We start from the raw sequence: 58,645 nt of genomic DNA, 5'->3' as shown, positions 1-58,645 counted from the left end.
CAGATCCATAGCAGCCGCAGAAACCCCATGATTTGTGACAGTGTCTGAATGTTGCATATCATGAGTGGGTTGTGAATTCTTCTGAGAAGAAAAAGTAGGCCCTGGCTCAAAGGACCTACCATCCTCCTTAGCACCATCTGCATCATCTCCATCGGTCATATTGGTATCCTTATCGGTTCCAGGTGAATCAAAAAGAGTAGGACTCTCTATTTCCAACTGGAGCGTGTATCGCATCCCTTCAAAAGTCCAAATGACCTCATCTGGATTAATCTGAATATCTAGCACGCTGACAAGCATCCTCGCGATACCCTTGGCTCTAGTGAACACCATGTCCACCTCCTCTGTCTTACCAATAAGCGAGCCCAAACTCCAAACAACGCCAAAGTCATTCATGGCCCTGGTCGGAGCTCCTGCAAAGTGGACCCAAATATGAGGTAGAGGAACGCCCTTCGGCTCCTCACTCTTCCAAGCCTCAAACTCAAGAACACAGCTTGTGCTAGCCACTCTGCACATACCGAATTTCAGCAAACGAGCTAAATCCTCCTTGGTAGGAAAAACTACCTTGAAGACATTGTCTGAAATCAAAACCGGTTCCCACCGAAAAGTTGCGGAAACAAGTTCCTTAAGCTGTTGCACCACCTGCTCGACAGTCAAGATTCCTCGAGTTACCGTCACCGTGCCCGTGAACCCAGCATCCGGTGTGTGAGGAGATGATGTTGCCGCCGGTGACTCAAAGAACATAAGTTCTTGGCTGGATACGCCATAGATAATCACAACGGGCATATTCCCAACTGTAAGAGGACACTTAGCCTCACCATGCATTGGCTTAAGGCAGATCACACAGAGCTCCGCCTTGCATTCAGACACAAAGTGCCCCGCCTCACCGCAACGGTAGCACACCATCTTCTCTTTCTTGCGTGCCCACTTGGAGGGCCTATCACCACCCTCTCCTTTTGCAAGCACAGCAGCTTGTTCGGGTACAATCGGGTCAGCCACCACCTTCTCTGGAACAGCCTCCCTAGCAGTATCATCTGCCGGCGGTTCCTGAACTGGCAGATGAGGCCTTGGCTTCCTACCTCCGCCTCTGCCTGCCCAATTCTGTCGAAATCTCCCTCTCTTGTGATTAGGGGGTCCCGACGTCCCTGGAACAAAATTCCCGGCCGGTGCAGTGAACGAATGGTTAGGTCCGTTGTTGGGAGGTGCATGCCCACGGCCACCCCCATATGCTGGCCCTCGAAACTGGCCCTCCCCATAAGCATTGCCGCCATTACTGCCCCATCGACCGCGCTGATGTGGCCGCTGATCTGCATGTTCCCCAACCTGACCGTGAGGACCGAGCTGCCGTCCTGCCTGCACTAGCCCAGGAGGCCGCGCGATATGAGCCGCGGCAGGCTGCTTTGCATTGGGGCGATCCCCCTGCCCAGCAGGTCTAGGCGACGCAACCGGAGGAGGTCTGGCATTGCCCCTGCCTGCCATGCTCACAGCAATGGAAGGAGGAGGCACCCGCGCAGCTCTTCCAGACCCCAGCGATGGGAAGCCATGGTGCAGAAGTCGCGGAACCCTAGGTTCAGGTGTCGTTGTACAGGCGTTGTGCCCGTGATTCTCGCCTGAAGCAAATCGCTCCGGGTTATCTGTCGTGAACGTAGCCAACGCCTGGGCCTTATACCCAGAACCGATGTTGTCCGACTTGGACGTGGAGTCCGGGCTTTCCACCTGGGCCATATACCCAGTGGAGGTAACTTTGGCCAGATCGGAAACGACCCCCGCAGCCTCCGTTACCGATTTGAAAAAAGCTTCCCTGTGATCTCGCACAGAACACGGCTCAATCATCGCTGTGGGCACAATTTTCGGACTTTCCAAATATTTCTTCTTTCTTCCCTTGGCTAGACACCATCTCGCCGCCGGTAGGAAGTCAGAAAGTGTAATCGGTGCAAGCTGCACCGCTGGCAAGGGGCCGATCCATGGACGAACGGTGTGCTTCGACACAGCCTTCTTCGGCCCCCTGGATGTAATTTTAACCTGTTGTCTGATGGCATCCTCGAAACGAACAACAGTAGCTGCTGCAGTAGAACGCTCAAATACCTCGGCATCGATTTCTTCAACCTCGTCCTCCGATTCCGGATCCGCCAGGACCCAAAATCGCCCTCCAAACCGAGATGGATTAGAAATAAGGTCAGTACTCACCTGATGAGCCTCATGATGGTCTCTAACTATGAGCTTGAAACCATCTAGCGCCATAGTTTGTCCGATCATCGGTTCTTCCCCATCTGTCAAGTAACGACCTGCAAGAATATCATAGTCATCATCCCTAAGAGTGATCTAGCGAGATACCTGATGGAGTTTGATGGATCCCGATCTCTGCGCTCGCTCCTCGGTGGAGGTGTCCACGAACTCCACCGTCCAGGTCCGATGCGTAGCCCTGCAGATCCCATCGTCATTGATGGCCGCCGCGTCGCTCAGCGGAAGGGATTCCACTCCCAGCGATTCATGGGCGGCCGGAGAGATCCCTCTGATCGGCTCATTGACGACCGAGGAGAGAGCACCGTTGGCCGCCTCCGAGTTCGCCCCTCCTTTCGCCTCAGGGGAATGGGCGGCCGGAGAGCCCCCTCTGATCGGCTCTCTGACGGTCATGTCCCTTCTATTCTAAAGGGTTTGCTGCTCCCCCTGATACCAGAACATGGCAAGGAAAAGATCACATGCTTCCTCGAAGCACTCTCCGATGATCCTAGGTGGCTGATGCTGAGGCAGGTTTCAAATGTGTTCATCCCTAAGCTCAAGATCACTGAAGACGAAAGCAGTTGTGATTCACCGATCAAGAAACGTAACACAAGGGGCAAATGCATACTGAACAGCCCAGTTTCAGTCCTCGCAGCCTGCTTGTCACCACAAGCGACGATGACGCCTCCTTTGAAGCTCAGGCGATCAGCAATTGATGCAGTTATAGTAATTAGTTTCCTCAGTTAGAAATAAAGTTGAAAACTTCCCTCTTGAGCCTGCGTGCCTTATTCTTCCCCATGTGGTGAAGGGGATAGATATCCCCCATGCTATTTTTCTCTTTGTCGTTGATATTGTACACCACAAATCGTGGTGTGATTTGCTACCTACACATATGAATGTTATATGCATGCATAAATTAGCTTCAGTTTCATGTCACCTTACAAGAGTACATGATTTCTTAATTTGGTAGTTGATAAATTGAGAAAAGTTGCAGCTAAAAGGACGTGATGGAGGGAGATCCTCTTGTAGGGGTTGCCCTGGATATGAGAGTCCTACTTGGTGAAAGTCATCGGTGTGTTTCTCTGCCTTATGCCATTTTGTACAAATATATAGGAGGTTTGCCCCGTGATTTTAGAACTGAATACAAATTGATCCATTACATATGTCGATCAGGTCATTTAGGATTTGAAGTAGTCGACGTCAGTCTGGAAGGTACACTTCCAAACACTCAACTGTACAATTTCTCATGTCTACTGTTCTTGATGCTTGGCCAATCATTGCTTATTACACATGGCAAAGCTATACTCTATAATTAATCATTATTAACTATATGTTCATGATGTGAAATAGGTTGTTATTTTGTAGCATCCCACATGTACTAGATAACACAACAATATTTATCATGTTTCAACGCACGGGCTCTTTTGCTACCAAGAAAAAGAGGGACTATACTACTTGTTAACACTGCTACCACTATAAAGGAAAAGGTATACATATTCTTCCATATCTTTTTATTTTATGTCGCTGTGTAGTTTGGGTGTTTCTTGTTGTTTTCTATGTTGTTAGATGATCGTAAGTGATATTACGCTACTAGGTTAGGGTTTGATAGTACCAGTACCATTTGGCTAGTGCAATGCATCATATATCCTACAAAGGAGAAATATTTTTCCTCTGTCGGCCTACATATAAAATTTTCAGGTTATGCTAGCTAGCATATGTTGAACCAAAAAATGGATAAATTTCAGTCATGCAGACATAGCAGATGCCTGTGCAGCTCTCTTTTCTCCAGAGAAAGAATGCTCTTAACAAAAAGGATTTGATCACAATTTGTATTAATAAATATTCTCATTGTTCCCAACAATACACTGAATCTTTTTGCAGGAACATATGTTGTATGAAGCAAATAAGTAGAAGAAAAGTAGCATTCCTTGCAAAATAGTATAGGACAAAGTTTTTCCTGCTCCTAATTATGGGTTCTGCATAGTTAACTAACATAGTAAACTACCTTGCTTTCTGCATAGTTAACTAACAGCGAGGACACTGCATCTATGAATATATGAACGAAAGGGTCGTCTCCTCGGGTGACTCGGGGGCGACCTCCCGCGCCGCCACCGGCTCCCCCCTCCTCCTCCCTCCCCGCTTCACCGCTGCCGAAGGGGACGCCGGCGAAGCCGCGCGTGCCATGGGGATGGTGGCAGCGGGGCCCCTCGCGTCGGTCCTTGGGATCTGGCGGCAGCGCCCCGCGTCGGCGGCTACGAGATCCGGCGAGATCTCGCCAATCGGCGACGCCGGAGGGCGGATCCAGGGCTCCATGGCCGGATGCGGGGCGCGCGGCCATGCTGGGGGCGCGACGGCCGGGCGCAGCTGCGCTGGCAGGGCTTGTCGGCTGGGCACGAGCATGTCCAGGACGTGCGGTGCAGTGGCCCTGGCTGGGGGTCGTGATGGTACGTGGCGGCCATGCTCAGCGGTCGGTGGCGGTGGATGTCCAACGCAGCTCCGGGAGAAATCCTTGCTCCGGTCTTCATCGGAGCCGCGACGGCGACGCCCGCGGGTGCCGCTATCTTTCTTGGAAGCGTCGTGGTGGAGGTGTGTTGCTCCCCTTCGTCGACCGATGCCGCACCGCCACCTGCGCCCCCCAGGTCCTGATCTATGGGCCTCTCTCCTGCGGATTCTTGGCGGTGTGGGCGTGGTTGCCGAGGCCCTACCTGCGGGTGAAGCCGGTGGAGAAGATTCGGATTGGGGGAAACCCCTTGGTTGGCCCAGGCCGGCCGCGCCGACGACGACGCTAAAGGGCGTCGTTATTCTTTTTGGAGACGTCGGTATACATCTGCTCCTCTGCTCCCCTCCCTTGCCTCTCGGGTGAAAACCCTAACTCCGGTGGGCGGCGGCGGCGTCCTTGACGTCGTGACCTTCCTGAAGGTGTCGCCTTGAGGGCTGAGTGATGGTGGGCACTTTATGGGTCCTGAACGGTTGCTGGTGGTGGACACTGCTTCGGAGGAAACCCTAGGATCTGGTCTTCCAGATTGGACGATGGCGGTACTGCGCTACCGTTTCTCTCTTGGGAGCATCGTTTGTGGAGCAGCGCTGGCAGACTGAGGCCGGGGGGTTTAACCTCCTTTTCCAAAACAAAAAAAATATGAACTAAAGAAATTTGTGGTATATTCCTTTAGTTTGTTGGAATTCTCCTTGTGAAAGGCTTGTTGGAAATATGCCCTAGAGGCAATAATAAAATGGTTATTATCATATTTCCTTGTTCATGATAATCGTCTATCGTTCATGCTATAATTGTATTAACAGGAAACAGTAATACATGTGTGAATGAATAGATCACAATGTGTCCCTAGCAAGCCTCTAGTTGGCTAGCTCGTTAGTCAACAAATGATCATGGTTTCCTGATCATGGACATTGGATGTCATTGATAACGGGATCACATCATTGGGAGAATGATGTGGTGGACAAGACCCAATCCTAAGCCTAGCACTAGATCGTATTGTTTGTATGCTAATGTTTTTCTAATGTCAAGTATCTTTTCCTTCGACCGTGAGATTGTGCAACTCCCGGATACCGTAGGAGTGCTTTGGGTGTATCAAACGTCACAACGTAATTGGGTGACTATAAAGGTGCACTACGGGTACCTCCGAAAGTGTCTGTTGAGTTAGCACGAATCGAGATCGGGATTTGTCACTCCGTGTGACGGAGAGGTATCTCTGGGCCCACTCGGTAGAACATCATCATTAGCTCAATGTGACTAAGGAGTTAGTCACACGATGATGTGCTACGGAACGAGTAAAGAGACTTACCGGTAACGAGATTGAACAAGGTATAGGTATACCGACGATCGAATCTCGGGCAAGTTCTATACCGACAGACAAAGGGAATCGTATACGGGATTGATTGAATCCTTGACATCATGGTTCATCCGATGAGATCATCGTGGAGCTAGTGGGAGCCACCATGGGTATCCAGACCCCGCTGATGGTTATTGGCCAGAGAGGTGTCTCGGTCATGTCTGCCTGTCTCCCGAACCCGTAGGGTCTACACACTTAAGGTTCGATGACGCTAGGGTTATAGGGAATTGTTATACGAGATTACCGAAAGTTGTTCGGAGTCCCGGATGAGATCCCGGACGTCACGAGGAGCTCCGGAATGGTCCGGAGGTAAAGATTGATATATAGGACGGATGGTTTCGGACACCGAAAGTGTTTCGGGCATCACCGGTAACGTACCGGGACCACCGGAGGTGGTCCCGGGGGACCACCGAAGGGGGGTGACGACCCCGGGAGGCTAGATGGGCTAAGTGGGGAAGAGAACCAGCCCCTAAGTGGGCTGGTGCGCCCCCCACCCAGCCCATGTGCACCAGAAAAAGGGGAAAGGGGGGAACCCTAACTAAGGTGGGCCTTAGGCCCACCAGAGGGGTGCGCCACCCCTCCCCCTTGCCCTGGCCGCCACCCCTCTTCCATCTAAGGGATGCCGCACCCCTTAGGGGTGGGAACCCTAAGGGCTGCACCCCCTCCCTCTTCCCCTATATATAGATGAGGTTCGGGGCTGTTTGAGACACGGTTGAATCTCTCTCTCTCGGCGCAGCCCTGCTCCTCTCCCTCCTCCTCTCTGCCGGCGCTTGGCGAAGCCCTGCCGGGAGACCTCGTCTCTCCACCGACACCACGCCGTCGTGTTGCTGGACTTCTTCCCCAACCTCTCCCTTCTCCTTGCTGGATCAAGGTGCGGGAGACGTCACCGGGCTGCACGTGTGTTGAACGCGGAGGTGCCGTTGTTCGGCACTAGATCGGAATCGCCGCGAGTACGACTCCATCAACCGCGTTCTAGCAACGCTTCCGCTTAGCGATCTTCAAAGGTATGAAGATGCTCTTACCCCTCTCTTGTTGCTGGTCTCTCCATAGGAAGATCTGAATATGCGTAGGAAAATTTTGAATTTATGCTACGTTACCCAACAGTGGCATCTGAGCCAGGTTTTCTATGCGTAGATTCTATGCACGAGTAGAACACAAAAGTTGTGGGCGATGGTTTGTCAATTTGCTTGCCGTTACTAGTCTTATTCTTTTCCGGCGGTATTGTGGGATGAAGCGGCCCGGACCGACCTTACACGTACGCTTACGTGAGACTGGTTCCACCGACAGACATGCACACCGTGCATAAAGGTGGCTAGCGGGTGTCTGTCTCTCCTACTCTAGTCGGATTGGATTTGATGAAAAGGGTCCTTATGAAGGGTAAATAGCTTTGGCATATCATCGTTGTGGCTGTCACGTAGGTAAGAAGGCGTTCTTGCTAGAAACCCAAATCAGCCACGTAAAACTTGCAACAACAATTAGAGGACGTCTAACTTGTTTTTTGCAGGGTTTGACATGTGATGTGATGTGGCCAAAGTTGTGATGTTGCATGTATGATGTATGAGATGATCATGTTATTGTAATAGGTTTCACGACTTGCATGTCGATGAGTATGACAACCGGCAGGAGCCATAGGAGTTGTCTTAATTTATTGTATGAGATGCAACGCCATGTGCTTACTATTTTACTTCATTGCTAACGGTTAGCCATAGTAGTAGTGATAGTAGTAGTTGGCGTGACGACTTCACGGAGACACGATGATGGAGATCATGATGATGGAGATCATGGTGTCACGCCGGTGACAATGATGATCATGCGATGCCTGAAGATGGAGATCGAAAGAGCAAAGATGATAATGGCCATATCATGTCACTATATGATTGCATTGTGATGTTTATCATGTTTTACATCTTATTGCTTAAAACGACGGTAGCATAATAAGATGATCCCTCTTAAAATTTCAAGAACTTATTCCCCTAAGTGTGCACCGTTGCGAAGGTTCGTTGTCTCGAAGCACCACGTGATGATCGGGTGTGATAGATTCTAACGTTCGCATACAACGGGTGTAAGCCAGATTTACACACGCGAAACACTTAGGTTGACTCGACGAGCTTAGCATGTACAGACATGACCTCGAATATAAGAGACCGAAAGGTCGAACATGAGTCGTATGGTTGAATACGATCAGCATGAAGTTGCTCACCATGGTGACTAGTCCGTCTCACGTGATGATCGGACACGGGTTAGTCAACATGGATCATGTATCACTTAGATGACTAGAGGGATGTCGATTTAAGTGAGAGTTCATACTTAATTTGATTAAATGAACTTAATTGTCATGAACTTAGTCTAAAAGTTGTCTTTATAAATATTGTAGATGTCCAACGTCAACCTCAACTTCAACGCATTCCTAGAGAAAAACAAGCTGAAAGATGATGGTAGCAACTATGCGGACTGGGTTCGCAACCTGAAGCTCATCCTTGAAGCAGCTAAAAAGGCTTATGTCCTTAATGCGCCGCTAGGTGACCCTCCCGCTCCCGCAGCAGCCCAGGACGTTCTAAACGTCTGGCAAGCGCGGAGTGATGACTACTCTCTGGTCAGGTGTGGCATGTTATACAGTTTAGAAACGGGGCTCCAAAGACGTTTTGAGCAACACGGGGCATATGAGATGTTCCAAGAGCTGAAGCTAGTTTTTCAAGCTCATGCCCGTGTCGAGAGATATGAAGTCTCCGACAAGTTCTTCAGCTGTAAGATGGAGGAGAACAATTATGTCAGCGAGCACATACTCAAAATGTCTGGGTTACACGGTCATCTGACTTCACTTGGAGTCGAACTTCCGGATGATGCTATCATTGACAGAATCCTCCAGTCTCTCCCACCAAGCTACAAAGGCTTTGTGCTTAACTACAACATGCAAGGGATGGAGAAAACCATTCCCGAGTTGTACTCGATGCTCAAGTCTGCAGAAGTAGAAATCAAGAAGGAGCATCAAGTGTTGATGGTCAACAAGACCACTAATTTCAAGAAAGGCAGGGGTAAGAAGAACTTCAAGAAAGACGGCAAAGCTGTTGCCGCGCCCGGTAAGCCAGATGCGGGGAAGAAGAAAAAGAACGGACCCAAGCCTGAGACTGAGTGCTTGTACTGCAAGGGAAAAGGTCACTGGAAGCGGAACTGCCCCAAATACTTAGCGGACAAGAAGGCCGGCAACGTTAAAGGTATATGTGATATACATGTTATTGATGTGTACCTTACCAGCGCTCGTAGTAGCTCCTGGGTATTTGATACCGGTGCTGTTGCTCACATTTGCAACTCAAAGCAGGAACTGCGGAATAAGCGGAGACTGGCCAAGGACGAGGTGACGATGCGCGTCGGGAATGGTTCAAAGGTCGATGTGATCGCCGTCGGCACGCTACCTCTACATCTACCGTCGAGATTAGTTTTAAACCTTAATAATTGTTATTTAGTACCAGCTTTAAGCATGAACATTGTATCAGGGTCTTGCTTAATGCGAGACGGCTACTCATTTAAGTCAGAGAATAATGGTTGTTCTATTTATATGAGTGATATGTTTTATGGTCATGCTCCGCTGGTGAATGGTTTATTCTTGATGAATCTCGATCATGATGTTACACATATTCATAGTGTGAGTACCAAAAGATGCAAAGTTGATAATGATAGTCCCACATACTTGTGGCACTGCCGCCTTGGTCATATCGGCGTTAAGCGCATGAAGAAGCTCCATACTGATGGACTGCTAGAGTCTCTTGACTTTGAATCATTTGACACATGCGAACCGTGCCTCATGGGCAAGATGACTAAGACTCCATTCTCAGGAGTAATGGAGAGAGCCACCGACTTATTGGAAATAATACATATTGATGTGTGTGGTCCAATGAACGTTGAAGCTCGCGGTGGTTATCGTTATGTTCTCACTCTCACCGATGATTTGAGTAGGTATGGGTATATCTACTTGATGAAGCACAAATCTGAGACGTTTGAAAAGTTCAAGGAATTTCAGAGTGAGGTTGAGAATCAACGTGATAGAAAAATAAAATTTCTACGATCTGATCGTGGAGGAGAATATTTGAGTCACGAGTTTGGCACACACCTAAGGAAGTATGGAATCGTTTCACAACTAACGCCGCCTGGCACACCGCAGCGCAACGGAGTGTCTGAACATCGTAATCGCACTTTATTAGATATGGTACGATCTATGATGTCTCTCACCGACTTACCGCTATCATTTTGGGGATACGCATTAGAAGCTGCAGCATTCACTTTAAATAGGGCACCGTCTAAATCCGTTGAGACGACACCATATGAACTATGGTTTGGCAAGAAACCTAAGTTGTCGTTTCTTAAAGTTTGGGGCTGCGATGCTTATGTGAAGAAACTTCAACCAGAAAAGCTCGAACCCAAAGCGGAGAAATGCGTATTCATAGGATACCCTAAGGAAACTATTGGGTATACCTTCTATCTTAGATCCGAAGGTAAAACCTTTGTTGCCAAGAACGGATCCTTTCTAGAGAAAGAGTTTCTCTCGAAAGAAGTAAGTGGGAGGAAGGTAGAACTTGATGAGGTAATTACACCCCCTCTCGAACAGGAAAGTAGCGCAGCACAAGAAGTTGTTCATGTGGTGCCTACACCGACTGAAGAGGAAGTTAATGATGATGATCATGAAGCTTCCGATCAAGTTACTACTGAACCGCGAAGGTCCACAAGGGTACGCTCCGCACCAGAGTGGTACGGCAACCCAGTGATGGAAATCATGTTGTTAGACAACGGTGAACCTTCGAACTATGAAGAAGCGATGGCGGGCCCGGATTCCAACAAATGGCTTGAGGCCATGAAATCCGAGATAGGATCCATGTATGAGAACAAAGTATGGACTTTGGTGGACTTGCCCGATGACCGGCGAGCCATAGAAAATAAATGGATCTTCAAGAAGAAGACTGATGCAAACGGTAATGTAACCGTTTACAAAGCTCGACTTGTCGCAAAGGGTTTTCGACAAATTCAAGGTGTTGACTACGAAGAGACTTTCTCTCCCGTAGCGAAGCTGAAATCAGTCCGAATCATGTTAGCAATTGTCGCCTTTTACGATTATGAAATTTGGCAAATGGACGTCAAAACAGCGTTCCTTAACGGGAACCTTAAGGAAGAGTTGTATATGATGCAACCAGAAGGTTTTGTCGACCCTAAGGGTTCTAACAAAGTATGCAAGCTCCAGCGCTCCATCTATGGGTTGGTGCAAGCATCTCGGAGTTGGAACATTCGCTTTAATGAAGTGATTAAAGCGTTTGGGTTCATACAGGTTTACGGAGAAGCCTGTCTGTACAAGAAAGTGAGTGGGAGCTCTGTAGCTTTCCTCGTGCTATATGTGGATGACATATTATTGATGGGGAATGATATAGAGATGTTGGAGAGCATAAAGGCCTATTTGAACAAGAGTTTTCCAATGAAGGACCTTGGAGAAGCTGCATACATATTAGGCATCAAGATCTATAGAGATAGATCGAGACGCCTCATAGGTCTTTCGCAAAGTACATACCTTGACAAGATATTGAAGAAGTTCAATATGGAAAACTCAAAGAAAGGGTTCTTGCCAGTTTTGCAAGGTATGAGATTGAGTAAGACTCTGTCGCCGACCACGGCAGCAGATAGAGAGAAGATGGGTTCTGTCCCCTACGCTTCAGCCGTGGGCTCTCTAATGTATGCCATGCTGTGTACCAGACCTGATATAAACCTTGCGATAAGCTTGGTAGGGAGGTACCAAAGTAATCCCGGTGCGGAACACTGGACAGCGGTCAAAAATATCCTTAAGTACCTGAAAAGGACTAAGGAAATGTTTCTCGTTTATGAAGGTGACGAAGAGCTCGTCGTAAAGGGTTACGTCGATGCTAGCTTCGACACAGATCCGGATGACTCTAAGTCACAAACCGGATACGTATATGTGTTGAATGGTGGGGCAGTGAGCTGTTGCAGCAGCAAGCAAGAAGTCGTGGCAGCATCTACATGTGAAGCGGAGTACATAGCTGCTTCAGAAGCGGCTCATGAAGGAATTTGGATGAAGGAGCTCATCACCGACCTTGGAGTGGTTCCAAGCGCGTCGGGTCCTATGACACTCTTCTGTGATAACACTGGAGCCATTGCCATAGCCAAGGAGCCCAGGTTTCACCAGAAGACGAAGCACATCAAGCGCCGCTACAACTCCATCCAGGACCATGTCCAGAGTGGAGTGATAGATATTTGTAAAGTACAAACGGATCTGAATATTGCAGACCCGTTGACTAAACCTCTTCCACGAGCAAAACATGATCAGCACCATAATGCTATGGGCGTTCGATACATCACAACGTAACTACATTATTGGCTCTGGTGCAAGTGGGAGACTGTTGGAAATATGCCCTAGAGGCAATAATAAAATGGTTATTATCATATTTCCTTGTTCATGATAATCGTCTGTCGTTCATGCTATAATTGTATTAACAGGAAACAGTAATACATCTGTGAATGAATAGATCACAATGTGTCCCTAGCAAGCCTCTAGTTGGCTAGCTCATTAGTCAATAGATGATCATGGTTTCCTGATCATGGACATTGGATGTCATTGATAACGGGATCACATCATTGGGAGAATGATGTGGTGGACAAGACCCAATCCTAAGCCTAGCACTAGATCGTATTGTTCGTATGCTAATGTTTTTCTAATGTCAAGTATCTTTTCCTTCGACCGTGAGATTGTGCAACTCCCGGATACCGTAGGAGTGCTTTGGGTGTATCAAACGTCACAATGTAACTGGGTGACTATAAAGGTGCACTACGGGTACCTCCGAAAGTGTCTGTTGGGTTAGCACGAATCGAGATCAGGATTTGTCACTCCGTGTGACGGAGAGGTATCTCTGGGCCCACTCGGTAGAACATCATCATTAGCTCAATGTGACTAAGGAGTTAGTCACACGATGACGTGCTACGGAACGAGTAAAGAGACATACCGGTAACGAGATTGAACAAGGTATAGGTATACCGACGATCGAATCTCGGGCAAGTTCTATACCGACAGACAAAGGGAATCGTATACGGGATTGATTGAATCCTTGACATCGTGGTTCATCCGATGAGATCATCGTGGAGCTAGTGGGAGCCACCATGGGTATCCATACCCCGCTGATGGTTATTGGCCAGAGAGGTGTCTCGGTCATGTCTGCCTGTCTCCCGAACCCGTAGGGTCTACACACTTAAGGTTCAATGACGCTAGGGTTATAGGGAATTGTTATACGAGATTACCGAAAGTTGTTCGGAGTCCCGGATGAGATCCCGGACGTCACGAGGAGCTCCGGAATGGTCCGGAGGTAAAGATTGATATATAGGACGGATGGTTTCGGACACCGGAAGTGTTTCGGGCATCACCGGTAACGTACCGGGACCACCGGGACCACCGAAGGTGGTCCCGGGGGACCACCGAAGGGGGGTGACGACCCCGGGAGGCTAGATGGGCTAAGTGGGGAAGGGAACCATCCCCTAAGTGGGCTGGTGCGCCCCCCACCCAGCCCATGTGCACCAGAAAAAGGGGAAAGGGGGGAACCCTAACTAAGGTGGGCCTTAGGCCCACCAGAGGGGTGCGCCACCCCTCCCCCTTGCCCTGGCCGCCACCCCTCTCCCATCTAAGGGCTGCCGCACCCCTTAGGGGTGGGAACCCTAAGGGCTGCGCCCCCTCCCTCTTCCCCTATATATAGATGAGGTTCGGGGTTGTTTGAGACACGGTTGAATCTCTCTCTCTCGTCGCAGCCCTGCTCCTCTCCCTCCTCCTCTCTGCCGGCGCTTGGCGAAGCCCTGCCGGGAGACCTCGTCTCTCCACCGACACCACGCCGTCGTGTTGCTGGACTTCTTCCCCAACCTCTCCCTTCTCCTTGCTGGATCAAGGTGCGGGAGACGTCACCGGGCTGCACGTGTGTTGAACGCGGAGGTGCCGTTGTTCGGCACTAGATCGGAATCGCCGCGAGTACGACTCCATCAACCGCGTTCTAGCAACGCTTCCGCTTAGCGATCTTCAAAGGTATGAAGATGCTCTTACCCCTCTCTTGTTGCTGGTCTCTCCATAGGAAGATCTGAACATGCGTAGGAAAATTTTGAATTTATGCTACGTTACCCAACAAGGCTTTCCTCTACGCCGAAGTTTGTGTAGCTAGCATGATTGGTATCATTCGAATCTTGATTGTAGACCTGCGAATTGTCCGTGTTCTATCTTTTTTATTATTTATTTATGTTCCATTTGCAGGGGCAAACTTATACTCTATAAATATTGTTTGAAGAATGGCTGCAACGTAAAACATGTAACATAGTCGCTTTTTGTGTGCTAACTGCACCTCTACACTAGAGGTTACATACATAGCAAAGAAGATTCATGATGCTGGTTCTAAGTATATATATTATCTATGAGCGACCAAAAATTGATGATGCAGTTACATCGGCCAGTAGAGTTGGCTGATTATATTTGGGTATGCTATAGCTAGGGAAAAGTATATAATTCTATTTTACATTATTCTTTGAGTCTTTTATTTGTGTACAAATTGATGGTGAAGCCGAGGGCAATTGAAACAAAGTAGAAAACACCTTATATTCTTGCGGAGGAGGGGAATGTTGCCAGGGACGTGGCCATGCTTCATTAACATTAACGAGCATGAGGATTGTTGGAGAAATGAAATAGTTGAAAATGACATGTGGGGCGCGTAGCATCTATGATCTAATTTTATTTTAATGTGAAGATTGGTGGACTCATGACGAAACAAATGGTGTGTCTTGGAGTGTGAAGGTAATTATTTTAGAGGTTGGGAAAATCCAAACTTGTAATCCATAGCAACAAACGGATATATAGTTACCCTGTCTGTACTATTTATGATATGAGTGATGGGGCGAGTGGCGATGTGCCATGCCATATGGTGCTCATATTACATAGGTGGAGGCTTCACATCCCCAGCATGCTATCAGAGGACTCCGGTAATGGGTGGATGCTGGTAAACAACGGTTACATGAAGAGTTGATGTTGGCATGACAAAAGGGGCATCGACGATAGGATATAAGAGAGAAGATGGCAAGTGTAGATAGTATGTACAGGAAAAGGGCCCGATGCGTGACTAGAGGATTTGATGATGAACTCATTACTTTTGCAGAAAACAAAAGAAACGGTGTGTGTGTTTAGATAGAGGGAAAAGAGGATTTGATGATGAACTTATTACTTTTGCAGAAAACAAAAGAAACGGTGTGTGTGTTTAGATAGAGGAAAAAAGTATATGTCATCCCATAACAACGCACAGACAGTTAACTAGTGATGTATAGTTTAAATTTAAGTTACTTATTTTAGTACGAAGGGAGTATAACGGATTTTGCCTCTCAATCCTAACTCTATTATGAAGGAATAAAACTTATATTATAGATTAAAAAAACTATGGAAGAAAAAAGCGTCGACAGCAGGGATCGAACCTGCGCGGGCGTAGCCCAACAGATTTCAAGTCTGTCTCCTTAACCACTCGGACATATCGACCTTGTTTGGACATTGTTTCCTTCTCCACCCTAATTAACACGGAGACTGGCCTGTGACCAGATATAAGTTTTGTTGGCACAGTAACTACGGGCTAGCATTAGTCACTTGAAAGATTAGCATTAGTCAGGCTCCTGCTCTCCCTAGATCTCATGGTGCCTCCGGGGATTGCTCGGCGATGATGGTCGGACGGGGCGAGGCACGCGAGCCCCGAAACTAGGAGGCGGATTGCCAGAGGCAGCACCGAGGGGTTCCTTGGTCGCATAAGGAAACTGATACCAATAAAGTAACTACTACCGAAATAGAATCATATGGTGTAATATGCAAAAAAAAAAGATCTACTCCTGGACTACGAAGAGTCATGAAACAGAATTTCGCCCCACTATATGTATATAGCAAGCATACGATACAACGTGAAACCACTGCTCGTGTAAACAGGACATCCATGTCCAAAAGAAAAAAAAAGAAAAAACAATGCAAACACCGGTGGATTAACGTAGACAACAATGACTCACAACCCCTGCGTCCCCTCCGGAGTATTCCCACTACGATCCAAGCACTCTTATTCATCGCGTACCAAGCAGCAACTCCAAGAAGGATAGTGACGACGACATTGTTGCCCGGACAAATTCTAAGGTTTTCCCCGGTACGCTCCAAGGAGTGGGAAGGAGGTACACCTGTCACCCTTCAGGAAGGAAGGGTGACACTCTCAAGCATCACCGTGTCGGTGTCAAATGACAAGGATTTCTCCCGACCCTTATAACACCACCTCCCGGATGATCACAGGTGCTCCACCAAGCATGCCATCCACCAGAATACACCACCACGGCCTTGCAGTCACCATCATCGTCTCACCACAGTCAACGTAGCAAGGTCAGTCAGTCTGAGGCGAACCAACCATAGACAATGTCCGACAGAAGGACAACCACACAGGAGGGAACCACCTCCATCGTCCAAGACGGCCGTCTTTCGGACATGACGTCGAGAGCACACTCAGCCATTGGAACCGGAGGGCGGCAGCAATGCAGACATCCGAAGGGCGTCCTCCACTGCCATCAATGGGTGTTGACCGGATACAATAGCAGGGACACACCAGGGCAAACAGGCCCAGTCGAGCCCCACGGGTCGTAAAGTCCCCGCAGACGTGTCGCTGCAAGTAGGCCGCCGCCGCTACCCACATGAGCAGCCCAAAAGCTCAGCCAGGCACAAACAAGCCCGTGAAGCTCCCATCGCCACGCTATAGTGGTGGGCGTCAATGTTGGCATTCCCGTCGCGAGCCGCGCCACTGGCCACTCGGAGGCAACGAGGCAGGCCCAACCTTACCCAGATCAGGCTTGAGGGGCCCAGATCTGGCCCTACAGGGCCGGAGCGCCGCCACCGCCACCCAACCACCAATAGCAGCACCTTTGCCATCAAGACCACCCACGCCGCACCAGGGGAAGCCCCACCACTGCGCCGGGCCAATGTCGCCGAGGAGCACCACCTGGACTCGGGCTACCCCGCGCCACCCAGCCATGAGGGGGAGGGCCGGATGTCCGCCACCACCGGGGCTGCCCGACCAAGGGTTGGCGCGGCACACCGGCGACGACGGGAGGGAGGGGAAGGAGGCAAGAAGGCGGGAGGCGGGGTGATGGGGTTGTATATTAGGGATAGGCCTACGGGCCTGCTTCCCTAGGCCCATCTAGGACCCTTTATGGAAATTAGTGTCCTTAAAGTCATCGTTGTAGCCTCGACCTCACTCAGTTCAGCAACCGTCACTCGCCTGCCTGGAGTCACTCGGATCAACGTGTGTTAGTTGGACGCATCCTGGCACACGGACCATAGCAAGGTGAAGGCACCAAAGAGGCTCCAACGGCTAAGAACTTAATCCATCACATGAAGTGTTGTGAAGGCTCGCGTTACCAGTAACGCGGGAAGTTATAGCTGTCGGTTCTAGTAATTTCCCTGTTTATTAGCATTAATTACCTTGTAATGAAGCTCGGCCGGTCGTGGCAGCAACTATATAAGCCACTCCCGGGCTCCAACTCAAGGGTTCAACACCTTGTAATCTTTCATACCCCATAAGAAAATATCAGCCTCCCGGCTCAAGACGTAGGGTTATTACCACTTTCGAGTGGGGCCTGAATTCGTACATCCAAGTGTATCCACTGCGCCTAGTTAGACTTCGCCCTTTCGTTTGTACCCCTAGGTACTATTGTCAGGGTCATTCCCACTACAGTTGGCGCCCACCGTGGGGTTGCGCGTCTAGCAAATCCAGCGCAGTTGGAGATTTATCGCATTTTTTGTCAACATGATGACACTGGACGGAGAGATCCTCTTTGGTTCCCTCAGCTTCATCGTCGATGATTCGGCGTGGCTGCAGGATGTGCCTCTGGACACCGACGCCCTCCCTACACGAGGTACGTCACATTTCAGCGCAGTCGCGCACGGAGTCCTGATCCGGCAGCCGTCGGTGCCGTATCACTCGGCACCCCCGTGTCCCGCTGCTATTCGCCGCAAACGCCCAGCGGTGGATCAAGCACGCCATGGCCAACCAGACCATTTCCGGGCAGGTGGCCATGCTCAGCTCCGATGATCCCACCGTCAGCTTCTTCCTTCATCAAGCGAGGAGTCACTCGGCGACTCCGACTGCGAAAGTAGCAGGGGTGCCGCCGAGATCCTGATGGCCGACACCAACAGGGGAGGCAACACAGTTACGTCGCGGGGAATTCTCCCGTACGTGACGGTAGAGAGCGTCGCCACGACGACGGCAGCCATCATGTTCCGCAGCCGCTCACCGAGCAGCAGCGGAGGAACTTCGACGAAGGAGCGATCAAGTTCTCTGCACCCCCATCACCGGGAACACCCAGGAGGAGATCACGCAGGAGAACGTGCGTCTGGCCAATCTGGCCGAGCGCGAGCGACTCCACCGTTCGCTCGACGCTCGGACCGCGAGGGACCAGCCGAGCTCCAGTTGCAGTCGCAGACAGTTATTTTCGGACGACTATCAACGGCACATTGAGGTGATGCGGACACCTCTGCTGAACCTGGCCGCAGCCACTCGGATCGCTGATTCAATTCAGCCGAGTGACAGCGCGGCCCGAGAAGGCATTCGACAGATTCAGACTCTGACACCTCTGTTGAACCTGGCCGCAGCCACTCAGATCGCTGATTCAATTCAGCCGAGTGACAGCGCGGCCGGAGAAGGCATTCGATAGATTCAGGCTCTGTTGAAGACTGTCATGTAGCAGAATTCCGCAGTGTCGCAATCGCGGCATCGCATTTATAGCAAGTCCGTCCACACGAACACCATGCAGTCTGCTTATAGCCCGCACGTGCATAGATGACACCAAAAGTCTCCTCCTCTTTCGAGAGGGCCGCATGGAGACTGAAGGCAAGGTCACCGAGACCAAAGCAGCAGCACCCCCCCCCCCCCCCCCCCCCCACCGTCCTCCAATCGGTCGTCGGGGGTAAATGAGGGCGACCACTATTAGGACCCCCAAGTTCAACACGTGGCTGATTGATTGCGAGCTGGCCGGGAAATGTCCCGGCTCGTGGTCTCCCTGGCTCTCATGGTGCTAGCACACGCACGGTGCCGCCTGCGGTACTAGCGGCGGACTGCTCGGTGACGGTGATCGGGCAGTGCGGGATGGGGGCATGTGGTGCCGAGGGGTGCGGCACTGCGCCATCTGCACCAAGTATCCTCCGTCTTCCTCCGGCCCAAAGGGAAGGAAACTGATACCGATATGAAAGTACCCAGTGCCGAAACAGGATTCAGACATAGATGCACTGTTCTCAGCAATAAAAAGAAAAAGATCAGTAACAAGGTCAAGGAGTCATGAATGAACTAGATCTCCCTCCGAAAAAGAAATAATCTGGGAAATAAAGATCTTTGACAGAGGGAGTGGTATTTTTGCACATTGACAATCAGTTTCTGACGAAGTTGGCCACACACAAACTTCTCCGGTTCAAATACTATACACCTCCCAGTGCCAAACCAAGCAAATCCTCACTGCAATGTGCATCTCCGTATCGTGTTCGGTTCAAATACCTACTAGTGGTAAAAACATCGTGTGCGTTGCAAGTTTGCAAGTGCGGCCAACATCCCCAGCCGTGTGACATCCATTATCATCATCAACCAGAATTCAATTCCCCCCTCTCTGCCCCCCTCCTCTCTCTCTCTCTCTGTACACGCTAGCAGCCTAAAGAACCAAGACGCGCTCCTCCCATGGCGGCAGGCAAGCTTGCCGGCCGGAGCAGGTTGTGCTACCTTTCGGGTATGGAGTCCGGCACCGAGAACCTGTCGGAGCCGTCGTACTTGCTCGGCACCGGCGTGGTCCTCCTCGACTGCCGCTTGGTCGCCACGATCACCTCCTCCGCGCCGGGGTCGTCGGCGACGTAGAACTTGTCGACATGGTCGCTCTTGAACACCGGGTGCAGGTACGAGTCCGCCAGGTACGACTTGAGGTCGAAGTTGGGCTCCCTCGCGTGCTCCAGCGTGTCCTTCCTCATCGCCTCCTGCGCAAAACCAGAAAAAACACCTTCAGGCCTTCAGCGGCGATGAGGACAAAGGAGGAATCAATCCGATGGCAAGGAGATTGGGCGTAAATGTCTACCTGCAGCGGGTTCCTCACGAACGCAGGTTTGTACCGGTGCGTGCAGTACTTGTGGAACCAAAAGGTTAGTATGGGAAGAACGAGAAGAACTGGCGTCGCCTCCTCCAAACCCTTTGTGCTCAGTAGCCCAAGGAGAAGCAGCTGCGATGCAATCAAGGCTACGATTATGCGTAGATGCACGTTGGGCCAGAACTGCGCACCACTCTCGTATCGTTGATTGTAGACATTAATGATCTGAAACAATGTAGGATCAAGTGATAAGGAAACCAAACATTCAGAGGTTCATCATTTCGACAACGAACATGCCAAAAATCTCAGAAAGTAGTAGGAAGAGCTCTTTACCTGATGGCGGTAGACAACGTATCCCAACGCAAAGAACACCAGTATAAAAGGTAGCAAGAGCGGTGTCACTGCAGCATACACAAGACCAAGCAAGAAATATAGCTGTATTCGAGGCTCAGACCAGTAAAAACAGATACTGCCCGGATCCATTGCCTCTTCTCTGTCCTTCTCCGTCTTGACCAAGAAAAAGTTTTTCAAGTGGTATAGTACAAATGCCCTTATTCTCAGTATTTCAAGAGCTACACCAGTCCAACCATCGACCATTACGTATGTTATGAAAAATGTTGCCTTCATTGGTATGGCTACACCAATGATCCTTGGTATGCTGCAAAAGAAAAGCACATTAGACTCACTGGAGATAGCAATCACCGTTCGATTTAGGAATATGAAGAACAGATTTTCAGATGCATGGTAAAATAAGTGTAGAACTGAAGATCAGTGCGCAATAACGAACACAAACGATAAGTACCAACAATGACCAGTATGTTAAGTAGAAAAAAAAACATCAGCAGCACCTAGCACAGGTACAGCGATGTTCCAGCCAAGTCCATGAGTTAGCTTTACCGCTGGGTACCACAACTGACCTAGTTCATTTGCCAATTTCAAGAAACTATATGTGTTGGTCTAATTTAAAGAAAGTTGAGCAGAACTCTCATATATAGCATGCATTAAGTGTAATTGATGTTTGTTTCTAAGACATGAGTTCTCCATAAGTCAAAGAAACTATATGTGTTGGTCTAATTTAAAGAAAGTTGAGCAGAACTCTCATATATATCATGAATTAAGTGTAATTGATGTTTGTTTCTAAGACATGAATTCTCCATAATTCAAAGAAGCTAGGCCAGGTCAAGGTTAACGAACTGTAACCAAATGCAAAACCATATTTTTTTGCCAAAGAGGGTAACCACCATTCCATCTTGGTACCATTAAAGCCAAGGTGGACATTCTTCTTCTAAGAATAATGTATCATGATGCACAGCCAACAAAGTTATCACTGACACTGCTAAATCTGTTCAGGACTCCTACCGTAGTAAGGTGAAGTAAAAAATATCATCACCAGAAAATGCAACGTCATGCTTAGGAAAGATGAGATAAGATGCAACTGACCAAACCACACATGAGCTAAATGTTGCAGCAAACTTATAAGTAATGTGGTATTTATACACCTTTTACTCTAAGTGCATAATTGGTAAATGTGTCTGTACGGGACATACTCATTAGCTGACGCATGGAGGTAGGTATTAAGCTGCTCCAAAGCAGATCCTGTAACAATGCTCCCCAAAAATACATTGAAGAACAAGAATATAAAATACTTGGACGCAGTTCTTCGCTCTAGTGATGACTGTGATATCAATCCTTCAAACTGTGACATGAACATCAGTATAGTTGGAAGCACTATGAGGAAGATCTTCAGAGCAAGTCCAGGAAGAAACCCTTGGATGAATGATTTAATGGTATCTCTGGAAAATAGTTGACAAGCAGAAATCAGAAGAGACATCAATATATATGACATCTGATCAATATAAACTTTCACACTGATTCTACAGCGATGACGGAAAGGCTATGGAGACGCCACAAAACTGCGGAATAAAAAAGTTGTGAAAGTAGACTTACGCTTCAATTAAAGGTTTTAGAAATGGTAGTGCCTTCTCTATGCCTTCAAGATTTGCAAGAGTCTGTACGAATGCTATTGGAATGACATAGAAGAAGTTGAGGAAGAAGAAGGCCACGCCAATTATCAACCTCCTGACTGTCAGGGAGACAAAGGGAATAGATAGATTACTCCAGTAGACATCACGAGGTTCTGGAGCCCATTCAGTCAGCCAAAGGGTTGGGTTGCTTGTTTGTTGTGTCTGAGCACAAACAGCTGCACCCCACCGTGAACGAAAAGAAACAAAGGCTGCTGGCATAATTGACTTGGGATCCTTCATGACCTTTTTACGCTCTTCAACTTCCTGTGTATTGTCACGTGTTAGACTATGTATTCTGACAGTTAGCTGCAAACAATAGATAACCTAACACTTAAAAAGAACAAAGAAAGATTAAAAATCTAGTAAAAACGACAACATGCATAGATGAATAGTACAAAGGTTACATGAATGCATATTTTGTAACTTACTTCCTTTCCTATCTTCTCAATCTCTGATTTGCAGTGATCAATAGCATCCACTTCAGAACCAAAACATCCAAGAAAGCCAGTCTGTAATTTAAGTCCAAAGATAGGCAAAGGAATTTAAAAAAAAAACAGACCCGAATACAATGAAAAAGCAATGGGGTAACTATATTTGCAGACCAACCTTAGTTGTTGGCCTTTTGGATTTTCGCTCAAGCTTGTTTTGGTAGTAATCAAGCCAATTCCGCATTTTCTTCTTCTTTTCAACCAGGTCAGCAAGCTTATTTGCATTGTAAACTGTCTATAGAGCAACAAGACATAAAGATTAGTCCCCACATAAATCGTCTAAAAAGGGATTCAGCAAGAAAGTAAGGAATGCAATGTAAGGCTTAAACACAAAAATTAGTTTAAGAAAAATCATAGTTACTCCCTCCGTTCCTAAATACAAGTCTTTTAAGAGATTCAACTATAGACTACATACGGAGCAAAATGAGTGAATCTACACTCTAAAGTATGTCTATATACATCCGTACATAGTCTGTAGTGAAATTTCTTAAAAGACTTATATTTAGGAACGGAGGGAGTATTATTTTTAACGAAGTAGCTAAACAACAAATTGTGAACCCAAATATCAGCATATGATTCATGTCGCGCCATAGCATATCAGTACCCTGGTGATTGCTTTGCACTGCACACTTCCTTATATTTGGATTTGCAGATGATCAAACAGGAGATGTTCCAAAATTTAGTGATTACCTGATGTTTCAGATAATGATCAGGATGATTGACAAGGAAGAAATGTTCCACAAGCTCGCTAACTGATTCATCAGGGTCTGGTGGTATGTTCCGTACAAGAACCTACAACAAAAATACATTGATGACTCAGAATCAAAACAATAACCAGAGGACCATTAATCTAGATAAGATCATTCTGCTGAGATCATTGCTGTATGCAGCATTCTTTTTTCTAGAAAAGGGATCTAAAATGAGCTCATGTATAAGTTGCAGTCACAAAGGTGCTTTATACCAACAATTTGCCAGAAAAATCTGCTCCAGAATTTGCTTTTGAATTTTAAAATAATAGGAATATTTAAATGTTTACCAAGTTACAAAATTCGAATTTTGAAATAATAGGAATATTTAAATGTTATCAAGTACACAATAACAAAAAAGAAAAGTCCAGTGTGTAATCCTTAGTCCCGCAATTGTCTGCCAGTGCCTTTTGACTTATCCAAACTTACATACAACACCCTAAACATCCCAATCTACTAAATAGGAAGAGTATAGGCAAATGGGCATACATACAGTGAACTGATCCGGTCGGCGTTTCTCTGAAGCAAGAAAGCGCAACCTCATAGTCGCGACTCTTTCATACTCATTCTTAAGTACATAGCAGGTCCAAAATGTAAATACATAGGCCATAACCAAGTGAGCAATAAACCTGCACAAAAACTTGAAGTGTCAGCATAATCATCAACATACAAGAATGTACGAATCTCGAACAAATATGGGTCGAAGATTTATGTTGCGTAGCTGATATGCAAGAGCATGCTTTTGAGCAGAAGTGCAGAACAACTGCCTATAACTGAAATTGACGGGCAGCTGCTAAATGCTAAGCCTGTATAGAGTGCCTGCACCTTACTAAAATGACACAAGAATGGTGCATTGCTCACCCAAATAAACACTAACAATCCTGCACCTATAAGAAACTCATGTGCCTACGGCGCATGCAGTATGCAGATTACTAAAATGGTTGAACTTCAGTACAGTCGCCGTCCATAGTTTTTAAAAGAGATGTACTGAAAAGATATAACTATAACTAAAACTGATTGTCAACAAAGCTTATAATGCATGCATATTAGCATATATACTCCCTCCGTTCCAAAATATAAGACCTTTTAGGTATTTCACTAGGAGACTACATACGGAGCAAAATGAGTGAATCTATACTCTAAAATATGTCTATGTACATCCGTATGTAGTTTATAGTACAATCTCTAAAAGGTCTTATATTTAGGAACGGAGGGAGTAGATATTACTTGTGGCAAGCCAGCGCCACTATTGAATATCTACAACTTCTATGAAACAAATCAGCAAAGCATTTACATGATCAACATAAAACAAATTGTTAAATAAATAAATAAACTATTTCTGCTATATATCCTGTTGCTCACCTCTTAGATCCATAAGGTATGTTGGATATTGAAAGTTTGTCAATATCACTGTGGACTACCTTCAAACCTTCTAGCGTATCATTGGTCCAGTTCACAGGGACCAAAACAGCGAAAGCAAGAATCGTAATCGGAACAAATATCTTCAGTCTGCAATGATTAGTTAAAAGTTTGTCAACATACATGCATCGAAAGATTGGGCTACTTGATGTGAAGGATGTTACGCGCCAAAATGGATAAATAAAATAATGTACATAGGCCCATCTGATGTTCCAAATACAGTGCTAAACCATTTTTGTAATTACAAATAATAATAAGGAAAAACATGTTTGCATAACAGAAATGGGCCTGCTTATTAAAAGCCACATGATATGTGTGACCCCATTAATAGACTTGAAGTATAAGTAACAACACAGGCAGAGCAGTAAAATTTGGCTATCTGTAGACATCATTCCCATGCACGTAAAAAGCACAAAATTTGGTGGTTATGCTCCAGGTCTATGCCTTGAGAGACTGAGAATGATAACAAAAAAAAATTTGCTGGCACCAAAGAATCACATAACCAAACATTTGATCAACAAGGAATTAACAACACCATGGTAAAAGAGCTTGCATGGGCGGTAATATAATAAACAACAGAGACAAGCGGTTGCAAAGAGCCACCAAGAACGCAAAGCTTCTGCAACGTACCCTGTGAGGTATATCCGTAGATAGACAACGGAATCGAGGCCCGCATGCTCGATCAACTCCTCCTCGGGCATCTTGAGAGCAGCCGGCATCCAGCTTAAGAACTTCAAGTAGGACCTCACGTTCAGGTTGACATACTTGGTGACAGCGGCGCCGGCGGAGGACGGGCTGTCCCGCATTCCCTTGAGGTACCATTTCGGGAAGAAGATCCTGTCGTTGATGGGCTGTAGCCGTAGGAAAGCGAATATGAGCAGGAAGATGGTCGCCATCAATATGTTGAACCCCGCCCCGAGGCCAATGTCATAGATGGTAGCCATGGCTGTCCTCCTTCAGATAGCTTAACAAGTCAAGTTGACAGAGAACACGGCCTGCACATGGGGATCGCATGATGTAAGAATGACGAAACCAACCGTACGATGCAATAATGTCATAGCCACTCGTGAGAAGATAAAATCATGCTACAAATGTATGATGGAACCGGTTGCGGCCTGGTCCACTGATTTAGTTGCACATCTACATCACCGTGCAGTTGCCAGCACAGCATGACCCTGACTGCGCACGAATTCGGTGCCCGAATGGACGACAAATGCCGGCCACTAATTTGGACAGACAAACGGCCCGGCGCTCCCTCGCTCACTGCCACATCTCCAAGCAGCAAGCAAGCAAGCAAAGCACAAGTGGCAGCCAAAGCACCCCCAATTATGATACTAGATGGCAAACTGGTGGCGCTGGTGCACGGAAAGGAACCGTCAGCAGAATCGAAAGATGTGTCGATCCGTCAAAGCATCTCTCAAATGCTGGCCGCTGATACAGATAGGTAACATCTTTGAAGCATCAAGCAAACAAGCAAAGCACCTCCGATGATGATGGATGGATGGATGGCAAGCTGGTGGCTGCGCTGGTGCACGGAAAGGAGCCGGCAACGGAATCGAAAGCGAAGTATCTATCTGGTGGGGGCGTGTGAATTAAATCAATGGATGGGTTTGCGTATCAGCCGTCCCGCCGCCCATCCGGAATCGTCGGAGCGTGGTGTGTTTGACCCCCGCCCGGAAAGCGAGAGGGCCCGGTGCCGACTTGCATGACATGACAGCAACCGCAGAGGAAAGAAAAGTTGGTAGTATTATTATTATCTCCCACCATATAGTACAATATTGGCAGCGTATGACGGAGGAATTAAAATAGGCGGTGCTGGTGGAGGAGCGGCTCCGTGGGGCAAAGAACCAAGTTTTATTTATTTATTTTTGTCCTGTTCCTGTCTAGATTTTCGGCGAGGATAATAATAATGGAAGTTGGTGGCGGTGGTGCGTGCACGGAAGGGCAGGGGGGGGGGCAAATAATCCTTGGCCAGCGGCGTTGCTTAGTGGCTAAGATTTCGCAGACGAAAAAGATATGAACAATAAAATCGTATCTGTGTTTGGCTCCTCTTGTTCCAGCAATGCGGAACGTATGACGAATCTGTGATGATGCGCGGGGTTCGGTTTGGAATCGTGCGGCGGGGGGTGAGGATGGGGACGACGACGGGGCCGCCGGAACCGCTGCGCGGAACTCGGCCCAGCGGCTAGCTGCTACTGGATAGTCCAGAGGGGAAACGGCGGGGGGCGAACGGCGGCGCGTGTTTAACCTTCGTGGGCAACCGGACGAACAGTTGGTGTGCGGGCGGGCTGGCGGGCTCGGCTGCCATACCCCCGATCCATCCAGCCAGCCAACCGGAAGCGAGCGGGAGGGGGGGAGAGAAGAAGGAAGCGAGCGAGCAGGCAGAGGAAGGAGGGGAGGGGAGGGGAAGGAGCGGACCTGGGCTGTCGGTCTGCGTTCGGCGTTCGGCGGCGGCGGCGTGTTCCTTCCTCCTGGTGGTGGTGGTGGTGGCCTCGCCCAGGGTGGGGGGTAACAGTCCTCCCCTGCTTGCTTGATTGCTTGCTTCCTGGATTGGTTTTCGTGGCAAGCGCGGCGTGGCGGCGGGGCAGCCCGGATTCGACGCCCTCCCCTCTCCAACTCCTTCCTTCCTTCCTTCCTTGTGCTGGCAACAGTATCTGGACGGGACGGGGGGAGCTCTGCTTCCGTTTTAAAAGGGAAAGGGAGGAAGAAGAGATATGGATAGAGTCCGGAGCGCAACGGTCGCCTCGGCTTGGGCTGAGCTAGTAGTAGTAGTAGTAGTATGGGAAGGAGAAGAAGCCGACCAAGATGTGATCCCGCCCGGGACGGACGGGGCACGCGGTTTCGCCACGGCGAGCCAACCCACCACGTGGAGGGGCGGCGGCGCCTACGCACTCCTTCCCTTCCCACGAATGCTACCTACTCGTACCGTATGATCCTCCTCTGCTTTTGCTCGATCGAGAAAACTAGGGGACACGGTTTTGCCACGGCGGCGGCCGCGAATGGGTGGGTCGACTCGAAATCACGGCGGCGTCCCAACATAACTGTCTTAACTTTGTATTAATTTTAATACAAAATTGTATTAAGCTTGAGATACTTATTTTGAAACGAAGGCAATATTACTTATGTTTTTAAAACAAAATACAGACGCAAGCGCTTATACGTACAGACGCGCATGCATGCATACGTTGATCCGTATATATATATATATATCGTGTAAGCGCACGCAGTTTGTGTGGAGCCCGGCCAGGCCATGATCCATGGACGAGCTAGGACTGTTCCGTTCTTCTTGGTTTGCGTGGAAGCGGAATCCATCCACGTCGGAGACCGACGTACGTACGAGTGGTGGTCGACGCACGGCAACGGCCGACGGACGGACAGGTCCACAACAATAATAAACTACCGACACGTGTCCATCGCAGTTTCAGAAGATGGGAAAAAAAATACCGTCTCCATCACCGATGCACGTGCCACGTTGTTCTATACCGAAAAAAACTGGTCACCGGAAACTTAGAATTAATAACCATGGGAAGAAACGGAGACAGACACTGTCGATATGTCCGAGTGGTTAAGGAGACAGACTTGAAATCTGTTGGGCTACGCCCGCGCAGGTTCGATCCCTGCTGTCGACGCATGTTTTTATTTTATTTTACTTCATTTTTTGGTACATTTTCTTACCAGTGAAAATAGAAGTTCGGGACATGCCAGTAATTCCACCTGTTTATCATCACTGCCTATACCGTCACAGCAATTTGAAACATATATGTATATAGTCCCTGCAAAAAAAATCAAACATATTCGTTGGACACGCGTCCATCCAACAGTCGAGCGATGACTGTGAGTATCAATCTTCTATCGCCGAGTATCAATCTTCTAACGCGTCCATCCAACGGAACAGAATTATTCTGAAACAAATATCACACCCTCCTGATCGTGTAAAAAAATTTATTCTCGGCGCGTGGCCGGAAATAACAGTTGTTGGTGGATGAGTAGTGCTTAACTTTTGTGGTGAAACGTATAGCGGAACGCTCAAGAGTCACTAAACTGCTGGCCGCGAACGCGAGCAGGTCATGTTGGTGATATTGTTCTGCTCTTCCGAGCTTGCAGAATCACAGAAACACACGGTGTTCTGAATCATGAGAGACAAGTGTTGCAGTACGCTAGAATTTAGTTTGCGTCTACTTTTTGTTTTTTGAGAAATTTGTGATCTGCTCATCGACCGTCGAGACAGCGCAAACAACACCAGAAATGACAAAAATTGCATCCAGGTCCGTTGAGTACCTTCTTTTTGATAAAGGGCGCTTTGCTGAGCATGCCTTTAGCTTTCCTTTTATTTTACTTCAATGGTCTTCACTTTCCTTTTATTTTCCTGCATTGTTTTTGAAAACATGATACTCTGTCAGTGGAAGTTTGAAAGAGAAGTGTTGCAGTACGCTAAAATTTAGTTTGCGTCTACTTTTTGTTTTCGATAAATTTGTGATCTGCTCATCAACTGTCAAGACAGTACAAACAACATCAGAAATAGCAAATTTTACATCCAGGTCCGTTGAGTAGCTAACAATAACTATAAGCACGGAAGTGCAAGATATACACCAAAACTCAAGGTACGTTGTCCTGGAGCTCATGCGTCCTCGGTCAGGCAGGGCAGAGCCAGGATTTAAGCATGGGGGGGGGGGGGCGAAAAATACCATGACAAAAGGAACAAAATTTCATATAAACTTTTCAGTTAGGAATAAGGTCTACTTCTATTAGTTTGGAAGTAGGTCTTATGCCTAAAACATGTGAAACAAAGTCGATATTCTCATAGTGTGCTTTCGATTCTACCTTGAGTGATTTCTACTTATGCCAGAACATTTTGGCAGTAGTTTGTATATAGACTAAACTGAGATGGAAGCTAATAACAATCAATTTTTGAGAATAAAATTGTTATGTATACCACCAGCATGTAATGCAAAATCAACCTGACAAATAGTAACTAACGTCTAGCAGTTTGTTCAGAGTCTATAGTTTTAACTAACGATAGCCAGGACATAAGCCATAAATATGCATGTAAAGATGGTACCTTGAAATTGGGGCGACTTGTGTTGTGCTACCCTGATCCGTGAATGGAAATCTGGACAGCCTCTTCCAAAGAAATCATGCTACAGGCAGGGACTGGTTAGGGCATGGGTCGACGATCGACGAAGAGACAAATCGCAGACAGGGACTGGCGAGGGCGAAGGTTGATGATCTACAAAGGCACAGATTGCCAGCTGCTGGCAATACCCTAGCACCTGTAGCAGGCGGCGGCGGCGGGCATCCATCCAGTCAAAGTGAAAAGGGTAAATCGTCTCGTGGGAAAAATGCATCGAGTCCACACGTTCTTCTTAGCGGTATCCACTATCCAATACACACGTGAGGCATCCATCTCACAGGACATTGTGGGCTGTTTTGACTTTGGGGTGTTTCCAAACGTACTCTCCTAGATAGTTACGTGTGTATGCTATATAACGATGACCGTGTCAATCAAATAATTACTGCAACTTGGTCGGGAGCCTCGATGAAGTGTTAGGCTAGTTGTATATTTCTTGTTGTATTTGTCGATCTGTTTTGTAAGATGGCCTCCTTACCATAATGTATCGTTCGGCTGCGTACTCTGTGTTAGTGTTTTATATATAAAACGGGACGAAAGCCTATTTTATGAAAACTCAAGGTACGGAAAATTCTGCGTCAAAGACATACGCGCACCAAGTTTCTTGCCATTTGGTACTGCTTACCAAGATGTCATCCTAACATTCATTTTTTTTTTCAGATAGGACATCATCCCGTAGGGAGCAAGGACCGAGAAGTAAGATCTGATACTCTTAAAACAGAGGCACCGAACTGATAAAAGAACTACCACTAAAAGAAAGAGATTAAACCAAAACATATATTGTGATAATGGTTGGCTGTTGCTACATATATATGTGTGTGCTTATCTGAATAGGTTTCCCTCCATTTTGTCACCTCTTGATGACGTAATTAGCATTTGAGAAAGAAAAAAAATTCCCACATGATAAGGTATTCTTTTACCTTCCAAGTCATAAAATATACTGAGACCTAGAGCCAAACGAAACCTTCAGGTTTAAAGGTTTTTCTTTTCTTGTTAAGATGAACCAATAGTCATTTTGTATCTTGGCAGCTTTGTGAAAAGAATGAGCACTAATTTTACTTTTAGACTCTTTATATAGTCATCAATGAGACAGCGAGCACCCATTTGCATTTGCCAATGCAGCTTTATGAAAAGAAGGGACACTTCTTTCATTTTCCAAGTCTTATAGTACTTCATCTGTCCTAACATAATTGTCTCAACTTTATACTAGCTACTTTATACTAACTCTAGTATAAAGTTGTATTAAGTTTAAGACATTTATTTTGGGGCGAAGGGAGTAGTTATCAACAAATATTCATTTACATTTAGCAATGCATCTTTGTGAGAGAGAATGAGCATTTTTTTCCTTTTCCGAGTCTTATAGTTTATCAACGAGGGTTCATTTACATCCAGGTGTTCCATGCAAAAAAGTTATTTGTTCTTCGTAAGAAAAACTTGTTGTTCAAAGGTAATGCTCTGAAATCCATACGGTAATTGATCTGCTGGATTAATGTATCTCGACCAAAGCTACAAAGATACAAATCCCCTTTAAAATGTGCAAAGAAACCTCAGCGCCTGACTGATGATTCTAGACGAATGGCACGTGATCCTTCTGCGCCGTAATATACAAATCTGGTCACCGGGAGGGCCGTTTTTATAAGATGGATGGAAGACAGGTACAGCAGTCGTCGATATGTCCGAGTGGTTAAGGAGACAGACTTGAAATCTGTTGGGCTACGCCCGCGCAGGTTCGATCCCTGCTGTCGACGTTTTATCTTTTTTGTTCTTTTATGATTATGATTGGCATGACGAGATAAAATACTTCCTTCGTCTCAAAATAACTTTCTCAAACTTAGTACTTCCTTTGTACTAAGTATTGATATGACTCAGATGTGGTGTTAATAACTCAGCTCATAGATCAAGCCCTTAGTCAAGTCATGCAAACTCTTCAAAAATGGACAATAAAAAAGACCCTCGCGTTCGTGTGGCCACCTCTAGCGACCCGAAAGCTCCTAACCTAGCCGTCGGGCTCTTCCTTCGACACCCTCGTCGCAGCTACCGATGGGCTCATCTCTGAAGCAGACGAGAGCTTCACACAGTCCCTTGTGGTCGAGGAGTCTGGAACTTGTGGCGGCGACCATGAGACGGTTTTGGCGGTGTGACTCGCACTGGTGCGGTGGCGCATGGGTGGGGTGCGGTGGTGGTGTGGAGACTTGGCAATCAATGGAGGTTTTGCGGTGTGCGTGCTCGCCTCCCTACGGTGAGGGTGGTTTCGATCCATGTTGTCGGTCTTTTCCTAGTTTTAATGTGGTGTGAGTGTCCACCCAATAACTTGAAGTTATGCTCCACTGTCATATAAATTCATGTTTTCATTGTACTACTGTTTTGGTACTTCACAAAACACCGTCGATATTTGGCGTTGATCATGGGGACCTTCACAACATCGGATTGGATCAACGAAACAACATCGACGTCAATGATGATGTCATTTTCATCAACACCATCAACTCCTTCAGCAGAAGGAACAAGTTCACTGCAACCCTCACTTTCAGGCGGATCCAAGCCAACACTTCCAGCCCTCCCAACATCTTCATGAGAGAAGATGACTAGGTCGACGTGACCCGTAATTGATATGTCACAAATGATATGTATCACTTATCATGTGATCTAGGGTACGAAGGTGAGCCATCAACTTATCATGAGAATTGATGGTATTGATGAAAAACATGATGTCATTTTCATCAACACCATCAACTCCTTCAGCGAAAAGGAACAAGTTCACTGCAACCCTCACTTTCAGGCAGATCCAAACCGACACTTCCAGCCCTGCCAATATCTTCATGAGAGAAGATGACTAGGTCGACGTGACCCGTAATTGATATGTCACAAATGATATGTATCACTTATCATGTGATCAGTCACTAGGGTACGAAGGTGAGCCAGCTCATTTAAGACGTTTGTAGTGATTCCATGCGGAATGGTTTGAGGAAGGTTCCACACGGTTTTAAGAACCTCCGATATGGGCATTTCACTATTTTATTCGCCCAGTTTTTTGGTTTTCATATGTTCATGGTTTTTACGAGGGATTTATTGGTTTTATTTTTGTTTTTTCGCATTTTTTTTATTTTTATTTCATTATTGCTCTTCTGTCATCTTCCTTTTCTATTATATGATCTTCTTTTCTTTATCATATTATTTCAAAATTCACTTTTTTTGAATTTCATGAAAAGATCGCATTCACAACTGTTTTTAAATTCATCAACTTTTTGAAGTGCACAAACTTTCTTTGAATTTTCACACAGTTTTTTACTGAATCCATGAGCAATATTTGAATTTGAGACCATTTTTCAAATTTGGGAATCTTTTCAATATACATGAAAATTATTTGAATTCATAAAAATACTAATTCATGGATTTTTTAACAATATTCTGAGTATTTTAAATTTCTAGAGTATTATTTTGAATTCATGAACTTTTTAAATTTAAGTAAAATTACTTTATAAATTCATTTCATGCAAATTCATGATATTTCTTTTGAATTTGCTAACATTTTTTGAATTTGTGAATGTTTTTTGAAAATTTGTGAGTATTTGTATTATTAAAAAAGTTCTGAATTTATTTTCAAACATTCTTCAACTTCATTTCGCAAACTTTTTTCAAATTTCTAAATTATTTTGAATTTATGAATATTTTAAATTTCACGACTGTGTTGCAAAATTCAAGAACATGTTTAAATTCATGAACAGTTATCACTTTAAAATAAACCCACCAAAATAAAAAGTGAAAACAATGGAACTTGTGTTTTATTTAGAATTAACGAATTTTAAATACAAGTAAGAAAATATCATCAAACCGTGCCTAGTTTACTGATGCTAGCGATCAAACGTGTGAATGTGCCGACACAACCCATGCGGATGTGATGCAAGCGTGTTGGTCGCGTGAATGATACATCACAGCTCCCATTCATATGTATTGCTCATTGCAAGCGATATAAGCGGATCGGGTGAGTAGGGTACTCTGATTTGGAGAAGCTTCTAGCCAGGTTTTTTCCTTTTCTTTTCATTGTAGTGTTTTCCTTTGAATTAACAAGCATTTTTTAAATCACAAAACGTATTTCGTGTTCACAAGTTTACTTCTGAAGTCACCAACATTTATTGAAATCATGAACATTTTCATGCTCGTAAACATTTCATATTCATGATTTTTTCTGAATTCGCAAAATTTTTGAATTTGCAAAATAAAATCTGGACTAACATTTTTTTAATTCAAGAACATATTTTCATATTTGCTAATATTTATTGAATTCACGAGCATTTTTTTAATCCGTAAAAATACTTATTCATGAATATTTTTTGACTTTTCCACCAGTTTATTTATTCATGAACATATGCTTATGAATTTACAAAAAATGTGTGGCAAACCGTTTTTAATTCATAAACAATTATACATAGTTGCTAACAATCACGTATTAAAATTTTTGAATACGCATTTTTTATTGGGGAGCATTTATTTTCAAACTGATGAACATTTCTTCAAACACCTGAGCATTTTTGAATTTGCATACGTTTTTTTTCTGTTTTGCAAACATTTTTCTCATTTGCAAACATTATTTGAATTCGCCACCAATCTTTTGACTTGGTGTTTAAAAAATCAAATGTTTTTAGATTCATGAATAATTCTCGAATTCCTGAATATTTTGTTAACATTCATGAATATGATTTAAAAATAAAATTAAACTGGCTGAAATAAAAAGCTTTTCAAATGAATGACGTATAGAATATGTACATAGTTCATCTTCTTAAGTACTACCTCCGTAAGGAAATATAAGTGTGTTTATAGATCACTAGAAATAGTGATCTAAACGCTCTTATACTGTAAATTTGATGAGGTGAGAGCAAGAATCAAAATGATAAGTACATATGTAGTCTTTACCACGAGTTAATTATCAAGGATTATTTCTTGTTGTCAAGCATTCATGTACTACATATTGTTTATCAGATCCAAATTATATGTGAAAATGAGCATTGCAAGGATCACCGCTATCTAGTGAGTACACACTTTGAACCTAGCACTGGTGTACTACTACTAGTCGTCATTTATCAGTATCGGTTTCCCTTTGCAACGGAGGAGGAGGGAGGATACTTGGCGCAGACGGCGCAGCTGCACCCCATGGCGGCGCACGCGCCCATACCATCGTGCTGCCTCCGACACTCCGCCTCGCACTTCCGGGGCTCGCACTTCTCGCCCCGCCCGATCACAGTCACCGAGCAATCCGCCGCCGGCACCACCACCGCGCGACCTTCTACCATCGACGGTGTGTGTGTGCTTGATGATGACAGCACCACGAGAGCGAGGGACACCAGGAGCAGCAGGGCGTTGGCTATCTTCATAGTGATCAACAGGTGGAGAGCAGGAGATTGTTCCTGGCGCAGTGATGAAGAGGATGTGTGTGTGTGCAATTGTTTTATAGTGTAGGTGACATTCGGTGCTCATTCACTTTAGGATTTGATTTTGGAGCACCAAAGTAATAGCATCAACTGCTTTGATTTTTGGATATACACGTATTTATGGGCTTCTAAAAAATAGCTAAATGATCTAAAACCTTTATTAAAAAGATACGCACTCGTTTGTTTTTTGGAGAAGTAACATACGCACTCGTTTGTTTTTCGGAGAAGTAACATACGCACTCGTGTTAAATTAAAGAAATGAACATACGTACTCCCTCGCATGATCGCAGCCCAATAGCACTTGACATTTTTATTTTCGTTTCTTTTTTTGTTTTATTTTATTTATTTCACTTTTGCTTATTCATTTGATTGATTTCATTAATTTTAAATTCATTTTGGTAGATAAATAAATATTTTCTATGAGTTGCACAAACACTTATTTTCAAAAGATGCACAACCATCTGAGATGTATGACTATTATATTTTTAACATACAAGAATTTTTTCCAAAATACATGGACATGTGTTTTAAAATACACAAACAATTATTTTGACATGTGTGAACTGTTTTTGTAGCACAATAATATTTTTATTATTGTTAAATGTTATAAAACGTGAAATGATTGTATATTTAAATTACGTAAATGGCTTTTCAACACATGATTTTTTAGTGCCAAAAAAAGTATAGAATTTTTAAAATATTATATAAATTTTTAAGTACACATGATTATTATTTGACATACACAAAGAATTAGTTTCAAGACACATATTTAATTTGACTATAAGTCATAACATAGTTGACATTTCGAGATCTATAAAAAGTTAAAAGCATTTTGAAATAACATAGTACCTACTAATGTATCACATCAAATCTTGACCTATTCGCTTCACTTTTGCCTTAGATTCTCTTATAAGAGCAACTCCAACAGCTGCCTCCCCTAAATAGAACTCCAACGGCTCCCATAACTATAAAAACATCGGTGTTATGAGTAGACGCAAAAACCTCTCCAACAATTTCAATAAAGTGGTCATGACTTTACAAGATCTCGTTAAACTGGTATTTTCTCCCCGCATGTTTACTGAGAGATCATCTTCCCGTAAAGTTATGGCCACATTTCTCCCCGCAAGTTTATGGAGAGGCTTTTTATAAAACTTCCAGTAAACACCGCCGCCACCACCCACCGCCTCCCACGTCACCTGTCGGAACGCCGCAGCCCGCCACACCCACTCCACCACCACCTCGCGTCGCCCCTGACTAGCGGGTCCTAGCTAATTTTCTATTTTTTGTGTAATTAAAATATATAAAAATGGATTTAGGGAAGAAGTTTAAGGAACTACTAAAAGTTGCTTTCAGAAAACTTCCCGTAACTTTTACAGAAAGCCAAAGAAGAAAACAGTTTAAGGAAAGATTTTTATGGGAGATGTTGGAGTTGCTCTAAGCCTCCTTTTGTACGAAAAAAATATTCTTAAAGTAATGGTTTTTTTATCACTCTAGCTTTTGCCCACTTTGCTATGTCCCTCTAGAATTTGACATCTCACTTTTGACAATACATTGCTATTTGTGCCATTCCATTGCGAAAGCAAAATGTTTTCCTTTCACACTTTTTTCAAATACCTCTCTAGTCACATTGCATTGTAGATGGACTAAGCAGTACAAGGACAGTCACTTTAGATGTGGGCCAAGACCCAGGCCGACAGTGACAGTGCAACCATATACTTCATTCAGGTTTATTAGTCCACATCGTTGACCTCAAATTGGTAGTTCCTCCCATCGATCCACATTAGTTGTCATTGATTTCTTACAAAGTATTTATACCGAATCAGTGACAATTAATATGTAACAGAGGGAGTAATAAATTCTAAGATATATGTGAAAACAAATTTATACCATTGGAATCATGTTCAAAAGAAGTTTTACTTTCTTCTATGATATAATATTACTCATAATTTAGTAGTGAAGAGGAAGTTAAGCAAAGCCAGTAAAAATTTCACAAATTTGAATCACAATACTGCCAGTGTGCAAATTTGCATCACACAAGACCATGTACACTTCAGCAAAACATATTTGAAGCATAAAGAAATATATAAGGAATAGTTTAATTGCTAAGATATTTTTAAAATTGCTCAACATTTTATCTGATATGAATAACATACCCATGCTCTTACCATTTGAGCTACACCCCAATTTATTTGGATGGTTCCAAAATCAAGCAAAAAACAATAACTAGCAAGTCACAAGAATAGATCAAAAGCTAGCATCACAGCACAGCAAATACCAAACACAAGAATCTTAGGTGAAAGAAAAACTTGCAAGAACACAAACTAGCTCATGCATACCATCATCCTGGATTAGATTACAGACAGACACTCCATTGATACAAGGATCAAACTGTTCAACAGTTCAGCAAAGCTGATACTAATAACTTCAGCTTAAACTGGGGAAAAGAGTTTTATCTTACAACAACAGCAGTAAGCCATCATCATGGTTTGTTTGCTCCTATCGTCGACACGAGACACACAACAGGATAACTAACAAAATAGTCGCAGCGGCTTTTAACTCGGGACATTTTTACGACAGCTAACAGCTTTCTCATTCTCCTTCTCTAGTGCTAAATTTGTACAGTGAACAGAGTAACATGTTCAAACTTACTCCACCCTCTTCCTCCTCTTTACAGCTTAGTCTCTCAGATTAGTCTTTGCTTCCTCAGCTACAGAATGTACACTCTCTCCAGTGCAACCAAGATTTGTATCTTATTCATGCCGGTACCATTACTAGTCGATCTTATAGGGTTTTCAGTTGTTGGGGGGGGAACACGCGAGCGCAAACCTAGCCACTGTTAGCTGTACAACTGCATAGTTCCGCCCTTCAGGCGGCGGTGCATGCCGGTTGAAGCCCCTGGCGCTTCTCTGCATCCACAAGAACAAGCAAGACATGTTGTTAGCATATCTAAGATCTTATGCTCGCATGCGTAAGGATGTCTCCAAATAGAATTTGGCAGCTAAACATACCTCCAGCAGCGACAAGCTTCTCTACGCGCGCGACTATGTGCTTCCCATAGGTATACTTCTTCAGTGTGTTCAGGTGAGCTTTGATCCTGGTAAGGATCATCTCTCTCTGCTGATCATCACAAGTCTCCAACACCTTCTGCACCACATAGTTTGCAAACTGGTCTTTCATCATCACCTGCAAGGACAAATGCATGTAGATTCAGTAAGGTTAACAAATATTTGGCCAAATTCTCCTTGGTAAAAATGTTGAAACAACGCAGACCTCAAGAGGTTCACTTTCAGTAGTAGACTCGAGCATTTCACCAATCAAGATCTGCCGCTCCACAGGGTTACCAAAAGCTAAGCACTTCTCAATGACATTTGAAGCAAACTTTTGCTGGCTCATTTGCACAATTTGCCCAATTAACTTGTCAATGATAGCAGTTCTCTCATGTGGCTTGCCATGTTCCAGAACATGCTGTAAAAAAGGTCCAGTGAGTATTGTCAGAAACAAAGTATTGTGAAAATGGTAACAAAAGGTTAAGAATCTCATCATTAAAGATTGACAGCAAACGGTAAGCAGTCCACAAAAGATCCAGATCCACTTGTTAAACAGTAAACAGTGAGCATTAAGTAAGCAGAAAAGATCAGTGCCACAGCCTGGAGATGCTACTGCCAAAAACAGAAGGCAGTCTATTGCAGTTCATTGCAAGACACTTGAAGAAAAAAAGATGTGTAAAGCCCACATCTTAGTAATTAATAAGAATATTAGGTTTGTCTTAAGTCAAACTTTCTGAAGTTTGACCAAGTTTATAGAAACAAAATATTAACATCCACAATGCCAAGTCAATATCATTTTGATCCATCATGTAGTATATTTTCAAATTGTATTTATTATTGTAGATGTTGATGTTTTCTAATATAAATTTGGTACCTAATATGAGGAGTAAAAAGAAATGGAGGGAGTACAAAAAAACTAACATGCCGTTACTAGTAATTTTCAAGCATTAGAACATAATGATAACCTTCAGATGATACTGCACACAATAGCCGACTACATTAGAGCAAGTACAATAAGGTACAGTCAGCAGGCTGTAAGGATTAAAATACTATATTTTTGTTGAGTTGGATGAGAGAGAAGAGGAGAGAGAAGGGAAGCGGGCTCTTCGTGAAGAGCCGACTCTAGCACGTGCTCCTAGGTGCTTTGTGAGAATGAAAGGTGGGCCATATATGATAAAAGTAGTACTCTTTTATAGCTAACTATTGTATAAGCTAGCTATAAGATGGGCTATAAGACTGCTTATAGCCAGCAGTTGGCTATACTATTAACCATGCTCTTACACCGTGCAGTAGTAAAGCAGCATAGAAGCTTGGACCAGTTCAAGGTATGCAACAATGTTCGAAAAGATGTGCATGGCACCGACCTGAACAACATAGTTACCATACTGATCCTGAGCCAGCAAGCAAACAGACTGGAGAATCTCATCCATCATTATTTGCTGTGTTGTGGGATCGTCACAGTGCTCCAGCACCCTCTGGTAATTCACATGATATGATGAGCAAGGTAGATTGTGACGTATTAATATTAAACTTCAAAATGGATTTATATAAGAGGCGTGATATGCAGTATGAGCATACCTGTATAACTCGACAACCATATGGATGAGTGGATAGCAGCACAACTTGACCATAGAATGTTGAGACAATGAACTGGATAATGTCCTGAGGGATGCACTCTATGCATTTCTGTATTACATGGTTACCATTTTGATCACGTACACAGCGCATAATATGTCCATCCAGCTCACCAACCATTTTAGTCTGCTGAGCTAAATCCACGACCTCTATAGCCTGCACACATAATACATCACATGACATAAGCTGTCTTTACTCTTCCAGATATTTATGTATTTAGGTATATGTGCAAAAGGTTTACTATTTTGTCAAGCATACATGAGAGGATATGTTTAAGCCTTCCAGTACCCATCTAAAGTATATTATATATTGAATAACCACAGAAACAGATGCTGTGACAGCTTCACAAGTTACTTGGTACGCTAATGCCTTCTAAAAGTATCAGCCAACATGTTTGCTCCGGAAATCATCATACTGTATGTGTTAGTGGAACGAGGTGGCTTGGATAGGAATTATTTTGATGATTGATACAAATGTATACCCAATCTCAACAAGTCATAGGGATATTTTCATGGTACAGAAACATCAAAAAGATGGTGATTGTAAATGCTACCTTTGTCCATGCAAGAAGTATAGAAATCAGAAATTCCTACTTATGAGATACGAGTAGAAATTAATTTCAAAATGCAAGGATGTCCTTATGTTCTCCTAGATAAAATATGGATAACTGATAAGCACCTTCTGTATAACCCGACATCCATACATCTGAAGACTGAGAGCAAGGACACGTCCAATAAGCTGATCAGATAGTTCCTTTATCTGAGTAGTGCTGCCATGCTCAAAAAACTGAACAAAAGGCAAACAAAAGGATAAGTACAATATAATTATAGTCAAAGCCATCACCACAAACAAATCAGTTTTGCATACCTTCTGAACAACATAATTTCCAAATACATCAGTCATCAATGTGAGAGCTTGAGGCATGATTTCTGAAAAAACCATGTCTTTCTCTTCAGTACTGGCTGTTTCAAGCTTTTGCTGTATGAATCGGCTCCCATATTGATCGGCACTACAAATTATGCAATAGTTAGCCAACTAAATAAGCTACAAGAATATATATATTTTACAGTACTACATACTTCCAGTCATGAGTAAGAGATCAGCAGTAATTAAGAGTGCCAATACCCAGTACAAGTTGACCAAACTGCAGACAGACCTCCCCCCCCCCCCTGAAACAAGTACTCCCTCCGTCCCAAAGTAAGTGTCTCTAGGGATCATCAATATATGAACCAGAACATTTTTAAAATCTATTGTCCAGGCATTTGGCGAAAGAGCAGCAAAAATAGACACACTGAGGAGTTTGCTATGTCATGAATTCCGCACCACAAAGACATGTCTTACAATTTTTCTCATTTGTGTGCATTGCGTTTGTGTTGCTAGGTGTTTGCTAAAATGGAATGGCCAAAACACTTCTCTATATGAATGATCAGAACAAGCAAAAGAGGGTTAACTGTGATTTCTGCTTTGCGTATGTGGCCTAATATTATAGGATGCATATGCACAGAAAGGGAGTACTCTTAACGCTTGGTTGTGGTGAAAGTGAAATAAAAGAAAACAAACTGTAAGAAAATGTTCCTCTTATTGTTTTCCTCATTTTTTGCTTTGTGTATTCATATATGCAATATAACAGTTCATGTTATGTCTTATTCCCGTAAAAAGAGAGCTCCGACTATTATATTCTTGAGTAGGAAGTAACAATATTTGTATGATGTGCTTGTGTGATACAACTTTCAAGTCATTACAGTTTACATGCTATTATGTTACAATGTTCATTACATTATATACATTAAATGCAGAAGTATACCTGAACTCGACGACATGGCCAGCTATTTCAGAGAGCTCATAAGTTCTGCTTTTGTTGCTCTTGAATTCCTCCAGAAGCGAGGGCATCAGATTGCCTTCCATCTTTCCAACCATGTCTGGACTCCATGAACCAAAAGAACCCCCAAAATTTCGCATGCCTGATGCAAAGCGCATACTGCGTTCACCGTGCCTAAGTGGACTACCAGACGCAACAGGTGAAGAGGGCAGAACAGGGCTCGTCAAAGGGCTTCCAGCATATCCAAGGCCAAATCCAAGATTTCCATAGCAGCCATAGTTCTTCTGCGACTGAAGCAACGGGCTAAGGCAACCCTTCTGAGGACCAAGTAAATCCATGTAAGAACTTCCTAGATGTCCACTAGCCATGAAAGGATCATCATAACTGGCTGCAACTTGGGCAGCAAGGTACTGAAGATATAATGGATCGATAGGCATCTGAAGAGAAGATGCTCCAGTTGGACTTCCAACTCCATTGTAACCTAGGTAGTTAGACGCACCAGCTAAATTTTGCCTAGAAGATAAAGTGCCTCCTGGGGACCTTGCACCAATCCTAGGCGAAGCATAGCCAGATCCAACTGAGGAATTGTCAGATGATGTGAAGTTACCAGCATTCATCTGATTCCTCATCATAGAAGAATTGGCCGAATTTGCAGAATAACCCTCAGGTGCCCTAAAATGTCCTTGCTCGGGACGTTTCATGAAGGAGTGCTGCTGATTGCCACTTGTTTGATCACCATGCCGATCAAAAAGGTACCTATTGGCATTATCAACATCCTGGTAGAGCTTAGACTGGTCCATAGCTTGCCCATTGCCAGCCCTCGACGATGACAGGTTCATCCCAGATAGAGCAGCCACCAGATCATCAGGTTCACCAACAGCAGACGAACTACGGCGGAAAGAAGAGGAGCCACCGTTACTCTTTTTATCATAAGCGCCGACTTTCACACCAATTGGAGGCAGGCACGGACTGGGGACCCTCCTCACCAGCTCAGGGTCTGGGGATGCACTTCTGGAGAGAGAGGGGCCCAGAATTGATGCATACGCATGTGATGACAACTCGTTGTTCCGAATATCAGCTAAAGTCTGTTCATTGCTCTCGCGCTGCAGGCCACCCATAGCTCCAGTATCACGATGTAAAGCATACTGCATTCCAGAAGAATCTAGAAAGTCGTTGCGGCTGTGGTTGGCGCTCTGTCTATCCACATCACGTTGATTTGAGTCCTCCTGGAACATTCATAGAGAATTGTGCAAATCAGATAAGCCGCCTTGCATAATACGTATTGAACTGAAGAGAAATAGAACTGGCCAAAAAGCCGCATTATATTTGTTTGCAGTTGTAACATGGAACCAGGACACATGACCTATGAACATGATCAAATAGCAAAATGAAATAAACAAGCTCCTTTCTACTGGCCTAACGCGGGTATTGGTTCGTCCGACATGAATAGCAAGATGAAATAAACACGCCAGAAGCCTGGAACAAACAGTTGCTGGTCCAATGGATACTATGAAACAGGCGCGTAGATGCACAAACAGGCATTATAGAAATGGAACATTCTGAAGTACTAGGACGATATTTCTCATGATCCAGCAAATTCAGAGAGGTTAATCAGGAACCTCGGTGTCTCCCATGATCCAAGCGAATAACCATCACTCAAAACTGAATAGTCTCTCTTCTGTGCCACCCTGCAAGCCATGACTAGAGAACATTCCTATACATATGCTACCCCTACTTGAAATCACAGTGAGAAGCATGCCTCCGGCCAATCGATAAATCAAGCAGCCGCAAGAGCAAGACATGTATGAGTATATGACCTATGAACTATTCGGTTAACCGTATGGAGTAGCTAGATGCAACCTGCAAGGTGTGAAGTGGTAGTTCATGCACACATGATGTATGAACTACTGCTATGAACTTGGACTGCTCATTCAGTTGACCGCCGCAAACCTCGGTTGTTCGCTCATAAGCACTGACCGATAGTACTGATAATAGTATGCTGAAAAGGAAAGATGAAAAAACGAGATCTTTGGTGGGAGGAAGGAGCGAGCACCACCTGGAAGATGGCGGAGAAGCCGCGCTGGCGGGGGTGGTCGATCCCGGGCAGGCCGACGAGCCCGTCCCCCGGCGCCCTCCGGCCGTCGCCGATCCCGCCGAGCCCGGAGGAGGAGGAGGAGGAGCGGAGGCGGTGCTGCGCGGAGCGCCAGTCCTCCTTGGAGAGCAGCGGCGGCGGGAGGCGTGGGTTGAGGTGCGCATTGGAGTAGTAGTAGCTCTGGTAGGCCGGGTCGGCCCGCAGCTCGTCGTCCAGCAGCACCTCCCCGCCGCCGCCCGCCGCCATGGCCATGGCGCCCTCCACGGTGGGCGGCGCCGAGCCGCTACGGAAGAGCTCGAAGTCCCCGCGCTCTCCCTCCTCCCCGCCCACCCCGCCGCCGCACACCGCCTCCCCTCCCCGCGTCGCCATCTCCGTCACCATCGGATCAATCACCGCCGCCGCCGCCAGCAAGAAACAGCCCCACCACCACAGCAAACAACCAAACCAAACCCAACCAAACCAAACCAAGACGAAACGAGATCTCCGCAGCCTTATCCCCCCTCAAAACCCCGCCGCCATTACCGCAACCCCGCCGTCCTCCGGCGCCAAGATTCCACCCCGGGAAGCAGCCGCCCCCAAGAAAGAACCCGGCGAGCAGCAAGAATGGCCCTTTTCCCGCCCGGACCGGCCGAATCGCGCGCGGCGCGTCGTTCTACTGCCTGGATTCGGGAGGGATTGGAGCTCTCTCTCCTCCTCGCAGCCACCAATGCGTGCGTGCGCGAGCTCGCGTGGGGAAGAGAGAGAGAGAGAAGCAGGGGAGCGAGCGAGCGAGCAAGGCGGCCGTGTTAAGTACAACGGGAGGGGCGACGGGAGCCGTCGGATGCCCGGGCGAGCGGCCAGGATGGGCCGGAGGGGTTTGGGCCCTAGGGTTTTGAGGGCAGCCTCTTCTTCTTGGCTGGAAATGGAAACCCGTTGGGTTTTTGCAGGTCGACGTCGGGTCAAATTCCTCTTCAAGCCTCTTCTTCTCCCGGCTAATTTTGGCAGCGTGATCTTTTCTTGCCAGGGTGCCTCCCTCTTCCTTTCTTTGGAGGGGGGATTGCAGGGATGATCTCCCATTATTTCTCCTTCCATTTTCTTCGTTGCCGGAGATTTTCTTTCACGAATGTCAGGGGTTAAAACCGCGTTGTTTAACCCGAGGTGTCGTGTGCTTTACGTTTTTTTTGGGGGCTTGCAAATAGGCAAGTCGTGAAGCGGGGTGTGTTTGTCGATTCGCTTTGAGAGAATGGTTGTTGTGATGATAGATGGGGTCGTGCGTGACGGGTTAAAAGTGACCGACCCTTCGTGAGTTGAAGCGTATTTGTTGATTTGATTTGAGGAAATGCATGTGTCCGTATATGGGTGTACGTGACCGGGTCAAAAGCAGTCTCTCGTGAGTATGTTTTTGCGAATGTTGAAAATTTTGTCTTGCTGAATTTTACATACACGGTGTGCTTTATGTTCTTTGGGTTTGTGAAATAGGCAAATTGCGAAACGGGGAGTATTTTTTCTGTGTTGACAAATAGGCGTATGTGTTAGCTAAAATCGACCCTTTCTGGTTGTCATATGGATAAAATCTTATATGTAGTTTATTGTTGGGTTTTTTAATGTATCGCCTACACTATCTCAAAATGTTTCATCTTCCTGAAAAGTGGGTTCGTTCTAGAAAAGTTCCAGAAGATGCTAATGGTAAGCAAGAAGGTTGTTTACGAAGAAACAACAACAGAAAATTATTTTCGGATACGTAAGAGTTATATATATAGGAATCGAAATAGTCTTTTATTTCCTTTAAAAATATATATTCCATTGAAGTAATAAAACTATTCTAATTCTAGCAAGCATCTAAAGGTTTCGCCATGATAGTGGCCGCCAGAAAGACATTGTTTGCCCAGCTAACACATCTCATATAAACATGTCACGGCGAAAGAAAACAAAACTCAACGAACTATGTCGCTTGCCCGGCTTACAGATCTCACTGTAAATATATCCAAAGGAAAGAGAACAAATAACCAACGAACTATGTCGCTTGCCCGGCTTACATATCTCATTGTAAATATGTCCAAAGAAAAGAAAATAAATAACCATCGAACTATGTTGTTTGCCCGGCTTACAAATCTCATTGTAAATATGTCCAAACGAAAGAGAATAAATAACTAACAAACTATGTCGTTTGCCCAGCTAAGTGATCTCATTGTAACCATGTCCAAATGAAAGGGAAAAATAACCAACGAACAATGTCGCTTGCCCGACTAACCGATCTTGTTGTAAACATGTCCAAAGGAAAGAGGAAAATTAACAAACAAACTACGTTGCTTGCTCTGCTAACAGATCTCGATATGAACATGTTAAAAATGAAAGAACAAAAAGAACCAATGAAATATGTCTCTTGCCCGACTAACAGATGTGAGTATAAACTTGTCAAAAACGAAAGAATAAAAACAACTAGCGAGCTAGTACAAACATGTAAAGGTATCAACAAGAAATAAATTATTACAAATCCTCATGGGTCTAAAATTGGATCAGTTCAAAAGTATCTTCGATCGTCAAAGTTTGGTCCTTGTCCATCAACTCGTCACCTTGGTCTATGATTGACAATTGCATCCATGATTCCTCCATGCCCTTGTCCTTGAAAACATCTTGTTGCATTCTTTAAGCTTCGTTCATGACATCACCCCTCCCTTGATTTGTCATAACTGAAGAAGTGCCCAATATTGTAAGGAAAAAACATGTACCATATGAGGTAGTTTATCTTCTATCTGTACTTTAAAAACATTGGACGTATCATAGTTGTTTGCGTGTCCTTCTTCTAACTTCTTGTGTATGTGTGTTTCGGCTCCCTCTTTCCCTTCTGATTTTCACCCTTCAATCTCTGGTTTTTCTTTCATCAGTTTTCATGAAAACTGCCTCAATGTCCCACCTCTTAATAGAGTAAAATTATGTTCCTTTCATAAACTAATAAATGTATACTAAAGAAATTTATATTTTTTTACACAGGCACGTTAACAATAAAATTCAGGTAAATCATGGGCGAAGCTACTGGAATATTTATGCCTAGGTTGCGATGCATGTCAATCCTCTTGTCCAGTTTAATGTATGTTTTGTTTCTGTTTTTTCAGATGGCTCTATTTTTATACCATAGTATCCACGACATGCAAGTTTACCTCTAATGGGATTAAGCTTAGCTATCCAAAAAATATGCCAACTAAAACAAGAATACTATATACTTACTCCATATACAACTTGTTGTTGGACATGGAAAACATAGGTGATGAATATTTTCCTCTAAAGGGCATCTATGGCAGGAATGATCTCCCATCTGTATATTTCTTCTTCACTTTTTCATATTTTCTCTGGGGCGATGGCATTGTACAAGATGAGCCAAATCTAGTTAGCCAACTATTGATTTTAAGCGACATATTCACTTTCCAAACATGATTGAAAGGTGTGTCCAAAACAACGCCGGCCGGTTGGTGTTCATACATCAGTTTAACTTTGAACATAGTGTGATCTTTAGGTAGAGTATCTTCTTTTTGAGAGATTGATAGAATCATTTCTCATTATTTGGAGAAATATTTCCTTCTATTTTTTGGCGGGCATATTTTTTTAATGAAATACCATGTGCTTCATGTTCCTTGTGTCTTGAAGATACGTAAGTTATGAAATGAAGAGTATTTATTGATTGGTTTTGAGAAAACAGTTTCGTATCGGTAAATAGTCATACATGGTACCTGAAAGTGACTTCATGGTTGTCATATGGATCTACATATAAAAATGTCAAAACGAAGGAGGATAAACAACCAACGAACTATGGTGTTTACCCGACTAACACATGTAGATACAAACATGTAGCAGCATCGACAAGAATATAAACAAATAAAAACTAGCATGAGTCTATAATTGGATTGGTTCAAAAGTATCTTCGATCACCAAGGTTCGCCCCCCCCCCCCCCCTCTCCATGAACTCAATGCCTTGAATCTATGATCGATAGTTGTATCATCAATGCCTTTGTGCCTTCATGCCCCTGTCCCTGAACTTCAGAACAGGGACACTGTGTGCTTTATGGTCTTTGGGTTTGTAAAATAGGCAAATTGCAAAACAGGAAATATTTATTTTCATGTTGAAAAATAGGCATACGTGTTTGCTAAAATCGACCCTTCATGGTTATCATACGGATAAAATCTTATATGTAATTTATTACTGATTTTTTTTCAATATATCTCCTACACTATCCCAAAATGTTCCATCTTCCTAGAAAAGTGGGTTTGTTCCAGAAAAGTTTCAAAAGATGATAATGGTAAGCGAGAAGATTGTTTACGAAGAAACAAACAAAGAATTATATTCAGATACATGAGAGTTATATAGGAATCAAAATAGTATTTTCTTTTCTTTTCAAAAATGGATTTCATTGAAGTAATAATTAAAACTATTCCATTTCGAACAGTAGTTGAGAAAGAATATCACAACGATAACATGGCAAGCATCAAGAGGTATCACTATGCTAGTGGACGCCAGAAAGACATCGCTTGCCCAACTAACACATCTCGGTATAAACAAATCACGGTGAAAGGAAGCAAAAATGAACGAACTATGTCGCTTGCCCAGCTTACAGATCTCATTGTAAATATGTCCAAAGGAAAAAAGAAAAAATAATGAACGAACTATGTTGTTTGCACCGCTTACATATCTCATTGTAAATATTTCCAAATGAAAGAGAACAAATAACTAACAAACTATGTCGTTTGCCCGGCTAAGTGATTTCATTGTAACCATGTCCGAATGAAAGGTAAAAATAACCAACGAACAATGTCGCTTGCCCGACTGACCGAACTTATTGTAAACATGTCCAAACGAAAGAGAAAATTAACAAACAAACTACGTCGCTTGCTCCGCTAACAGATCTCGATATGAACATGTTAAAAATGAAAGAAGAAAAAAACCAATGAAATATGTCGCTTGCCCGAGTAACACACGTGAGTATAAACTTGTAAAAAACGAAAGAAGAAAAAGAACTAGCAAGCTAGTACAAACATGTAAAAGTATCAACAAGAAATAAATTATTACAAATCCTCATGGGTCTAAAATTGGATCAGTTCAAAAGTATCTTCGATCGTCAAGGTTTGGTCATTTTCCATCAACTCGTCACCTTGGTCTATGATCTACAATTGCATCCATGATTCCTCTCTGCCCTTGTCCTTGAAAACATCTTGTTGCATTCTTTAAGCTTCGCTCATAACGTCACCCCTGCCTTGATTTGTCATAACTCAAGAAGTTCCCAATATTGTAGGTAAAAATCATGTACCATATGAGATAGTTTATCTTCTATCTGTACTTTAAAAACGTTGGACGTATCATAGCTGTTTCCTTGTCCTTCTTCCTACTTCTTGTGTATGTGTGTTTGGGCTCCCTCTTTCCCTTCTCATTTTCACCCTTCCAACCTCTGGCTTTTCTTTCATCAGTTTTCATAAAAACCGCTTCAACGGTCACATCTCTTAATAGAGTAAAATTATGTTCCTTTCATAAACTAATAAATGTATACTAAAGAAAAAAATAAATACACAAGCACATTAACAATAAAATTCAGGTAAATCATGGGAGAAGCTACTAGAATATTTATGCCTAGGTTGTGATGCATGTCAATCGTCTTGTCTAGTTTAATGTATGTTTTGTTTCTGGTTTTTCAGATGGCTATATTTTTATACCATAGTATCCACGACATGCAAGTTTACCTCTAATGGAATTAACCTTAGCTATCCATAAAAATGCCAACTAAAACAAGAATACTATATACTTACTCCATATGCAACTTGTTGCTGGACATGGAAAACATAGGTGATGAATATTTTCCTCTAAAGGGCATCTATGGTAGGAATGATCTCCCATCTGTATATTTCTTCTTCCCTTTTTCATATTTTCTCTGGGGCGATGGCATTGCACAAGATGGTCCAAATCAAGCTAGCCAACTATTGATTTTAAGCGGCATATTCGCTTTCCAAACATGATTGAAAGGTGTGTCCAAAACAACACCCAGATGGTGTTCATACATTATTTTAACTTTGAACATGGTATGATCTTTTGGTAGTGTAACTTCTTTTTTGAGAGATTGATAGAATTATTTCTCATTATTTGGAGAACTTTTTTCCTTTCAGTTTTTGGCGGCCATATTTTTTAATGAAATACCATGTGCCTTATGTTTCTTGTGTCTCCAATATAGGTAAGTTACGAAATGAAGAGTATTTATTGATTGGTTTTGAAAAAACGGGTTCGTGTCAGTAAATAGTCATCCATGGTACCTAAAAGTGACTTCATGGTTGTCATATGGATCTACATATAAACATGTCAAAAGGAAGGAGGACAAACAACCAATGAACTATGTCGGTTACCCGAGTAATAGATATAGATAGAAACATGTAGCAGCATCGACAAGAATACAAATAAATAAAAACTAGCATGAGTCTATAGTTGGATCGGTTCAAAAGTATCTTCGATCGCCAAGGTATCAACTCATTGCCTTGATTCTATGACCGATAGTTGCATCATCAATGCCTCTATGCCTTCATGCCCTTGTCCCTCAAAACATCTTGTTGGACTCTTTAAGCTTCTCTTGGGACGTCCACCCTTACTTGACTGGTCCTAACTGAGGACCTACCCAATGTTGTAGGAAAGAAAATATGTAACATATGAGGTAGTCTCACTCCTACTTAAAAAAGCATAAGGTTATGTCGTATTAGTCCTTCGTCCGACCTCTTATATGTATGTTCTGGGTCACTCTTTTTGTTTTCATTTCACACATTTAATATTTTTTACCGCTTTCCCCTAAAAACAGCCTCAGTTGCCTCACCTTTTATTGGCTTATCAGATAAAATTATGTTTTCTTTAGCAAACCAATAAATATTTACCAAAGATAACTTTGTTCCACAATCTTATTATCGATAGAACCCCAGGTAAATCAAGGGCGAACCTACAACAATGTTTATGCCTAGTGCAATGCACGGGCAATTATCTAGTCTAGTTTGAAATGTGATTTGTTTTCAGTTTTTCAGATAGCTCTATCTGTGTACTGCGGTTCCCACAACATGCAAGTTTTCTCCTAACTGGAGTGATTTTGTCTACCCACAAAAAATGCTAATTAAAACCAAAATACTAAATACTAAATGAACTCCATATGCAACTCACTAATGGACATGTAAAATCGAGGTGGTGAATATTTTCCTCCAAAGGCCATATATGGTAGGAGTGATCATCCATCTGTATTTTTCTTCTTCTTTTTTCATATTGTCTATCGGCCCATGGCATTACAGGAGATGAGCCAAATCCAATTCGTCAAATATTGATTTGAGGCCGCATATTCACTTTTCAAACATGATCGAAGGGCATGTCCAAACCAGCATCCGGTGGGTGTTCATACATCATCCTAACTTTCAACATCCTTGGGTATTTCTTCATTTCCTATTGGTGTGTGTGAGTTTGCCCCAACGCAACTCTCGACGGCTACATATAAATTTTATATGTGTTCATCCAACCATCTTTTGGGCAGTAACGGCCACTACCTTGCATCCATATCTTTGACCGACCTGCATCTAATAGAACATATCAAACATCTTGGAAATCCATTCTTGATAGATAGTTCAGCGCACCATCATGCCTTGTTTTAATATCCGAGAGCAGGGGTATAACAAATAAAATTGAAATGCTTGGACCGAAAAATGGCATTTTGTGCAAAACGTTAGACAACATTTGCTCTTCTCTTTCTATTATTTGGGCATGGCGAGATTATTTTTTTGAAACGAGCGCATGGCATGAATATTTTCAGCTCAATGTGAAAGTGAACAAAAATACCTCAGTCCAACAAACCCATAATGGATGTCAGCATCGCTTGATGCAGATGCCAAAGGTAATCCTCTTTTTCAGAAAAAAGCCCAATAGATCCATGTGTGCATGAATATCTTGTGCTCTATAACTTCACTTAGCCCATGTTCAAAACTCGATGACTGCCTACGTTCGAGCACAGTCGAATTGAAACACATTGCGAGAGCGTGGATATATACACGATTAGAGTGGAGGCCATCCCGCATTCCCGCCCCCCCCCCCCCCCCCTCTCGAAAACTGGAAAAATAAATTAACCTACTCCAAAACTGCAGAAATAAATTAATCTATTTGCAGTTAATCTAACCCTATGTGCATTACAGAGGTCAAAATTGTATAGGCTGGGGTTGGCATCCACATTGGTCAAAGTCTACACCCACGCCATTGGATCAGTTCATATGAAAGTACATGCACACATCTGTGTGCCCACTCGTAGTCGTAGGTTGGTCCAAAGCAAGTTTTGAGTTTTGTAACACACTCACACCGCGCTGACTTCAGTGAAATGAAGTCCTGTGGTCATTTCGGCAGTGTCCAGAATTATAGAGAAACATTAAAAAAATTGTGGGGTAGAGGTGTACATATACAAATGTCAAAAAACGTCTTATATTTATTTACGAAGAAAATATATAAGTAGATGTGAAAGAGCATTTTTTTCCCGAAAATAATACTCCCTCCATCTCAAAATTCTTGTCCTAGGTTTATCTAAAAATGAATGTATCTTAATACTAAAACGTGACTAGATACATTCATATCTAAACAAATTTAACATAAATTTTTTGGAACGGAGGGAGTATTCTTTTAAGAAAATCGCAGGAGCTGACACTTGATTTAGTAGGTTTGCTCATTAACCGACATGTGGGTCGGCTGTTACACACATGTGCAAGAAGGATAAGATTCCAACCAAGAAGGGAAGATGAATGCGCACGGCGATTATTACGTGGCAGGCTCCTGCAGCTCCTGTCACGTGATCCCCGCGTAAGTGTGTGGATCCACCTGGGGACACGGCCAGGTATGCTATAGCTTTTAGGGCATCTTCAATGGTCCTATGATCATCGTTGGTAAAATTATCATATAGATGATTTTAATAACATGACACATAATAGAAGAAGATAGAAAATGAAGTGGTATGAACTTGAAGCAATGGTTCACGCACAAGCTCCGAGGCAAGCATGGTTATTTCTTCACTATTTAGTGGACCCGCTTAGTTATTTTACATACGATTAACATATACTACATTGAAGAGCTTGTATGATGTGCTCTTGATCGTTGATGTGGATACTTATACCAACGATTGAACATATGGACTGTTGAAGATGCTCTAATTACCAAGGTACGAGGGAAAATTAACTACTTTGACACGCAATTGACTCTTATCCTTTCTTCTCTTTTTTTGAGGGGATTATCCTTTCTTCTCTTCCTCTTGAGATCTCTACCTCCTTACGTCGGTTAGGGCCGATGGTTCTCTTCCTCTCCGTTTGCGGCTTCAGTGATTGGACATGGGGTAGCCCTGCCTTGACGTGTTCGACGTGCACTTACGGTTTTAGGTTCTCGTTTTCTGGTGGTGTGTTCAGGTGGAGGTGGTGGCATTCCGTTGAATACTGATGCCTCGGCTTCAACTGTATCTCGATGGTGTGGTCGACGACATTGAAGAATCAGTGGGTCAGTGTCGATGACACGCATGTGCTTCTACATTGTGTGGTATTGAATTGGCTATCGGATTGTCGTCAGTTGCCTCACCTTGTGCATTGAGTAATCGAGGGATAGGTCGTCAATTTTTGCTGGTGATGCTAGCTCGACCATCGGCACCTATCATGTGTGAACCCCACCAATTCAGCTTCTTCATCGTGCGCTACAAGTGACTACTCGTGAGACATCAACAAGGATTTTCCAGATCTATGTGGGTGACATGACTCTTGCTCTTCTTGTCTCCATTCTATCCTCTGACTATGTCACCAAACAAGCGGCATAAAAAAAGGGCCTTGGGGCTTATATGTACTTCTAAGTTTCCTCACAATATTTTTTTTTTCAAAAGGGAACAACTATTCTACATTGATATATTTTTTTCTTTAGTTAATGTACTCCATGTATTAAGGTAAAGCACTTCTTCTAGAACTACAAATTATTTAACTCTTGAAGCACCCCACTCGGCTATTGTTAAACCTCACATGCAACTCTTTAACTTACAAGAGCATCTCTAACCTATTGCACCCAAATCCCTGAGATCAGCCAAAACATCAATTTTTAGTGTTTTGGATATCCCATTTCAATACCTATACTTTACAAGATATATCCACGCTCCCGCAGTGTCCAAGATATATCCATGCTTTACGAGCACACCCCAATTGAAACACATCTCTAACCTATTACGACCATGAAGGATATCATATTTCAACACCTATACTTTACAATCGTCCTAGCATCTTATATCCATGATTTTTGTGTGCTCATGTTTTAGCTCTCCCCTGCCTCTTCCGCTTCCATCCTCATCTTGAATGTGTCGTTTTTAGTTGCCTCCTACACCTTCACCGTCTCATGTCATGCGTGTCGCCTCATGCATTGCCATAATCCTCTTGTGTGTGCCTCCACTCACTTCGGGCGTCATCTTAACCTCCCGCACCTCCACTTACCTCCTGTCAGGTGTGTCGCCCCACACACAACCATCATCCTATTGTGTGTGCCTTCACTCGCTGTGATTGCCACCACAATCACTAGCGGAGGCAGTGTGTAGGCACATGGGTCAGGACAATTTTTCTGTTTTGACCTATAGGGCTAAGAAAATCCAGAATTGACCTCGCTTTCAAAAAAAATTCCAATATAACCTTTTTTCGTGATGCCAACATCCCTGGCTTCTGGTTTGCATGGGAGATGCCAAGGCCCCTGGCGTCTGGTACGGGATGGCATGACAGGCTGACCCACTAAGTCTATGACATGGCATGGTACCAAACGCCAGGGACGCCGAGGGTCATGACGTCTGGATGACGTGGCACATATTATTAAAAACAAATTGTGTGATTTGCTACCAAACTCCAGGGTCCTTGGCATCTGGTCCAGGACCACACGCCAAGGTCCCTAGCGTCTGGTCCTTTGCCACGTTAGAGACTCAGCAGGTCACCCGGTCATGCAGGCCCGTAGCAGACGCCAGAGACCTTGGCGTCTCCTATGCAAACCAGACGCCAGAGAAGTTGGCGTCATGAAAAGAGGTTAGATCAGGATTTTTTTAAAGTGAGGTCAATTCTGGATTTTTTAGGCTTATAGGTCAAAACAGAAAAATTATTGAGTCGGGCCTACGCAGAATACTGTGATTTTTTACATCATGTAGTAATTTTATGAAGCTCGCTCGGAAGAATTTCTTGCAAAGGTAACATTGTTTTGCAACAAACATGGCATTCAAATTCCTACACTGGAGGATAATTATGTGCCTCATGGAAGATCACCTCTGTATTATGAAGTGCAAATAAATGATGATCGTTATAGAGGAGAAGTATATCTTGGTATCCTTGATCAAATCATTCAAGAGCTTGACAATAGGTTTGACAAGGTTAATATGAAGTTGCTGATTTGCATGTCTGCTTTGAACCCTGCCAATTCATTTGCTTCTTATGATGTACTCAAGGTAATGAAACTTGCTGAATTCTACCCTTAGGACATATCAAGCATTGATTTGGTAAGGCTTGAATTCCAACCTGTTACTTTTATTGATGATATGAGACAAGATGTTGGGATCAGATCTGTGCATACTATTGTGAACTCTCGGTTATGCTTGCTGGTACAAACAAACATGTTCTCTATGATTTGGTCTACATGCTTGTCAAATTGGTATTGATCTTACCGGTGGCCACAACGAGTGCTGAAAGAGTATTCTCGGCAATGAATCTAGTGAAAAATAAGTTGAGAAATAGTATGAGTGATGATCTGCTGAACAATTGCTCAGTGACATTCATTGAACGAGATGTGTTCTTGAAAGTAAGTGAGCGAGACATAGTTGAAGCTTTCATGGCAAAGGAACGTCGTAGAGTTACTTAGTGTATTAGTGTGCTACACATTTATATCCATGTAAGACTGTGTATTTGCGACATTGCAAATTTGGAATATGTGGGAACTATAATGTTGTCTGACTTGGGTGAGCTATATGTATTATATTTTGGCTAACTACTGTATGACACTTGGATTAGGTAGAAATTATTTTTTAGGCGTGCACACCCTTCATTTCATTCCTGGCTCCGCCACTGACCACAGTCACATGATCCGCCTCCTATCAGGCGCTCCGCGTCATGCAAATACATCCCCCTATCATGTGTCTCTTGTCATGAGCATCCGTCAAAACCTCCCGCACCTTCATGCATCTCAGGATGCACCACCCTCCTTCTTTGTCGTCAGAATATCCCTCGACTTTAGATTCTCCTCGTAAGCGATAATCTGCTACTATGCTTCATCGAACTCTTGAGCCCTTCCAATCAGTCGGTTCAGGTCTCTGGCCAGTTTTACCGCTAACTTCAATATATTTTCCCCGTGCCTGATCACGACGCAGGCTATGGAACTCCGTGTCTAATGCGGTAGTGCTACGAGATCGTGGTCATCGAACTTGCTGGGTGACCAGGGTGTTGCCTCCTCAGCATGTGGTGGACTCTCCTTTCTCGGTTTGTAAACAGGATCGTCTTTGATGCCATTGCTTAAACTCTGGCTTGCACAATTCGAGTTCATCATGTAGCCCTCCTAGGTCGAGGTTGTCTGCCACTTGCATATAAGGGCACCATGGTTGGTGGCCATCTGCGAGCGGACACGCCTCCATGTAATTTCCTTGATGGCGCCCTCTAGGACACCAGTGAGGTCCTCGATATTTGTTATCGTAGGGTAATGAATGGGTAAAAAATTCAACTTATTTCGACAGCTCCTGGATCCAATTTGACCTTGAGTCCGGGAGGTCTGGCCTTGTTACTCATGGAGCTGACTTGACGCCAAACCGTGGAGGATCAGCTCTTCCTAGAAATCCATGGAGTGCTCCGGATTGCCAAATCTAAGGACCCGACCCGGAGCGTAGTTCTCGACCTGGCCGAGGTGACCACTCGAGTCAGCGACGAAGGTGGTGACGATGAAGATGAACATCTGGCCCGACGAGACGATCGTGCCAAAACTAATCTAAGCATCGAACATAACTCACATCAAAACCCTAAGTTCTCCTAGCGTTGCCTGTATGGGTCACAACTTTTGGAACTAGATCCAGGCATCCAGCAGATTTCTTTATATGGTATCATAACTAGACGATTGGGCTGGATGGTCACGAGGGCAAGATTTCAATAAAACCAATAGATAAAATATGATGATCATATTAGCCATGATTATTTGACTAGATAAATAAACAATCATGGTAGACATCGGATTTTGATAAATAATATAAAAATAACATGACAATGTCTATTGTAATTATTGGGAAATCCAATATAATCCCTAACATAAGGGATAAAAGCACATATGAAGCCGTAGAAGAAAACATATTTGCATCGGAAGCCATGGCATTGAAGAAACCACCGACGATGGTCATGAAGTCGCCCACAACCATGTTGGAGAAGAATGTGGCAGTTGGGCGAGACCGCTCCTTAAAAAGTTGATCGTCCCTTTCCCGCACAAGATTGTTGGAAAATAAGTCGCGGCGAGGCGTCGAACGAGCCGGGCGCGTGTATGGGCGAGCGTCGGGCACGCTGGACGCGTCGGGTCCGCGACGTAGGTGTGCGTGCGTGCGTGTAGGAGCTGCGTGGGCATGTCTATGCAGGTGTCGCGTGCGTAGGGTGTCTGTTGGCGCAACGGGCGCGAGGATGGACTGCGTCGTGGCGTTGGAACTGGCCGCGCGGATCGCGTGCGCGCGCGGCGGGAGCGCAGGCCAGAGCGCAGGGACGTGGGGTGAGTGCACGTCGTGGGTGCGGTGTGGAGCGCTGCGATCGCGGGTATAAACACTCCTCCCTCACGTGATTGTAACGGACAGTGGGGCGTGTATTGAGTCCGAGCTCAGGGAATACACGAGGTGGCGTTCGTGCGCCGGAAACCCTAAGTCTACCCCTCGTCTACCCCCACTTCTTCCTTCTCCTTCCACCGGTTCGAGCTGGCGAGGAGAGAGCGCGTAGGAGAGCTACTGCTGGCGAGGGGCAACCCTGACAATTGGTATCAGAGCGACGATTTCGGTGGTGATCGGCGACGACCATGAAGGCGGTGGTGCCGCACGGCGGAGGCGGGGCTGGAGTGGCGGCGGCAGTGGCTGGAGTGGTGACGGTGCACCTGCCACCATTGACGACGACGAGCTATACGTCGTGGGCCATCAAGGCCGAGGCCATACTCGACGCCCACGCGCTGTGGAGTGCGGTGGCTTCGGCGGACGGCGCGGAGGTCGACGCCAACAAGAGCAAGCTGGCGCGCGCGGCGATGCTTGCGGCGTTGCCGGAGGATCTTCTGATGCAGGTCGCGACGAAGACGACGGCGAGGGAGGTGTGGGACTCCCTCAAAGTCCGATTCGTCGGGGCAAGCCAAGTGCGGACGGCGCGGTTGGCGACGCTCCGGGGCGAGTTTGACCGCATGCAGATGGATGACGCCGACGACCTTGACGAGTACGCCGGGAAGGTGAGCAGCATGGCGACGAAGTACGCCGGACTCGGCTCGACGCTTGACGACGCGGCGATGGTCAAAAAGCTGCTCGACACCGTGCCGGACAGGCTGTACGCCGCGGTGGCCGGCATCGAGCAGTTTTGTGACGTCGATGACATGCCCTTCGAGGAGGCTGTCGGGCATCTG

General features: G+C 44.6%; 2 protein-coding genes and 3 non-coding genes across 5 annotated transcripts; 2 read left to right on the top strand and 3 right to left on the bottom strand.

Moving 5' to 3' along the window:
* Positions 1–15,521: 15,521 nt before the first annotated feature.
* On the bottom strand, positions 15,522–15,603 carry TRNAS-UGA. Its single transcript has one exon. It is a non-coding gene; the product is annotated as a tRNA-Ser (tRNA).
* A 3,815-nt stretch (positions 15,604–19,418) lies between these two features.
* LOC123441134 (CSC1-like protein At3g21620) lies at positions 19,419–27,643 on the bottom strand. The gene is made up of 12 exons (XM_045117673.1): positions 27,300–27,643; positions 25,512–25,876; positions 24,825–24,971; positions 23,956–24,091; positions 23,407–23,508; positions 22,835–22,951; positions 22,657–22,737; positions 22,152–22,492; positions 21,752–21,997; positions 20,538–20,862; positions 20,196–20,429; positions 19,419–20,097 (listed from the first exon to the last, which is right to left on the bottom strand). The coding sequence occupies exons 2-12, from the start codon at positions 25,823–25,825 to the stop codon at positions 19,846–19,848; spliced, it is 2,295 nt and encodes a 764-aa protein (XP_044973608.1). The 5' UTR covers positions 25,826–25,876; positions 27,300–27,643; the 3' UTR covers positions 19,419–19,845.
* Positions 27,644–28,428: 785 nt separating this feature from the next.
* Positions 28,429–28,510, top strand: TRNAS-UGA. The gene has a single exon. It is a non-coding gene; the product is annotated as a tRNA-Ser (tRNA).
* Positions 28,511–31,675: 3,165 nt separating this feature from the next.
* On the top strand, positions 31,676–31,757 carry TRNAS-UGA. The gene has a single exon. It is a non-coding gene; the product is annotated as a tRNA-Ser (tRNA).
* Positions 31,758–37,761: 6,004 nt separating this feature from the next.
* LOC123441025 (pumilio homolog 1-like) lies at positions 37,762–44,772 on the bottom strand. Its single transcript, XM_045117583.1, has 9 exons — positions 43,993–44,772; positions 41,922–43,162; positions 40,985–41,126; positions 40,796–40,903; positions 40,061–40,273; positions 39,847–39,957; positions 38,706–38,900; positions 38,444–38,618; positions 37,762–38,341 (listed from the first exon to the last, which is right to left on the bottom strand). The coding sequence occupies exons 1-9, from the start codon at positions 44,407–44,409 to the stop codon at positions 38,301–38,303; spliced, it is 2,643 nt and encodes an 880-aa protein (XP_044973518.1). The 5' UTR covers positions 44,410–44,772; the 3' UTR covers positions 37,762–38,300.
* Positions 44,773–58,645: the final 13,873 nt, after the last annotated feature.

This window comes from Hordeum vulgare, chromosome 1H (assembly GCF_904849725.1).
Source record: "Hordeum vulgare subsp. vulgare chromosome 1H, MorexV3_pseudomolecules_assembly, whole genome shotgun sequence".
Classification (NCBI taxonomy): domain Eukaryota; kingdom Viridiplantae; phylum Streptophyta; class Magnoliopsida; order Poales; family Poaceae; genus Hordeum; species Hordeum vulgare.
The sequence above is the reverse complement of the archived record's forward strand: the minus strand, read 5'-3'. Positions and strand labels throughout refer to the sequence as shown.

What these genes read in the sequence shown, in the direction of transcription:
- LOC123441134 (XM_045117673.1), bottom strand. Translation starts at nt 25,825, where the DNA reads ATGGCTACCATCTATGACATTGGCCTCGGGGCGGGGTTCAACATATTG. An exon ending in CCAAAAGGCCAACAACTAAG is followed by an intron (nt 22,738 to 22,834) that starts GTTGGTCTGCAA and finishes CTTAAATTACAG; the next exon opens with ACTGGCTTTCTTGGATGTTT. An exon ending in CTAAAACCTTTAATTGAAGC is followed by an intron (nt 21,998 to 22,151) that starts GTAAGTCTACTT and finishes ACTATTTTCCAG; the next exon opens with AGATACCATTAAATCATTCA.
- LOC123441025 (XM_045117583.1), bottom strand. Translation starts at nt 44,409, where the DNA reads ATGGTGACGGAGATGGCGACGCGGGGAGGGGAGGCGGTGTGCGGCGGC. An exon ending in GAAATTATGTTGTTCAGAAG is followed by an intron (nt 40,904 to 40,984) that starts GTATGCAAAACT and finishes CCTTTTGTTCAG; the next exon opens with TTTTTTGAGCATGGCAGCAC. An exon ending in GAAGCTTGTCGCTGCTGGAG is followed by an intron (nt 38,342 to 38,443) that starts GTATGTTTAGCT and finishes TTGTGGATGCAG; the next exon opens with AGAAGCGCCAGGGGCTTCAA.